Genomic DNA, 71,839 nt, shown 5'->3' with positions numbered 1-71,839 from the left:
CACTATATCTGTACAGTTCGTCTTTTAAAAATTTTATCTTCAGATTCTTTCCCTTCATGGGTCTTCGCATTGTTGTAGGCTTAAAATTAGTTTATTCATGAGTAATATCTGAGAAGCGAAGTGAACAAAAAATTAGTATGCCAAAAACGTCAACAACCATTGCACAACAAATTATGTGTTTTTCATGTCCTTACCCAACTCGAACAAGACACGGCCAGTATGGCGGAAACCAAGCCTGTAAACATCATGACTATTTTTCCTTCTGTTTGGCATGTAAATTTTTTATACATGATACAAAATTGTAAAAAAGAACTAACTCTAGATAAGAACACATACCACAAATGAATAACATTAGAATGCATTACAATTGGTAGAAAGTGATCACTAAAATTTATTAATAACAGTCTCCATTAGCACAATCATGTAGCCGCTTTCTTGCGAGAAAACCACTGCAAAGATGTTGAACTATCAACTTGCTCCATTCCTTTCTACTTCTTTCTAGCCATTTGTTCGTCCCCTTTCATTTGTTGTTCCAAGAAAGGTCTCTTCGCATTGGCAATTATCTCCTGCTTCTTCTTCATCTTCTTACTTGGCTTACTCCTCCCCTTTGTTTTATTCTTTGGGACAATGTCCTTGGCAACTTCAACAGCGGCTTCCAGCTCAGCCTCTTTCTCATCCTTTGTTGGCTTCTCTTTTCTTGGCGGTTTCACTGTGCCAATCTTTGTGGGACCAAACATAATTGTCTAAGGTGGGAGCTAATCAAGTAGGGTGCACTTCCCTCTCTCTTCTCTGTTTAGGTGTTTCAAATGGATTCGCCACCCATGTATCAAAATTGGGGTTCCCAGAACCAGTAATCAGAATACTAGACCACCCCATGGAGTGCCCTGTGCTATGAAGATGTTTATTGGTCGAAACAACACCTTTTCTATTTGATAAACTTTAACTGATGGATGAGTCATATATTTCTCGTACTTCTGAGTCCCAGAAGAATCTCTCAGAACCGGTAGAAAAGACCCAGTTCCACGAGCGAGCAGACCCTTTTGATCGAAATCCAGAGTCTCTGCCTGACCCGGTAACATTTGGAGTGGCCACTTAAGATTCCTCATGTCCCAAAGCTTAGCTTTTTTCTCTTTCCCAGATGTGGCCATGAGATCACGATTACTAGGGTGGAAAGCTATGGCCGAGATGGGCCTCTTGTGGCACAGCATCTCAATAACAGCAGAAGAGCTTGTAGGACTCCACATGGTAACTGTACCACCTGAATGACCCAAAGCAAGAAGTGCATTGTGGTGGTTTACCTGCACACATCAGTACGGCCAAAGCCTGTCCTGTAACTACCTATCATCCGACCATCTGTTACATCCTGAAAATGAAGCTGACCATATTCATTTATTGACGCCAATAGTCGGTGTTGTTCAAGATAACAAAGCCTTAAAGCTGCACCATGTTCCTACATAATAAGAGATATAACTATAGTTCCAAACTCCATCTCAATGCACCTCAAAACTATTTACTTAATCACATCAAAATCATAATGAACTCTTGACTAGTCAGACTACTCGAACAATGGAACTGGAAAAAAAAAATCAGAAATGTTGAACATTGGAATCTTCTTTCAGCTCCAACAACTGTTCAACTCCAGGAAAGTGGAGACATGTAATGAATAAGAAAATTTCAAACACACTTGCAGAATACATTGAACACCTTTTCATATCAGGTATTTAACTATTTATTAACATGTCACTAATGGTTGTACAAAGCCTTCAGAATGCATGCAGGATTATGAGCTGTTTACAAAATAGTTATCTAACCACAATCTAGTAGGTTCAGTATCCAACCTTTAAGCAGTAAAGTTCAGTGCCATCCCGATTATAAATATATGGATACTTGTAGTAAACCATAATGGTTAGCCATGCTAAATATAAACATTATTATGAAGTAAGATAAGACCATAAAATAGAGATCTAGAAAATCTTAAAGAGAAGATAAACTGGAGCAGGACACTAAATGAGTGCCGATCATTAACTAAGTTCTGGCCAAATATTCTTATCACCATACGTAAACCAAAAAGTAATAATAAATAAAGAAGTCTGGAGATAACCAAAAAGCACAGGTTGTTAACAACCATGAGTTTAGATTATACTGTTTAAAACAAAACAAAAATTTGAGCAGAAAAAACAGAAGCCTAACAGTAATGACAATATACTTTTGGGCAACAGACCAAAGCATTCAACCATGTGAATTTGAAGGACAACCAGTTAAAAGAACACTAACTTTAATTATATCAACCTCAGGCCAATAATGAATTACAGAAAATGGTTTTATACTTTTTCCGGGCTGCAGCAAACATCGTCTCATCATGCAAGAACTGTCTCCCTAACCTGAGAAGAAAATCAGCAATTTTCCAATCAGTCCATATTCCACTCAAACCTTGAGGTACAAATAAACGCCATCTAATTTTCCACTACATCATTGAAAAACAGAAAACAGTTCTCCAACTAAGCCCCAACTACACATTCAGAAAACTATTCACAGCATTGATTACTGTCATGTTCGCCCATCTAGAACCAAAAGGTCCGCTCACCTTTGGACAGTGGAAAGCTACAATCACATTGTACTAAGAATTTTACTCGAAACTATATTGACCTCAAGATTTGCATAACCAAAGTCTTACACATAAAACTTAGAAAGCAAGAGGTTTGCATAACCAAAGTCTTAGACATAAACCTTAGAAAACAAAAGGTGGAAAACCAACTTACTAAAATCAAACTTTAGATTATCTAAATTCTACCTGCTTGCATTCCAACTTTCCTCTCCCAGAAAACTGATGTACAATATAAAGTAAATGGTTCCAAGTTTCAACAAACATTTATGATCGATTACTTTTGTTTCTAAACTTGTAATCATTAGTATATTGAAACTTTGCATTCGAAGTATGGAACATGTGAACATGGTTGCAGAAGCACTGAAGTACAGTAAAAACCAGTATCAGACCAAAAAGGTATCACTTTTCAGTATCCTAATACCTGAAATTCTTTGATCAGGCTCATTTGCTTCATGTCTACAATAGCTAGATGGCCCTTGTGTCCACCGACCATCATGTATCGACTGCTTGGCGTGAAATCCAGCCTGCACAGAGCGGGATCTGCAGATGAGTTCAGATTCAGTGATAAATATCAAAGTTACGGAGTTTGATACAGAGTCTTCTTGTGTCTACTAGAGTTTTCTTGGGTCATGTTTTAGTTTTCCTAATGCATTTTCAGTCAGTCATTAATATCCTAGAAGTCATTAAGGAGAGTGATACAACTGTTAGGTCTATTTAGCGTATCTTCTATGGCTCTGCATAAGGGCCAATATGTATTCCCGTTCTCCCCGCAGATTATAACCCTAAACTTCACTCTTCTAAGACCTTAAGCACCGTAACCCCTTGTTGTCCTACATTGCACTGTTAATAGATTGAAACTGAAATATATCAACAAAATTAAAAGTTTGGATGGATTAGGAGTTTTACGAACCAAATTGAGCAAGGATAATGAAATAAATTGGTGTAAAATGAAGTGCAGACCACCATAACAATCACAAAACTTATGGTGAATCAGGCCAAAACTGTCTTCCCATAATATATGTGAATCAGGCCCAGCTGTCTCCCCTTAATTCTTCATTTAACCCGACCTGTGGTGATTGACAGTATTTTGGCTATTCCTATTAGGGTAAGGGAAGAATCTGATCGTGTAATCTGGCCTTGGAATAAGAATGGATCCTACTCTGTTAAATCAGGGTACCACTGGGTTCATTCACATGAAACTAATTTGTCTTCCCCTGATACAAGCTCTTCTCACTCAGTGGATCCTATTTGCCAAAGATTAAGCATTTATTTTGGAGGGGCTTTGAACGGAGCTGCTCCTTCTCTCCAGAATTTATATGGGAGAAGGCTTACTAACTCTCCAACCTGCCCTATTTGCTGAAACTATGGAGCACATCTTACTTCTATGTCCTATTTGGGGTTGACACGATATGGTTTGGATCACCATTAGGACTCAAAATCAACAAACAACAGATAACTACTGTTGATAAATGGTTATTAAGCATTTCTGACTTACATTCCAAAGCTAGCGACAACAAGTGGGTGTTGTGTTTACCTTGGTTTGCTTCTTGAGTTGGGCTCGCTGTGAGTTTGTCTACCAACATAGGCTACCTTCCCCATCTCTTGTCCTCAAGTCGGGCCTGTGTCTGGCAGCCACCACAGTTCCAACTCCAGCTACCGCTGCAACCTTCAAAACCCGATGGGAACCATCAATTGTGATGCGGCCTGGGCCGGCCCTTCTTCTGGGGGATTAGGAGTTGTGATCCGTGATCATAGCAGCTCGGCCGAAGCTGCAGAGGCGATCTTGTGAGAGCTCAGCCGAAGCTGCAGAGGCTCAAGCCATTCTTTTGGGAGTCAATTTGGCTATTGAACAGAATCTGAAAAATGTAAGAGTGGAACCGGATTCTTTTTCAACCCTGCACATAAATTTCACATCTCAACCGAGTAAGAAGTCAAATTTAAAAAATCGACCAAGAAACAAATTGGCACAACACACAGTTCTTCTTCAAAAGAGAACAAAAATGAAAGTACCGTGCCATTGAGGATTGGCTTAAGGCCAAAGGCATTGTGTTTGTCGTATCATAATCTGAACTCTTTTCAAGGTTTCCTGACCCCAAGAGTCTTGTTCTATCATCCAATTGTAGTTTGTTCCCATGTTTACCTAGACAAATCAATTTCTACGATGGAAAGAAAAGTTCAATTGAGACTTTCATTTGCAAAGTTTTAATTAGTTTACGATCAAACCCAGTACTGAGGGGTCCAATAAATGAAAGGCCGAAAAGCATGGGGATTCTTTAATATATAACATGGAATTAAACAGGAAAATGTAAAGCCCTTGGGGTAAGTTAAAATGACATCGGTGGGTGGGGAAAACGGGTTATGATTAGGATTAGGGCTACCACTTGATTTGGTAATTACCAAACTGACCGAATACCAATATATATTTTAGAGGTAATTTCCTTTTGCCCAAAAATCTTAGGTATTTTGCCCAAATGCACCAACTTTTTCGTATCTTACCATGTGCTTAGGAAAAGACTAAAAAGGGGTAGTTCCTATGTGTTATCTTGAGTCTTAGAGCTTTTGTTTACCTTAAAAACTTTATTTTAAAACAAAAATGAAAACAAGACTAGCCTTCAACATGCCCAAGTTTTTCTCCTAACGGCTCCCTGCCTAGCGGATACTTTAACAGGCGGAATCACTGCTGCTCGTCTTAATCTTAGTTCTAAAACTGGTTGTTTCTGGTAAGCAAAGCTTTTCAAACTTCAGAATGCATATAGGAAATGGATAGTGATAGCTATAGATCGGATGCAAAGCTATGGATCAGATAGTGATATATAGAATGCAAAACAGATAGTGATAGTTAAAGCTATTTAATTTTGCTACTTTTGACAAACATGGGTGGGTAATCCTTATTTTATTTATTCAACAGAAATACATGCTAGAAATCCAGAGCCTCATTCTCAGGTAAACAGCAAAAGGCTGTTTAGCTGTCCATAAGAATGATAACAGGTACTTACTTGTAATGAAAGCACACTATTACACACCGAACAGGAAGAAAAAGCACGCTGCTGCTATGGCTTTCTTACTTATTGAGAGAAGACTCTTCTCCTCAATTTTCTGATGCCTTACAAATGAAACTTAAAGCTCCTTATATAGAGAGCGGAACTCAAACTAGAATTCAAAACATAAAAATGTACAGGACAACTCCGTGAACTTTTGCTTTTGTGAGTGCTCCTGCTGGTGGAGGTCGAATGGAGAAAAACAAAAGTAGGTAGGTGAAGTGTTTTTTCTTTTTGAAAGCAAAAGTAAAAGTAGCCTTTAACTTTTAAAAGGTCAAAAGTGATACAGTTACTAATTTGGTGTTTTTCTTCTTTCACCTGTAGCTTCACCCATGGTGCTACATATTCTCGTCTGTTTCTGAATGGTAGCCAAAGACAAATGAGCTGTTGTCTGCCTGGGCCATTCTAACAGTGGTAGCATTATCTTCGACGTCTGTATCAACATACATTTTGTAGTGGTTGTCAGTTTCAAGCTTTTCCACCCAGTGCATGCATGCCATAGTTGAATCTATCTCTTTTCTGGTGAGAGATAGGAATAGGTCACTGCTGACTACGTCAGGATGATCGTATGCAGTGATAATAATTTTTTCTCTGCTGCCAGGAAGGTATTGCTGATATCTTCAGAGATGATCTTTTTGATGTATTCTAGAGCCATGGCCTTCATCCACGGGATGCTTGAGTTTGGTTGGCCATTGTACCCTACACAGGCTGGTTGAAGATATTTTCTTTGAATAATTCTTACATAATGATATGGAGGAATATATTCAACCTCACCGTTTGCCTTTTGGATCCATTCAGGGGGAGTGGATCTAAACTTCAGACGAAGCATACAGTCATTTTTCCTGATATTTTTGACTGTGTTGACAATGATAGATGGCAAACCCTTCAGATCATCATTTGTTTTGGTCCACAGATTATGGACAAAACCATTTTCAACAAGCCAGAGCTTGTGTTCTTGAGGATGTTCACTCTGAACATTGACCAAGTATCTTCCAACATAAGGACCTGAAACAATAAAGAGAGTGGGAGGAACTAGGTCTTCTGAATTATGTCTTCCTATCAGATTATGGAATTCATGCCAGTCTGATTCATTAAGTGCCATGAGAGGGACCCTAGCACTTTCTGGACTTTCAAGGTAGTGAATTTTTTCTTTCCTTACAGCACTCTGCTGTGTGTGACTTTCTTCAAATTGTGGTCTGGCATTCTCATAAAGTTCTTCAGCTAGTGCAAAGAGTGCCGGGAACATTAAACCACTGCTTCTTTATTGAAAAGAAAATAGGATATTATCCAAGATTGCTTTCTGGTGATAAGCTAGTCTCCTGCCAGTTCTGAACACAGGAGTATCAAAAGTTCTTAATTCATAATTAAAAACATTTATAACTCCAGTTGGAGTTGGTCTGCTTTTTGGCAAAGCAGCAGCCATCAACGGTTTTGATGCGCCTTTACCGTCTACCGTTTGAGACAGGCTAGCCAATCCTTTACCCTGGGATTGATCAGTTGTGGCTAGTCCTTTTGGACTTAGCAGAAACCTTTTAAGGATTTTTTCTTTGGTTTCTTTGGGATCTTCTTCAGGTTTATGCTCTTTCCCAGTTCTTTTGCTTCTGGGATTACGACTTTCGTCGTCATCTCTTTGGCTGAACATTGCCATTTCTCTAGTCAAGGCGTCTGGAAGATAGTTCTTGTTTCCTGCAATTAATTCAACAGTATAATCATATTGGTTAAGAAATAATTGCCAATTTGCTAATCTTCCTCTATCAGCAGCTTTGTCAAGTTTAAAATTTTTGAAATTCTTTACTGTAGCACAATCGGTGCGGACAGTAAAGGATTTTCCAAGAAAAGCTGGAGAATTTAAAATTGTTTTCTTGACAGCCAAAATTTCTTTTTCCCCTGTGGGATAATTCAGTTCTGCAGGGCTGAACTTGCCGCTACAAAATTTGCAGATCTTTTTAATGTTAGTTCCAGGCGCTTTCGCTAGAACTACACTGGACCAGTAATTATCACTCGCATCTGTCTGGAGGATAATTTCATCATTCTCCTCTGGTTGTTGTAGAGGAGGAAGGTTTTTGCAGAGATTTTTTATCTGCTTCACAATTTTTTCATCATCTTCAGTGAAGTTCCATTTTGTTTTGGAACTTGTCTTGGGAGATAACATTGTTGTTAACCCTGAGATTTTAGGGATGAAATCTCTCCCATAATTTATGACACCAAGGAATCTCTCTAGACTCTTAGCATCAGGAATTCTATCTGGAAATTTCCAGATCTTCTCAAGGATATGAGGTTGAAGTTTTATTACTCCATTCTTGATATTTATTCCTAGGAAATCAACTTCATCGAGGATAAAGAAGATTTTCTTTTCACCTAGGATAATTCCATACTGAACTATCAGCTTTACTACCTCGTGGAGGTGTTTCATGTGTTCTTCTCTGTTTTTGGAGAAGACCAGAATGTTATCTATATAGATGACACAGAACTCCGCAACATGTTTGAAGATGTTGTCCATCTTTCTTTGGAAGATTGAAGGAGCTTGCTTTAGACCAAAAGGCATTACCAGCCATTCGTAATGACCTTGTGGTGTTCCAAATGCAGTGAGAGGAATACTCTCAGGATGCATCTTGACCTGCCAGAAACCCGACTTTGCATCGAATTTCGAAAAGACTTTAGCTCCTTTGAGCTGGTTAATCAATACTCTTACTTGAGCAATTTGATAACCATCTTTGACAGTCTTTTTGTTGACATCTCTGTAGTCAATTATCATTCTAGCTTTTCCTCTTAGATTTTCTGCATGATTTCTCACGTAGAATGCTGGAGCATGATGAGGGCTAGTGGAGGGTTGAATTAATCTCTTGTTTAGGAGATCTTCAATATCTTTTCTGAATTCTTTTTTATCTTCCTCTTTGTACTGAGGAATGGTTTTGACATGACAGATGGCATTCATGTCATGCAATCTTAATTCACAGACCACTATCTCTTTTTCCCAAAACTTCTGAGGATCTACGTCGATATTTTGCTCGAGTAGTTTCTTGATTTTTTTCAAGAGTGGGAATTTTTTGAGACTCAAGCTTGTTCTGAAAGTGCTTGAGGTTATGCTCATGAATGAAACTAGTTTCTTCATCTTCACTAGTTTCTTCTTCTTCTTCTTCAGAAGATTCCTCAACAAGTAATTCTGCTTGTTGCTTAATTTGGAGTATAGGCTCAAATTTGGGTTTGTAGGGGGTAAGATCACCACTATTCTATTGCGATCTCTGATATTGAGTAGTGAAACCAGGACCAACGACACTTTTTGCTTGTGTGAGTTGGTATGCCCAGAACACCCATTCTCCTTTTCTGAAGCCTATTACTTCTTCATCCTGAATGAATCTTTGTTGGAGAATAAAATCATTTCCCAACAAGAAATCAGATCCTTGGTCTTCAGATTGCCAAATATTCTGGATGATAAATGTTCCTCCACCAATGGTGACATGAACATTTTTTGCTACTTTTTTCATGGTGAGATGGCTGCCATCAAATGTAACACCAATAGCAGATTTTTTCTTATCTTCTTTCCAGAGTTTGTCTGGAATTACAAATCTCTTTGCAACAGTAAATCCCGATCCATTATCTACAAAGGCATGTAGATGATATTTTTTGTGATCTGGGAATTTTAGTCCAGTCTCTATGTAGTTGCTGTATCTACTAGTAGAGACGACCTTCAATTGTTGAAGCTCATTTTCCTGAGCTTGTTCATTTGGAATGAATGGTTTACATTCTTCTGGAACAATTTCTGGTGTTTCAACCAGTTCAATATTTTCATCGATTTTTTCTTCACCGATGATTTCTTCCTTTATTTTTGAGGAAGATGGTTCCATGATGATTTCTTGGAATAGAGTTTCTACTTCTTTCTCTTTTTTCTCAGAGAAATACTCTTCATATTCTTGTTCAACCAATTAGCTGACAAGTCCATTTTTGGTCTTTCTTCTTGCTTCAGCTATGAAGCATTCTTTGTGATAAGTCTTCTTAGACTCTTCGCAAAACATAGGGAGACCATTCTTTTCATGACATAGGCAGTAGTCACAAACGAACGTACCAGGGTTTACCTGATAAGAAGACATTAAAGATTCTGTCTTGCTTTCTTCCCAATTTTTGATTCTCAAAACATTCATTTGTTTGGATTCAAAGTACTCTACTTCAGAATCTATCTCAGACTCAGATGATGAATCTTCTTCTTCAGACCAGGCAGAATAGACTGACCTATCGTCTTCTTCATCATCAGAATAGGCTATTTCATATCCTTTCATATTTGCTACTTCTACTATCTGCTCATATTCTTCAAAGAGAGCCTTAGTAGATCTTTTACCCTTTTCCGGGCATTCATTGGCATAGTGCCCTTCAGTTTTACATAACCAACATCTGCAAGCTTTCTTGCTTGGTTGTTTATGCTGATGAGTATTCTTCTTTTTCTTGAAAAATTTCTTTTTAGGATCTTCATCTTGTTGTTTCTTGTAATTGGAACTTCTCTTGAACTTCCAATCTCTTTTCTGATTACTTTTTTTGAATTTTTTAGAGTAATATTTTCCTTTCTTCTTTCTGTGGAACTTGGAATCATGACATCCCCAATTTGTGGGCATATCCAATATTCCATAACAGAAATTTTCAACTCCTTTGAGTTGCTTCTTGGCCATCTTAGCTCTAAGATTGGCTTTGCATTGCTCTTTCAGTAATTGCCGGATTCTGTCGACAATTCCTCCAACTGAAAATCTTTCAATTGGTTTTTCAGCTATGCTTTCTCTCACAACTGTTCTCCATGGTTCAGGGAGTTTTCTGTGCAACAAATTAACTAGATCAGTATTCTCTAGTTCACCAATTGCACAGTAATATTCTTGAAATTCATTCAAGTATTCTTCGAAATATCTCATGTCATAGATTTTGAGAGCATAGATATTCGATTTTGCCGTTTCTTTAGCCTTCTCACTTAGATTTGAAAGATCTCCACAGAACTGATCGTACAGGGGTACTGCAAAATCATACGGAGACTTTGAATTTTTTATTTCTTCAAGCCAGTCTCTTCCTCTGGCGGTTTCTTTGAAAGATAGGTAATACTTTTTTGCTACTCCAGTAAGAGCAGTTTCATAGTACAATTGCAAATCTGGTGCTTCAAATTTGCCAAGGGTAAGTGCAGAGGCCATCATCAGGCTATCTACCCATTGGTCAATGGTTTTTCTTTTGTCTAGACTCTTGTCTAGATTTAACCAGATGCCATAGTTCGTGATAGGAACTCTAGGCAGATTGTCCTCTGGGACAAATATTTGGGAATTTCTTTTCCCTTTTTTACCCGTGGGGGCTTTTTGAAATGGGAGTTTTGTTTCCCTTTTTTCTCTGCTAATGAAAGTTCTGGAGCTTTCTCCTTCTTCCATTTCAATATCTTGATAAGGAAAGACTTTTCTCGTCTTTCTGATTTTGAATTCTTTCATTTCTTCGATTAGTTTTTCTAATCGTTCAGGATTTTCACAATTCTCAACTTCTTCATAAAGATCATAGAGCCTCTCAGCTCTGAGCATATGGACTGGTCGGTTTAGATCAGCTTCCAGATCTTCTTTTGATATTGGTTCTTCAATAGTGGGTTTTGTTCCACTGACACTAGCTTCTCTAGTGCTGTAGCTTCTTCTGAGAAGATTTTTGTTTATCCTGAGGTTCTCAGGACAGACATCACTTTTTCTGTGATTGTCAAAATTGAGACTGATTTCTCCAGTTTTTCTACTCTCGTAGATTTTTGGTTTTTCTCTTTCCGGTTGCTTTTTTGGACCGGATAATTTCCATTCAAGAGGAAAAGTCACTTCATTCCATGTAACTTTATGGATCTGTTGTGAATGGTTCTTCTGATTGGTGAGGAATCCAGTAGTAAGACCTGAGATATTTGTTATCCTTGTCTTGGGAGCTACTGTGGTACTCATCAATTTATAGTATATTCTATATACTATTGCGAGTTCTTGCATATCTTCTTTCATGGATATGCCATCTGTCTTGACTCTCAGTCGTTGACAATGAGCTGCATCTTTCAAGCTGTTGGTGAAGTTGGGGAAGCAGTTGAAATATGCTACTTGATCGCACAGAGATGCTTCAAGTGTTCCCAACAGACTAGCTTGGAAGTCTGTTAACCTGATGTCCTGTAGAACACATAGGACTGAACAGTTTATGCCTTCGCGAGCAAGCAGATTTATGCCTACTTGGACTGCTCCAATATGCATAAATTGATATTTTTTGCTTGAGCTCTGGCCACTTCGGAAGGAGTGATTAGTAGCAGATCAGTCTCTCCTCCTGCTGTAGCGGGGGTTGTAATCTCCAGTAGTTTAAAATAATGGCTATCCATTAAATCAAACTTTCCCCTTTTGTAGATTTGCTTGAAATCTAGTTTTGGGATTGAGGAGTTTTTTACCTCCTGTTCGATCTCGTTGAATTCGAACTCTTCAGCATTTAGGAATTGTACTCCTTTCTTTTTCCCAAAGATGCTTAACATCTTCATTTCTCTTTTCTCTGGGTTTTCATACCAGATACTAGTCTGACTAGTAGATGGTTCCAGAAAAATCATGTTTGGAACAAGATTCTTGTCTGGTTTTTCTAATGGTTTGAATCCATTAGCTTTCTTTTTTACTGTAGGCAATTTCTTGTCCTTCAGTATAGAATCCAGAGTTTTTTGCTGTTCATTGATTTTTCTATTGACGACTGTCAGTTTTTCTTCTTCCGTTTTTGGAAGTTCTTTGATATAATCCAGTTTGTTTTCCAATCTTTCCAATTGGTGGATTATAGCAGGTAATTTTTCTAGATGAGTTTGACATCTAGATAATTCTAGTAACAACTTCTGATATTTCTCATCAGAAGATTTCAGTAGAGAATTTATTTTCTCTAATAACAATTCTGACATTGTCCCCATTAAGGAGGGGTTCTTCTTTGAGCTATTTTACAAGCTCTGATACCAGTGATTTGCGGATTTAACCAATGCTCAAATAATCAAGAGGTTTTTGTTCCTCTTCAAGAACATATAAGAGATTATCAATTTCTTGTTCTATTTTATAGATTCTAGTCTGAAGTCTATAAATGATATCTCAATAGTTGGGAGATTCTCTATTAAGACTATCTCTATAGGTTTTCAACTTTCTCAATTTTTCTCTCTCTTGTTGCAATTCTTTGCTAGTAATTTTGCAGATAGCAATCAACTCAAGTCTGTCAACAACCGAAATTATGAATAGTTAATCGTACTGTTTACCTTTGAAATAGAGGATGAATTCTATCACACTTTTGTTTAAACAAATAATTTTAAGAATGGGCCCACCACGTTTCATCAAATGTGACAGAAATCTAAAACATATTATAAACTTAAAGTAAAGAAACAACAGAAGGGTACTGATGGAATGAAAAAGCGAAAGTTGTGTAGATAAGAAAGAAAGAGACAGATGGTTGGGTGAAGAGGAATGAAAATAATTTGTTGGGGTTTTTGGGAAGTATTTTGATAGAATCAGGGTGTATGAGCATTAACCCTTGTTTTTTTAGGTTTGGTAAACCAACTTTTTGGTAACTGAGACAGATAAAATTGAAATTCAAAATTACTAAAAAAAGTTTAATTTTGGTAAATACCGAATCTACCGATTAGCTAAATATTAGCTTTATATATTGTGATTTTCAATACACATACATCTATATTAAGAAGTAAACATAAAAATTTTCATAATAGTATGAACATTACTCAATATACTACATTAATAGTACATGTATTTTGAGTAACCTAGTCGAAAAAGGTTAAATAACCTAGTTTTATCGAAGATGGCTAAAATTTGATGTCATATGTAAAAAAGAAAGCTATGATTAGTAGATGAATACGAAGTTTACGGCTATAAAATTGAAAAACCTAATTTTGTTCATTCTAATTTATATTACAAAGAATTAGTTGTCATAAAGTTGGTAATACCGAAAACCAAAATACCGAATTTGGTAGATAAGATTAAAAACCAAAAATTTTGTTCAGAGTGATCTTTTCTGAACAGTATCTGACCAGCCAACCTAGATGGTGGAAATGAAAGACAAAAAGCTGTGAATAGTTGACATGACCCGACCCAAGAAACACCCCGGAACCCTGGATACAAGCCTGCGAGGCCCACGTTAAGCGAAATCCTACCGAAAATTCGGCAGAACCTCCCCTAAATATGGGATACCCAAAAAGTTCACAAACCTGGACATGATTAAAACTTTAACTTCTACTCATCCACAATACCACATTTACATTCCAAGCATATATATTACATTCGGAAAGTTCATATCCCAACGCAAACTCCGTAAATAACATCAATTAGAACAAAAACACCCACCAAATTAAAAAGAGTTATCATAGCAACACTAATAACTAAGCCGATATCATACAAGGTAGGTTAAGTAATAACCTACGGACAAAACGGAAGCGCTGATTCCAAAGTCTCTAGAGCCTGGACGAGATCTCGGCAAATCTGAAATCTGGGCATTTGAAAATGAAGGGCCCAGGGGAAAACATATAAAATCCATTAGAGTAAAACCGAAACAAATCTGAAACAATTAATGGAATGCTTCCCCATTTCTCTTTTCAACAAACCAACATGCAGCAAGACTCCATAAAAATTTCAACTCAACCCAATTTCCAAGAAAACTCATTTGATGACTAGGAAGGACTGCTTCCTAGGCATCTCATGCCATCTGGGAGGGACTGCCACCCAGATAACGTATCGGAAGGGACTGCCAACCGGAATAGGAGGCGGTGGTTAGTTGGGACTGACAACTAGCCACAGGTAGTAGACGGGACTGCCGACTAGCTACCTCATGTCATCTGGAAGGGACTGCCAACCAGATGACGCATCGGATGGGACTGCCAACCGGGCTGTAGTCTGGAAGGGACTGCCAACCAGACTATTACCTAGAAGGGACTGCCAATTAAGTAAGATACGCATGCGCCAAAACTAGCCTCCTTGTCAACTGCTTTCTTTTAAAATCCTTTACTTTCCACAGAGTCACATTTTCTCAAATAATAAACCAACTGAAAACTTATTTCCATGCTGCATGCATTATTTAAACAAAATAAAAGTCCACTCACAAGTAAGTCCAGCAGCCGATCCTGTTGCCTGCCCGTGTCCTCCTCGCTCGAGGGCTCAGTACGTCCTGTAATAATTGGGCATGATAAAATTAACCTCACAAAGGAAAACATTAAAGAATTAAAACTCATTCCCTTGAAAATTTAAGTGACTCGTTACTCAACAATTCCTCTACAATTTCGAATCTTTCTAATTTGGATAATTAACATCCGACAACGGAAATCCTAACATTCTCAACATCCTCTAATTTCTTTTTAGCCTTTAAAACTTCTCAAACAATAACTTTCAATATCCCAACTAAAATTTTAACCAATAAATAAAGAATAAATTCTCCCTATCGAGTTCCTCAAATTCTCTCTTAACTTCCTTTGATCCATTTCATTTTCCGAATGTTCCCACAATCGCAGCTACCATAAAAACACAACACCGATTGCCATGACCAACTTAAACAAAACCATCCACTATAACTAATTACAACAATTTCCAAAAGCTCAACATAATATCCAAATCATAAAAATAAATTGAACTTCTCCAATAACACACAAAATAGATGTTTTCATAGAGCTGCCGGCGCCCCAAGGCGCCATCGTCCATGGCGGTGCGCCACCGCACAAACCACCACAACCGGTCAAGCTATTTTTACAAAACAACCTCCAAAACCAGCCAAGAATCAAAAATATACCTGCAACAGCCAACAATTTCCAACAACAACAACACCTCACAAAGCAGTTAACTAGCCTGATAACAACTCAACACGCCACCATAACAACTCAACACGCCACCACCAGTGGTGGCGCGTGGTTTCACGCGCCATCACACCAAACTCCATCTCCGGCCAACCTAACTAGCCTAAACACTTCACCACAGCAAACCAAAAAATCTTCAAACCTGCAAGACCAACTAAAACTAAGCAAAAGGGGTCGAAAATTCAACTCAAAATCGGAAAAACCCGACACCACTGTTCAACATCCCTACCACATCCTCCGGCCAAAACAAGCTACAAGGAGGTTGGAAAAGTGTTCAACCCTTCACAGAGAACCACAATCGCAAGGATTTCCGGCCGGAGACCGCCGGAAATCGAAAACCCAGCTGGAGGTTCTCAAACCCGATCGGCAATCTTCCCCCAAAATCATTCAAATCAAAGCTACCCGGCTAAAATTACGTACCTGAGATGAAAGAGAGTGAAGAGGGGAAGCTGCGATGGCCGGAGGAGAGTCCAACGAGGTCCGGCTGAGGTGAATCGCCGGAAAAACGAGTCCGGTTCGGGGAGAAGAAGAAAAAGCAAGGGGGAGGGCTCGGGAGGTCAGCTCTGTCTGATTCCCTCTCTCTCTCTCTCTCTCTCTCTCTCCTTTTAATTAACTGATTTTCCCTTTCTTTTATTTAAAACAAGCCAATATTTTAATAAGGAATAGTGCCTTCCAACACTTAAATCACACTTTCCCGTAAAAACTCCGATCGATACAAATTGCGTGTCCACGAACTAAAATTTTCGTAACCTACGACGTACTCAAGGAATATACCGACGTAACAGACCAAATAGAAAGTCAACACCTCGGTCAAAACCGATAAAAACGTACTTCATAAAAATGTTAAGGTACGGGGCCTTACAATAGTATTGACCAACCAACCTCAACGGGTGGACTTGCTCTAAAGAAGAGGCTTATTAACTCAGAAAACGAATAGGGTCAAGAAACCAGCCCGCGGAAAATCGAGCCAAGAAACCCGCCCACAAAGGGTCTCCATTTTTGGTTTTTATATGGGGATTATAACTGTGGGTTTCTCTTCTCAAAATTCTATGGTCTAGTGTTCTGAGTACCCATTTGAACTATTCTGGTAATTTGATACGTCTAGATAAGATTACAGATCATTCATTTAAATTGAATGTTGTGTTCTTGCTACGTACCTGTATCTCACTAGTATCCATGAACTGTGTTTTTTGTGTTAAATTAATCGTCCAAAATTATGTCAGTTATTTCTACTTCAATATAAATCTACTGCCTTTTCATTGGAGTCCTTAAATTATAAAACTATATGATGATGTAAGCCTATAAATTGTCAGCTGGAATCCACAATCAAGAGACATAAACTATTGGTTTAGTATCGTGTAACTTTAGTCAGTGTGCGCTCTTTCTTTCAAGTATGCAGTTATTTTGCTAATCCTTCGTAACCTTTAGTTGCAGAAAGACAACGTTGGTACTAAAATGGAATTCTTACTGCCATATATTGGAGTCATTTTGTCACGCAATGCTTCCAATCTGCGACGAAAGGTGCTTTACCGCCATATATTGAAGTCATTTTGTATAGGATTTGAAATTGAAGAATGACATGAAAGCTTGTTGCACTGCTCAATATGTTGTCTTTGCAACATTAAATTCATTGGCCAAATTCTAATAAGACCTGCCCCAAAATTCACCCTAAAATCTGAGGTAGCCTTGTGGGGTCCACCTAGGAATAACTCTATGAAAATTGAGCAGAGTCACCTTAAAAATGGACTACTCAAAATCTGTATAAAATACATCAAAACTCCTACTAAACCAACCTTATTCTCCTGAAGCCACTCTGCTCCTCAAATTGTGACAACTCCACAATAAACAATTGAAATCCGAAAATACAACATATTTCAAATACACATGTGTAACTCTCAACCTTTAAAACATTTGTCCCACAGGCTATCAGAGCAATCTAAAAGAGGGAAGAATTCATGATACAAGTAGGTTTAATAAATAACCTACAATATAGAAAACAATAGCAGCAGATGCTATGCCCCCAAATCCTACTGTGCCGAACCAGCTACTCTGCAATCTGGGCATTTGAAACCAAAAGGACCAGGGGAAAGCATTTAAAAACGTTAGCGTGAGTGGACAAAAATAAATAAATAAGAAGAAGAGAGATTTTTATACTTTCCCACGTTTTTAAACTTATAAAACCTCGATGCATGCAACTTTGATAAAACATTTAACTTTAAATTCGAGAATCTCGTAAAAACAAGCTAGCCCAGCTAGTTAAGTAAAATCGGACTAGTCCCGCTAGTTGAAAATAATAAAGTATAAATAGGGGTAGACGATAGCCATACGAGTGAGCCTCCCAGGCTAAAGTTGACAGGACCCGCCCCGGATTTCACCCTGAAATCCGAAAAGGCCCTGCGGGGCCCACCTTAGAAGAAATTCTACCAAAAAATTTGACAGAACTTCCCCTAAAAATGGACAACCCAAAACCTGTAAACAAACAATTACACTTCTAAATCATCCATCCTTATTCTCCTAGAGCCACCCTGCTCCCTATATCACAACATCTCTCATATCACAAAACAATTCTGAAACTTAAGTATATTAATCTCAAGAGATATCAGAGCAATCTATTTCTCAGGCGTACAAGAAGGTAGAATACAAGATAAACGACCAATACTTTTATAATGCGGAAGCTATGACAGCTATGCCTCAACCCCAAGTACGCTCGACCTCAAGCTAAACTGGCCTGCAAACTGGGCATTTAAAACCGAAGGGCCCAGGGGAAAACATTTAAAATCCGTTAGAGTGAGTGGACGAAAAATAAGTAATTTCAAATGAATAAGTAAAACTTAATGCTTTCCCAAGTTATTCTCTAAAACCTCGCATGCAGTAACAATCTTGAACACATCTTAATCATCCTCTTTACTGAAATCTCAATCACGTAATAAGAACATCTTGAAGTCTCTTAAAATCTCATCCTCAATCCTTATAAAAACATCATTTTCATGAGGCTCGTTTGATGACTAGAAAGGACTGCTGTCTAGTCATCTCATGCCATCTAGGAGGGACTGCCACCCAGATGACGCATCGGAAGGGACTGCCAACCAGAATAGGAGGCGGTGGATAGATGGGACTGCCAACTAGCCACATGTAGTAGACGGGACTGCCGACTAACCACAGGTAGTAGACGGGACTGCCGACCAACTACCTCATGTCATCTGGAAGGAACTGCCAACCAGGTGACGCATCGGATGGGACTGCCAACCGAGCTGTAGTCTGGAAGGGACTGCCAACCAGACCATTACCTAGAAGGGACTGCCAACTAGGTAAGATACGCATGCGCCAAAACTGGCCTCCTTAATAAACTGAATAGCCTCCTCAGGAAACTGAAAATAACCTCTTTCAATTACTTGCTTTCGGAAAGAAACTCGGTATTACTTCAATAAATCAATAATAATTCACCGAAAGCATAACTCAGGATTAACTCACTAAATCAAACCTCAATATCTCAATAAATCCTCGAAAGCATAAAATCAAATACTCTGTAAATCAATAAATGCTTTCGGAAGAAAACTCAATCTAACTTCAAAGCTGATAAGTACGGAGCTCAAAGCTCAATAAATCTCGATAAATCAATCATGCTCAAATATTCGATGAAACATTCGTACTCGTGAATCCTCATAAAAACCGATATTCGAAATCCAAAATTCTCATAATATTTTCTGAATCAGTCACTTCCCGAAAATCATTCCTCAATTCAATAACTCATGAATGACTATCTCAAAAATCTACTAAAAGCCCTCGGGAAGGAATTTCAATACTAATCTCGTAATCCATAAATAAATCTCGATAAACTAAATCTCAAATATTCAAAACATAATTAAATCTCAATTGGAAGAAAATAATAATAATACTGCATGCGGAATTAATTTAAAAACAAATGTCCACTCACAGTACTATTTAGGCGACCATGCATACGAGTTCCTTCGTCGAGCAATAGCTCGGTACATCGCCCTGTACACAATTATATTCCGTGAATAACTATTCAACAATTAAATACGATTCTCAAAATCAAATCCTCATAATTACATCTCCACTTCTCCTCGGATGCAACCCAAATTATACCACTAATACCATTTCGTTAATTTAAAGGTTCCAAGGCAGAACCGAGAGATATCCGACGGCCGGATTCTCGTAATTCAATAATCGAAACCCTAAACTTCAAAAATTCATAATTAATTCCAAGCTTCTCCAAAATTCACCAAATTTCATATATAAGCTCTACAATATTTATAGGATTTAATGGGCTAAAAACTGGAATTAAAACACAGCCCAACACGCCTCCACGCGCCACCCACAGTGGCGGCGCGTGGGACCCACGCGCAGGCGGCAACCACCTCCGATGGCCACCATATTTTGACAGCAGCACCTACACAACACACTGATCAATTTTCTCAACTACAACACATCCCAATTTTACCTTTAAACAGTCGAATTCAACCGGTGAAGAAAACCCAGAAAATCAAGAACCCTAGATTTTCAATTCTGCCTCTACACTTCAAATCTTGATTCGAGGCTAGGGGCGAAATGATCTCCGTGGAAAACCAAACCTTCGACGACAAAATGGTGACCAGAGGTGGCCGGAATCGCCGGAAATCGGCAAAAATGGCTAACTGCCACCGTAGCTTCCTCCGCTCCAAATCGAGCTTCTCCGGCCAAATCACCGTAATATACCTCCACAGACGTGATAAGGGGAAGAAACCGAGCTTGGGGGTGGCCGGATTACTTTCTGGGTCGGCCGGAGGAGGAAGAAATCGGAGGGGGAAGAGATCGGGCCGAAAGGGAGGAAGGGTCGGGGAGAGAGAAGAGAAAGTTACCGGGGGCTAGGTAGATTTTCCAAAAATGGAAATCTACCAACAGTAATTTCCATATATATATACAACTTACCATGAACAGTAAATTCTACATTTTTGGCCATAACTCTCACATACTAAGTCCAATTTTTACGCACCACATATGCACGCGCTCGGTTTAACGTCCTCTACAACTTTCACGAAGGAAATTTTCTCAAATTTTGACCCGAACAAAAAGTCAACTTTTAGGGCCCCCTAAAAGCATTGAAACGACAGTAAAAGTGAAAGTAAAAGTTGTTTACCGTCCAAATGGCTAGTAACCCGGTGAATTCGGGTTCGGGACGTCACAAAAGTACTCCTATACTCCCGTATATACCTTTACGCCACTAAGTGTGGTGAATAAGATACTAGTCTTCAAAGTTACTGCCACAAAGGCGAACAGGCTTCTGTGATCCCATCACGTCACCACAAAGGTGGACTACATGCTAGCATGATAAATAATCACCGTCAGTATGGAATGGGAAAAACATTCGAAAATAATTAAATTCATAAAACTTACCCAAATCTCACAATAAAAAAAAAACACGAGTATGATTCTCAACCGTACTCGGAGAATCTTGTAATAATTCAAATAAATCAACGACGTGTCCCACACGGCAAAAGAATATATTCAAAACCATCAACAGATAAGCGAGAATCAATATATGAATATAATTCCCTTGAAAATCCATTTTTCAAAATTGTTTCAAAAATCTCAAAATCGACGAATAAAAATATACTTAATTTCAGAAATCACCTCAGAAGATAATTCGTCGAAAATCAATAAATCCAAATCCGAGCATAACAAACTCATATCCGAAATTCATAACGGAAAACCAGTCAATAAATCAAGTTATAATCCAAAACCAATTTGATGCTCGATAAAATGATATGATAATTTAATACGGCATTAATTCAAGAAATAAACGGATGCATCATTATTTAAAACAAAAGTTCACTCACAGTATACAGCTAACGTGGCCAAGCGTAAGGATCCTCGTCGAGCGATGGGTCGGTACCTCATCCTGTACAAGTCCTGTTGGGTTGAGGTCGTAGGTCCGTAAGTCCTGTTGGGTTGAGGTCGTAGGTTTGCCCTGACCCTGATAGTGTAGGGAAGTCTCCATCTTACCTAAACTTTTGTTAACCAAAAAAAAAAGAAAAAAAAGAAGAGGCTTATTAACTCAGAAAATGAATCGAGTCAAGAAACCCGCCCACGGAAAATCGGGTCAAGAAACTTGCCGACTAAAAAGTCTCCATTTTTGGTTTTTATATGGGGATTATAAATCTCTAAACTGTGTTTTACGAGTTAACTCAATATTCCAAAATTATGTCAGTTGTTTCTTCTTCAATATAAATCTACTGCCTTTTCATTGTAGTCCTTAAATTATAATCGCATAACTTAGCCAGCGTGCGCTCTTTCTTTCAAGTATGCAGTTATTTTGTTAATCCTTCCTAATCTTTAGTTGCAAAAAGACAATGTTGGTACTTGGTACTAATATGGAATTCTTACTGCCATATATTGAAGTCATTTTGTAATATAGCGCTTCCAATCTGCAAAGAAAGGTGCTTTACTGCCATATATTGAAGTCATTTTGTATAGGATTTGAAATTGAAGAATGACGTGAAAGCTTGTTGCACTGCTCTATATGTTGTCTCTGCAGCATTAAATTCATTGGCCAAATTCTCAGTTTTGTGTATATGTGTATGTGCAGAAGACACCAGCAGCAACAACAGTATTGCAACTTCATTGAATAGAACTTCCCTAACTAAACTTGTAAAATCTTTTCCGGTTCCAAGGTAGCCTAGTGTCAGTCACATATATTTCCGAACTATCAAACAATAAGTTATTGTAATGCCAATTTATTTGAGTTGTGACCTTTGTTCTTTATATATAGCATGTCAGCAAGGAAGTTCTTTTGCAAACTGTATCAACTCTTGTACTTTCTAGGACACCCCAGAGAGCCACGAGGGTGCCTGTCTACGTGATTACGTTTTAGGTGCTACTTCGATGATCTACCCACAACTACTTAAATTGCTGGGGTAACCTTTGCATTGATGGCAGGACTACTAATAATGCATGGCTTCAACTTTCGATGAGCGGACATAGAAATAGTACAGAGAAGGCAGTTTGCAGTGTGTATAAGACATACCTATATTAGAAGATATTACGGTAGTACCTACATTACGAGATACAGTAGTCTGTCTTGGGAAAGTATTTGACAGTACTAGACTTTTTTATTTCTGGATACATGATCAGTTGAATTTTTCTGTCGCTTAGATAGCTGGGGAAACTTTTGTTGTTCTACATACAGCTATAGTCCCTGTGCCTTTTTTCTCCACAACCAGTGAACCACTCATTGCTCTGGAGGAAAAGTGATGCTGCATTATTGCTTCTCCAATTCTCCTATTACCAAAAAGCAAATCATTGCTTCTCCTTTATTTATGTCATCCCATCCAACATCTTCACACAAGTAGGGACCATTGTTATTGTTACCGTTCACACAAGTGATCACCGTTTGAGAAAGAAGCTGTAGCAAAAAGTCTGTTTCTTAATCCATGGCTCTTGTTATATCTCAAAAAGCAAAATCTCCCTTTCTTCATCTAAATACTATTAGAAAGTTTCTGAATTACACGTTTTGGAATTTGCAGTTGCATTCACACTCGTTATATTTAGAATTGTAGACGTGTAAGACACCTAGAATCAGTTACTTATAGAGTTGTAGTTATCTTTGTATAAAATGTTTCTTTGCCTAACAGTTAATACAATTCAATATCAATTCAAAATCATCAATTTATCTTCTTTACAAACATCATGTGTTCTTGAACACACTCGTAAGAAGTTTACTAATTCAGTCTCATTTTTTCTCAATAATTTAATTTTAAAGTTTGAATGTCGTTCAGATTTCTTATCCCAATGTGCTCTGTTTCTTGACAGACAACGTGGATACCAATATTGCACTCCTGTTGAAGGATATCGACATAATGTGTGCCTCTTCAAACTAGGGTTTAGAGTTGTAATAGGAAAGTACCCTAGGTATACTAATTGTATTCCGATTCTGTTACCTTTTGTGTACTCTGTAAACTCCCTACATAAAGGGCTCCTATTATCAATAATAAACACAATTCTATTCTCCTACAACACGTTATCAGCACGAGTTCTAACCCTAGCTTCAAGAAAAAAAACTTTTCTCTCTGCCGCCAACCCAAAAACAAAAAAGGAGAGACCGACTAACAGCAGCGCCCCCGTGCCCACGTCGACGCCTTCCAACCATCCCAGCAGCCCCAGCAACTTTCCGCGCACCACTGCTGCCCCGCAACACCTGCTGCCAGCAGCCCCGCGCCTTGCCAAACCCAGCAGCCCGACCTGTAGCCATCCCAGCAGCCGCGCAGACCTGCAGCCATCCCAGCAGCCGTGCCGACCTGCAGCCGAGCAGCTCAGAAGCCCCGCTGCCGAAGTTGCCTGCCTACGCCCCTGCAAAGCCCGCCCGCCCGCCTGCTTGTCTTGTTAATGGAGTTAACCAAAATGCTACGAACAATGAGGATCATGTTGTACTTAGTGAAGGTAACAAATTCAAAACATCAATATGTTCGTATATATATTGTTTTAGTAACTAGCACAATTACTAACATTGATTTTTTATTCTTTTTAACAGAAATCTCAGAAAATGTCATTCCTCAAAATAACATGCCCTATAACAACGGTGTTGTGCCAGTACGTTTCAGAACTAGAGGTCGCAGACCTCATAATTGTGCTCGGAATTTTCATGAGAATATTGGAGTCACAAAATATCATTTACCTGCACCAAAAATATGTCCACATTGTCGTGCCCGCCAGTTCTATCACGAGAGCAAAGATATGTGTTGCTTGAATGGGAAAATTGTAATTCCTCCAGTTCAATCTCCTCCAGAAATGGCTGAGCTATTTTCTGCAGAAACTCCGAGAGGCGCCCATTTTAGGCAGAATATCCGTGCTTATAATCATGTATTTTCATTCACATCAATGGGCGTGCATGTCGACCAAAATCTAGCGACTGGTGGTGGCACATTCACTTTTCGTGCTCAAGGATCCATATATCATAAGATAGGAACTCTTCTACCAAATGAGGATAACAGACCAAGATTTCTACAACTGTATATATATGATACAGACCATGAACTACAAAATCGTATGTTAGAGAATGAATCATTACATAGAGATGTGGTTGAAACTATACAAGAAATCTTGAATCGGCATAATCCATTTGTGCGGACACTTCATCACCTAGCACAACGCGAAGATTTGGAAACTTGCAGACTCATCATTAGAGAGCAACCTGCAAACCAACGTCAGTATAGTTTGCCTACAGAGTCTCAGGTTGCTGCAGTAATAGTGGGTACAGATGATGCAGAAAATCTGAGAGGTCGTGATATTGTAGTACAGACAAGAGAGGGTCAACTTTTAAATGTCCAAGACTGTGCGGGCTACTATGATCCTTTACAATATCCATTGCTTTTACCTTATGGCACATATGGATGGGATGTGAATAGTCGGAATAATAATGGTACAAAATTGACGTGTCGTGACTATTACGCATATATTTTGCAGGTTAATAAACCATTCTTCATCCTCTTATTGTGAATAAATTAACGTTAATTTAAACATCGTGTTAATTGGTAAATTTTATCGTGGCAGATTCGTCCAGATGATGAATCAATTTTACTTCGAGGAGGCCGCCTGTTACAACAATATGTCGTCGATAATTATGTGAAAATTGAGACACAAAAGCTTAGATGGATTCGCAGTAATCAAGATACCCTGCGACGTGAACTTTATAATGGACTCCAAGACTCGCTAAATGCCGGTGAAAACAATGCAGGTATGAACTTTATTACTATTATTATATAACTATAAACTTTTATGTTGACTTTAGTATGCTTAAAAACAGGTGTTTAACCCCACTTACAATACCAAAACAGGTAACATTGGTCGCAGAACTATTTTACCTTCCTCATTTATCGGTAGTCCACGTGATATGCACCAGAGATACCAAGATGCAATGGCTTTGGTCCAAAAATACGGGAAGCTAGATATTTTCCTCACAATGACATGCAACCCAAATTGGGAAGAAATAAAGGCAGAGTTATTACCGGGTCAAGTGGCACAAGATCGCCCAGATTTATGTACCCGGATTTTTCGTGCCAAATTTGAAGAGCTGAAGGAAGATGTTATCAAAAAAGGGGTCTTAGGTACTGTTGTTGCACATGTTTATGTCATCGAATTTCAAAAACGTGGTCTCCCACATGTTCATATGCTTCTCATGTTAAATGACGATGATAAGTTGAATAACCCGGATGATTATGACAAAATTGTTCGAGCTGAAATACCAAGTCAAAATGAAGAACCGGAGTTGTACAATGCCGTATTGAGGCACATGATACATGGTCCATGTGGAGCACAAAAGCGTAATGCCCCATGTATGAAGCGTGGGAGTTGTAAACGAGGTTATCCTAAGCCCTTTTCAGCCAACACATTTCAAGGGAATGACTCTTATCCCATTTACCGTAGGCGAGATGTTCACCCAAATGCAGAATCTGATTTCAATCAAAGTAGACAAGTAGATAACAGTTGGGTTATTCCGTACAACCCTTGGCTACTCACAAAATATGATTGTCATATCAATGTCGAAGTCTGTTGCAGCATTAAGAGTGTTAAGTATTTGTACAAATATGTCTACAAAGGTCCAGATAGAGTAACATTTGAAGTTCGACCCGAAGCTAATGAAGATGAAATAAGGAATTTTGTTGATGCAAGATGGGTTTGTGCACCAGAGGCTTTGTGGAGAATACTCAAATTTGTAATGAATCGTATGTATCCTTCAGTGGAACGATTGCAAATTCATCTTCCAAATAGACAGAGTGTTTTCTTTAATGCCAATGAAAGTGTAACAGATGTTCTCGCAAATGATAGAAACTCAATGACGATGCTCACAGAGTTTTTTACTAAGAACATGTATTATGGAGGTGCCCGCCAATACTTATATCGAGAGTTTCCTGAAAGATTCAGATGGATTGGCAAACATAAGACATGGGAGGAAAGACAGACTAACCAAAAAGTAATTGGTAGAATATATACGGTATCTCCTTCAGAAGGAGAAAAGTTCTACTTACGTGTTCTTTTGAACCATGTTAGAGGGCCTACATCATATGAGGATTTAAGGACAGTAGATGGCATCTTGCAACCAACATTTAAGAAAGCGGCTGAACAACGAGGTCTGTTAGAAGACGATGATAGTATCCGACAATGTTTACATGAGGCTTCAAGCATACATATGCCTTCATCTTTAAGGAGATTGTTTGTCACTATCTTGGTTTATTGCGAGCCTCATGGGGTACGAAGTTTATGGGATGAATTTTACCAATTTATGATAGAAGATTATGCTTCTTCAAGCACTGCAGTCAGTGCACGTATCACAAACAGACTTTTACGAGACTTAAAAGGATTGTTGGTGCAACATAGTAAATCTGTTTGTGATTATGATTTGCCTGAAATGGCTGAAGATTATGGTGAAGATTCGTCAATGCCTAGGCTAATACAGGATGAAGTTTCAATTATCATTCCTCAAGAAGACTGCGATGCAGTTCATCTCTTGAATGAGGATCAGACATTTGCATACAACGCAATAATATCAGCTATTGAGTGCAATGACAATGCCATATTTTTCGTTGATGGTCCAGGAGGGACTGGAAAAACATACTTATATCGTGCACTTTTAGCAACCTTGAGAAGCAATGATCATATTGTATTGGCAACAGCAACTTCTGGAATTGCAGCAACAATAATACCTGGTGGGAGAACGGCACACTCCAGGTTTAAAATTCCACTCAATCTTGATGCATCTTCTACATGCTCTATTAGTAAACAATCTAATTTAGCAGAGTTGATACGAAGATCATCAGCGATTATTTGTGATGAGGCACCAATGATGCATAGATTTGCATTTGAAGCTCTTGATCGGACTTTTAAAGACATAATAGATGTTGATTTGCCATTTGGGGGCAAAGTGATTATTTTTGGGGGAGATTTCCGACAAGTTCTGCCCGTTGTCCATAAGGGTACAAGGTCTCAGATGGTCCAAGCCAGTCTGGTTAACTCTTCATTTTGGAAAGATGTGAGGATTCTTCGTTTGCGGCAAAATATGAGATCTATCAATGATCCAGAGTTCTCAGAGTTTTTACTTAATGTTGGTAATGGAGAACAAACATCTGTGGTTGAAGACATGATACGATTACCGTCGTGTATGGCCATACCATGGGAGGGTGAAGAGTCAATCAACAGATTAGTTAATGAAGTTTTTCCTAATTTGGAATCTCATGTAAATGATGCAGCGTACATGGTTGAAAGGGCAATAATCACTCCAAAGAATGATGATGTTGACGTGCTTAATGAGATGATTATAAAGCAATTTCCAGGGCCTGAACGGATCCTGTACTCTTTCGACTCAGTTGAGGATGACACCAGAAATATGTACCAACAAGAATTCTTAAATTCAATTTCACCTTCTGGTATGCCCCCACATCAGTTAACTATAAAAAAAGGTGCTCCCATTATGCTTTTGAGAAATATTGACCCTACGATGGGATTGTGCAATGGTACACGATTGACTTGCCGTGGATCATATAACAACCTTATTGACGCAGAGATTTTAACTGGTCAATTTGCTGGAACTAGAGTATTCTTACCAAGAATATCTCTAAAGAGTGCCGAGAGTTCTGGACTCCCTTTTGAGATGACAAGAAAACAATTCCCTGTAAAGTTGAGTTTTGCACTTACTATAAATAAATCACAAGGGCAAACGATACCGAATGTTGGCATCTACCTTCCAGATCATGTATTCAGTCATGGGCAGTTATATGTCGCTTTATCACGAGGAATTTCAGAGGCTACCACCAAAGTGTTAGTCAAGAAAGGCTCATTTGAAGGCGAGGAAGGGGTGTTCACAACAAATGTTGTTTATAAAGAGATTTTGCTTCCAGCAAGTTAACGTCATCCAATAATTGGAGCAAATGTGTTGCAGCAAAGGAATTATCTAACTACATGGTAAGTACTTCACTTAGTAGATCCATTTCACTTTGTAGTAAAAAACCAAACACACTATCTTATGTTTTGTTATTTTTTATTCTATTTTTTTTTTTAATAATTTTCTGTTCTTCGTACTCTCAATTTGTAGTTTGGGCAACGACTGATGACAAATGGGTGGCTGAGATGGAGTTGATTGGAGCATGTGGACTTTACTTTATCGAACAAATATGTATATAGGCACTTTGTGGAAGTTTCTTTTTAAAAAGTACGCTTCGATTGTAAAGATTTATATATATCGATGCATGTTTTATGTTTGTTACCAATGGATTGCTAAAGACATATACAATATTTTATAATATCTATGTTAGAAATTATATTGCACTCATGAGTAACATTTCAAACATGCGTAGAAAGAGAGGAAGGACAATACGCACGCGCGAGCGCGGCCCTTCCGCACGCGCATCGCGTGTGCAGGAAGGCTAGTATTTAGAATTGTAGACGTGTAAGACACCTAGAATCAGTTACTTATAGAGTTGTAGTTATCTTTGTATAAAATGTTTCTTTGCCTAACAGTTAATACAATTCAATATCAATTCAAAATCATCAATTTATCTTCTTTACAAACATCATGTGTTCTTGAACACACTCGTAAGAAGTTTACTAATTCAGTCTCATTTTTTCTCAATAATTTAATTTTAAAGTTTGAATGTCGTTCAGATTTCTTATCCCAATGTGCTCTGTTTCTTGACAGACAACGTGGATACCAATATTGCACTCCTGTTGAAGGATATCGACATAATGTGTGCCTCTTCAAACTAGGGTTTAGAGTTGTAATAGGAAAGTACCCTAGGTATACTAATTGTATTCCGATTCTGTTACCTTTTGTGTACTCTGTAAACTCCCTACATAAAGGGCTCCTATTATCAATAATAAACACAATTCTATTCTCCTACAACACGTTATCAGCACGAGTTCTAACCCTAGCTTCAAGAAAAAAAAACTTTTCTCTCTGCCGCCAACCCAAAAACAAAAAAAGGAGAGACCGACTAACAGCAGCGCCCCCGTGCCCACGTCGACGCCTTCCAACCATCCCAGCAGCCCCAGCAACTTTCCGCGCACCACTGCTGCCCCGCAACACCTGCTGCCAGCAGCCCCGCGCCTTGCCAAACCCAGCAGCCCGACCTGTAGCCATCCCAGCAGCCGCGCAGACCTGCAGCCATCCCAGCAGCCGTGCCGACCTGCAGCCGAGCAGCCCAGAAGCCCCGCTGCCGAAGTTGCCTGCCTACGCCCCTGCAAAGCCCGCCCGCCTGCTTGTCTTGTGATAGAAAGAAAGAAAAACCAGAAAAACCCAGAAGAAGAGAGAAGAAAACGTGGAAGAAGAAGAAAGAGAATAAGAAAAGCAAAAGTGGGCCCAGAAGAAAGAAGAGAAAGAAAAGAAAAAAAATAAAAGAAAAGAAAGAAGAGAAAGAAAAAAAAAAATAAAAGAAAAGAAAGAAGAAAGAGAAGAAAACGTGGAAGAAGAAGAAAGAGAATAAGAAAAGGAAAAGTGGGCCCAGAAGAAAGAAAAGAAAGAAAAGAAAGAAAAGAAAGAAAAGAAAAAAAGAGAAGAAAGAAGAAGACCCGGCCGGCCAGAAAAAGAAGAAAAAGAAAAAAAAAAAAAGAAGAAAACAAGGGAAAGAGGAAAGCCCAAAGAACAACAGCCCAGAAAAAAAAAAAAAAACACGCCTGCTCCAACACGCCTGTGTCCTCAACCAAAGAACAATCACGTAAGTTTTTATAATTAAGGTTGCTGCTTTCTTGTATTTAAATTCCTTTTATTTTCTGCAAATATTGGAATATATGTTGCCAAATGATTTTGATATTTAACAAAGCGGAATTGTGGGGATTCACGCTTAACGAACTAAGAGTGTTCGTATGAACTAAGAGTGTTCATAATTATACGAACTAAGAGTGTTCGTGTGAACTAAGAGCGTTCACAATGCTTGGACTAAGAGCGTCCGTAAGCATCAAATTGTGACCATATTAAAACATCATTGTTGGTCTAATCCAAAAGAGATTCTTGGAAATTGATTTCTTGGTAGCATAGCTCGGAAATCCTATTATTTTTAGTTTTCGTGGAAGTTTAGCTCCGAAACTAATATATCTTCTCTTCTTATTTTCAGGATGTCGAATGAACCTAGACTCGACTTTCCCATGCTTGACTCAACAGGCTCGGATTACCACAGTTGGGTAACCGATGTTGAGAATCATCTCACTTCCAAGGGAATATTACCCATAATCCAGGCACCTAACCCGGATATTGAGTTCAACCGAACATCTACAAAGCATGCTCAAGCAGTTATCTTGATGCGACGCCATATGGACAAGGCACTCAGATTGGAGTATATGTCGATCAAGAATGCAAGAGAGCTATGGGTAGCGCTAGAAGAGCGCTTTGGCAATGTCCAAGATTCCCTCCTCCCTGACTTGAAGGTTCAATGGAACAATCTGCGCTTTGCTGACTTCAAGTCTGTTGCTGAATATAATTCAGAAGCTCTTCGCATACAGTCCATGTTGAGGTTTTGTGGACAACCTATCACAGAGCAAGAGCTAATTGAGAAAACTCTCTCCACCTTCCCTGTTTCAGCCATTGTGGTATCAAAGCAATACCGTACTGAAGTCAATGCTGGACGGATCACGAGGTTTCATCAGCTTATCAATATTATATCTGTAGCCGAGAAACATGATAACATACTCGTGAGGAATTATAATTCAAGGCCCATTGGAACTAAGAGCGTTCATGAGGCGAATTATAATGCACCCAAAGGAGGGCGCAAGGAGCGGTACCCTAAGAATGGGGGACATGAGGGACGTATGGGCCCATATAACCGCCCTAATCAGGAAGGAAACCGCAAGTTTGGTGTGGATACACGTGGTGGTAATGCCACACGTGGGAGAGGGGGTCGTGGTATCCCTAGCCGTAATGGTGGCTTAATGGGTCGTGGTGGTGGCACCAACCCTCCTAGGGAACGCCCGCAACGTGCATAACGTGCACCTCAATTAAAGGGAGGCAGCCGCAATGATGAGTGTCATCGATGTGGATCAATTGAGCATTGGTTCAAGCAATGCAAGGCAAGTGAGGAACTAGCTGCAAGCTACAGGGCATATAGAGACATGAGAGAGCAAGAAGTGTACCTTGCAGAAGAAGAAGAAGATGGTGGAGATGTCAATCTCACCATAGAGGACTTCAAAGCTGAAGATGAAGTGCACATGGATGCAACAGACTTTGATTAGATTAGTCCTTTTTATTTTTCCAAGAACTTTTGTAATGGCAATTTGCCTTAGTCAATAAATGACAATTGTATTAACTCTTTCTTATGTGGCAGACCCAATAAAATGTGATGTCTAGGAAAGTCATTGAGATTCTTGGTACTTAAGAGAGCCTCGCTCCACCAACATCTCTCTCTACTTTCCTGGTCATATTTGATTGGAGTTACCAAACGGATAGAGTGACTACAATGTGTCTTACTTTGATTTTATTTTGGATTAGACTTTGGAAACCTTGATGTAATCATTGGCTATTAATAAAGTGTCAATTCTTTTACTTAATGTCTTGGACATACCTTAATTCAAACTTTATTATATAAGAGCCAATGGTTTTCATGTGGAAACACATTATGAGAATGGACAGAGTTCCTTTGCATCACTCTAATGACTACGGACGTGAACGAGTATTAGAGAAACTTATGTGTCGCTCTAGTGGGTTGTATGCAACCACTATTTGAGTTATTGAATCCAACTATGTCATGAGAGACGACTTATGGGATTTTGACACATATAGGCTTTGACATGATGATCCGTGTATTAAAGACTTTACACGGACATCCATTTTCAGAACGAAGAAAAGTCAGAACCAAGAATTGGTTTGAGGAGCTGCACATGCACCTCATGGCGCCATGATTGTGCAAAGACAGGTCATACATGGCCGGCGCCGCCTACCCCCTGCGGCAAATACATGGCATTGACGCCATAAACTCCTCTCTCTACTTTTCAAGTCTATTGTGACACTATAGCTTCACCAAAACCTTCATTGGTTGATTATAAAGCCCATGTTTCGTTCTGTAAAGCCTGTTATTTAGGATTGAGACCATCCTATGCAAAGGAGATTGAGGAAATAATTTCATTCTCACAAAGAATCTAAGGGAATTCTATGGATTTGATCAACCAACTTGCGGACCATATAGATGTTTTATGGTGTTGGTTGATACGCAAACACGCTGGTCACGTGTTGTGCCATTATCCACTCGTAATGCTGCTTATACTACACTCCTAGCACATAACATATGGCTACGGGCTCACTACCCAGATCATCCCATTCAGTCAATTTGACTTGATAATGCTAGAGAGTTTACATCGACAGTTTTCGATGACTATTGCATATCATTGGGTATTGATATCAAGTATCCTATTCCCATGTACACACCCAATTGGTCTCGCGGAAAAGCCACCATTAAACGACTACAATGGTAGCCCGGACATTGGTAATGCGCACCAATATTTCCGCTTGGGTTATGCAATATTGCATGCAGCTATGCTAATTCGTCTACGACTCATAGCAGCCACTCAACTTTTATTTGCTTTACAGCTAGTGACTGGGTTCGAGTCTAATATCTCGTATTTATGCATATTTGAGTGTGCGGTTCATGTGCCAATTGTGCCGCCACAGCGCATCAACATGAGTCATTGCAACGAAAGCATATATATATTTGTTGGACATGAATCTCCAACTATAAGTCCGCTATGTAGAACCCTTGACAGGCGATCTCTATTTCGCTAGATTTGCGAATTGTCACTTTGATGAGACAGTCTTCCCGTCGTTAGGGGGAGATTAGAACGTCAATGTTCAACAGGAACGACAGGAATTGTCGTGGTCTGTCCCCACTATGTCTCATCTTGATCCCCTAAAAGTGACGAGATCACATATACCTGCTGCAAACATGCCTGCAAGGATTGATGTCCCCACAAGAGGACATGGTGCCACCCAGAGAAGATGGGTACTGCACCACTACCATGGATGGTAGAATGGTGACGCCACAAAGGTGGCATCATGGGTTCCACTAGAGAGAGTAGGAGACCCATAGGTTCGATGGATTCTCGCCCTAAGAAGAGAGCGAGTTTGGCACAACTTGATCCATTGATCATTGATACTCAAAATCCGTCTCATGAGAATATTTTGGATTGTGGTTATGTCCAAGAGACATCGTTGGGGGACGCCTCAATGTTAGAACCAATTCCTAAAAATATAGAGATCTCTACGAACTACACTAGTGTACATGAGGACGTGGAATTATTGAGACCAATGACATCGAACCTTACTCCGTTGAAGAATGCCAACGTAGAGAAACTTGGCCTAAATGGAAAGATGCGATCCATGTTGAATTGGATTCACTAACGAAGATGAAGGATTTCGGGCCTGAGATGCCAACACCTCATAACATAAAACCTATTGACATTAATAGGTCTTCGTTAGATAGCGTGATGAGAAAAAGATATGGTAATCTCACCTTATGGCGCAAGGTTTCTCACAACGCCCTGGAATCGACTACGAGAAGACATATTTCTCTCGTAATGGATGTCATTGCACTCCACTACCTTGTCAGTTTGGTAGTTTCCAAATAACTGAACATGCAGCTTACGAATGTGGTCACTACGTATCTTTATGGGGATCTAGATACGGAATATAATGAAAGTTCTTGTGGACTTTATTTACCCAAATCAAGTGGCTCTAGACCACGGAGCGTATTTGCAACGAGGTTGAAATGCTCACTAAAATGATTACTTGATTGGGAAGGGATATGATGAACTATGTCCACGCGTTTCCATGACAAGTTCCGGATTTGCAATTGTCGCGGTTTATAATTGGAACCCTTGAGAGTTAAGGGAAACCGCTGAACACCTAAAATCTGAGTTTAAGAGGAAGGACCTTGGGAGAACACGGTTTTGTCTAGATTCAGAACTTGTATACCGTGTCAATAGACATTTTTGATAAAGTCAAAGATGCACCATGGTCGTCCGTAGTCTTGGCCCTAAAAGGGATCCGTTTCGTCCCAGGGATGATGACGAAGACGTGTTAATAGCAGAAGTGCTTACTTATGTACAATAGGCGCATTATTGTACTTAGCACAATACAAGACCGGACACCTCAATTATTATGAACTTGTTGGCTAGATATAGCCCCGCGCCAACGCAACACCATTAGATTGGTATAAAGACAATCTTTCGATATTTGAGAGGTACAATTGATATGAGCTTGTTCTATCCCTACAGAGAAAAGGGATGACGGAAGTGTGGGATCGGACCCCACAAGGCAAAATGCCAACTTCCGTGCTCCTCCTCCCCTCCATCGAAATGACAACAAGCATTTCTAAATATTGAAATGAACCAAATCCGATCAGAGGATAATGTAGCGGACTTATTTACTAAGTCGTTACCAAAATCCACTTTCGAGAAACATGTGAAGAGCATCGGATTGAGAAAGTTATCCGAACTCCCATGATTGTAGCAATCAGGGGGAGATATTGACATCAGGGGGAGGCATGATGTCTACATGTTCGATCTCGAAGAGTGAAGGACGTGTTGTGCTCTTTTTGTCCTTCGACCAAGGTTATTTTTGTCCCACAGGGTTTTTGTTACCTGGCAAGGTTTTTAACGAGGCAACAATCAAAGCGTCATCACCAAGTTTGAGCGGCACAAGGGGGAGTGTTGAAGGATATCGACATAATGTGTGCCTCTTCAAACTAGGGTTTAGAGTTGTAATAGGAAAGTACCCTAGGTATACTAATTGTATTCCGATTCTGTTACCTTTTGTGTACTCTGTAAACTCCCTACATAAAGGGCTCCTATTATCAATAATAAACACAATTCTATTCTCCTACAACAACTCCTACTTTCATTTACATATATGCTCTGATATACTATACATCGATGATTATGACGTGATGCAAATGCTTACATTTGCAAATGTTGGCTTTTCAATGGTAAATCTCTACTGCTTATACGTTAGTCTTTCCATCACTGTTTCTCTTTTGGCAAACTAATAATTCCGTCACTAGGGGCAACCCATTCAACAATTAGTGAAATAAAACGAAATTTGGAAAAGCCTGAACAGAAATGTGGGGTAAAGAAAGAGTTAATAACATTCCCAGAAAATCAATAATGAGTGCCTTCCAGCTGCAAATGCATTATTGCTTGGACTGGAAAGTGAGAGGAAAAGAAGAGGAAAGGCCGAAAGGGGCCATCCCACCAAAAGCAAGAGGAGGGAGTGAAAGAGGCGAAAAGGGGCGTGTATCTTTCTACACGGGTAGGAATTTGGAACCCAATTCCCAGTCAACTGAGAAACCACCAAAATTTTGAGATTTCCCTCAGCACAGTTTTGTTGGTTCATCCATGGCTCTGTCCCCAGTTCACAAGGCCTCCCATTCCAGATCTACTTCTTCTTCTCCGTCTGGACTAGGTTATGACGTGTTCCTGAGCTTCAGAGGTGAAGACACCCGAAAGAACTTCACTGATCACCTCCACACGGCCCTTCTCAACTCCCGATTTCGAACTTTTCGGGATGACCCAGAACTCAAAAGAGGGGAGAATATCAAGGAAGAGCTTGAGAAAGCCATTCAACAGTCACGAAGTTCTGTCATTGTGTTTTCGAAAGACTACGCCTCTTCCAAATGGTGCCTCGACGAGCTTGTCATGATCCTTGAACGCAAGAGGACCTCCAATCATTTCGTTTTACCAGTCTTCTACGACGTGGATCCATCCCATCTGAGGAAGCAGACTGCAAGTGTTGCAAAAGCATTTACTGGACACCAGAAAACTCAATCGTTGAGTAAAGTGAGAAGATGGAGGGCAGCACTTAGAGAAGTTGCAGATCTAGCAGGAATGAATTTACAAAATGAAGCTGACGGGTACTTTGTAAATTAGATCATAACTAAAGCCATGTACTTTGTTGATTTTAATCGTATATCTAATTCTTTGAAATTGATAGACCCATAGCTGGCTAGCTTGTATGATATACTTTTGTTTTGATTGCAATTTGTAGGCACGAGGCTAAGTTCATCCAAAAGATTGTTACAGTGATTCAAGACAAGCTAGGTGCTGTTATTGTGCCCCTAAGTGATGTCCAGAAGGAATTAGAGGAAAAGTTGTTATCTGTTAACCCTGTTCTTGATGACGCCGAGGGGAAGCAACTGAAGTTCCAAACGACTGTGAAGCCATGGCTCCATAAGCTTAAAGAGGCTGTCTATGAGGTTGAGGACCTGTTGCAGGAGATCAAAACTGAAGCATTGAGGCAAAAGATAGAACACAAATATGGGAGTAGCACCAGTAAGGTACAAGAGCCCATCTCTACTCCATCTCATGCCTTTGACTCAGCTTTAATATGCTCCAGGGTAGAAGAAGTTCTTAAGAGACTAGACAACATTTCAAAGCAGACAAAAGATGTCCTGGATTCAAAAATAACCGCTGGACACAGAGTATCACAAACACTATCGTCAACTTTTTTGGTAGAAAAGTCTGTGTATGGAAGAGATGAAGAGAAAGAAAGATTGATTAAATTATTGCTATCAGATGATGAGACTGGCAATGAAATAGGTGTGATTCCTATTGTGGGTATGGGTGGAATCGGAAAGACCACCCTTGCCCAATTTGTATACAACGATGCTAGAGTGAAGCAACATTTTGACCTCCAAGCATGGGTTTGCGTTTCAAAAGAATTTGATGTTTTTAGGATCTTACAACACATTTATGAGTCCCTCACCAAAAAAACTTGCAAGATCACGAACCTTGATCTGCTTCTATCAAAGTTGCAGGAAATTTTGACGGGGAAAAGTTTCTTCTTTGTTCTTGATGACATCTGGAACAAGAATTATAACCAGTTGGAATTCTTAAGGCGTCCCCTTGAGTCTGGAGCACATGGAAGCAGGATCATTGTCACAACACGCGATGAAAATGTTGCACGTATGATGGGTAGCCTTAAAGCTCATCGTCTCATGCCAATGTCTGAGGAAGATAGCTGGTCTTTATTCGAAAAACATGCCTTGAAAAATGCAGGTGTTGGTACACACTCACATCTTGAAAAAATCGGTAGACAAATTGTTCGAAAGTGCAATGGTCTTCCTTTGGCTGTTAAGTCCCTTGGGGGTCTCTTATGTTCTAAATTGTTAGTGGAGGAATGGGAAAGTATATTGAACAGTGACATGTGGGAGTTTTCACCGGATGAGAGTGACATTCTGCCATCTCTATGGTTGAGTTATCTAGATCTGCCTCTACATCTCAAGCGTTGTTTTGCCTATTGTTCACTATATCCCAAGAACTATGAGTTTCAAAAATCAGAGTTGGTTTACTTGTGGAAGGCTGAAGATCTATTGCAACATAAAAAAATCAAAATGGCAGAAGAAGTTGGACAAGACTACTTCAATGATCTAATCTCACGATCATTTTTTCAACTTTCATCAAGTTCCGATCAATATTTCATGCATGACCTTATCCATGATTTAGCAAGCTTTGTATCTGGAGAATTTTGTTTTAGGTGGGGGGGCAGTGATTCACCCAACAGTTTGAGCAAGACTCGTTATTTTTCAGATTATCATGATGAAGCTGATAGCAGTACCGTAGAGATGTTTGAGGCTTTACAGCAAGCTAAATGTTTACGCACCATTCTATCATTAAAACCATGTCGGTGGTGGATGTTAAAAGCACGATGTGATATATTGCCAAAATCAAAATGTTTAAGAGTGCTCAAGTTATACGGGTACAATATTAAGGAATTGCCTGATTCAATTAACAACTTCAAACATCTTAGGTACTTGGACTTGTCTTGGACTCCCATCCAAAAGTTACCTGATACAATTTGTACGTTGTATAACTTGCAAGTATTGTTGTTGTCAAACTGTAACTACCTTACTGAACTGCCAGCCAACTTGGGAAGATTGATCAACTTGAGCCATCTGGATACTACATGTATGAAGTTAAAAAAGATGCCACCTGATATGGGTAACTTGAAAGACCTCCAGATGCTACCCGAGTTTGTGCTAGACAAAAATACTGCAGGGGATAGTTTGGCAGTGTTAAAGAAGCTTGAAAAATTGCGTGGAAGACTTCGTATCTCAGGGCTTGTGCATAGCAGCGGTTTGGAGGCCTACATACTGAGGGACAAGAAGTTTCTTAAGGAACTGGTTTTGGATTGGAGAAGGGTTTGGGGAGAAGAAGAGGAAACAGAAGAAGAAGAGTCAAGTGAAGAAGCCAATAATACTGTGGAAGAAAGAGAAGTGCTTGAGAAGCTCCAACCTCACATGAACCTGGAGAGCCTTACAATTGAACGTTATGGAGGCAAAATGTTTCCAGGTTGGTCAGAATATTATTTTTCTTCTGCTCTTGTTTATCTTAAACTTGTTAATTGTGAGAATTGTATCTCCTTGCCACCATTGGGACAGCTACCTTCCCTCACAGAGCTTGATATTTCTGGGTTACATGGAGTGGTGTCCATAGGTTCCGAATTCTATTGTAGTGACGGCAATACTACTACTTGTGTGAATAAACCATTTAGATCTCTACGGGCTTTAAAATTCTACAATATGAGAGGGTGGCAAGAATGGTCTTATGTTGGAGGTGAAAATAAAGAAGGTGGGGTTTTTCCTAATCTTGTTCAACTTGAAATATATTCCTGTCCCAATCTTACCGGAAGATTAGCGTCATATAGTTTCCCGTCTCTTGTGTCTTTGTCCGTATTGAATTCCCCAGAATTCGAATGTTTTCCGGAAGGTGGATTCGCATCAAAGTTAAAATCACTTGACATCAGCGGCTGTAAAAAAGTGAAAGCAAAGAGTAAGCAGAATCTGAACAAGGGTCTCCGGGCACTCACCTCTCTTGAAAGATTGTCACTTGATTTTGACTGCGACGAAAATGTAGAGTGGTTTGCGGAGGAGCAGGAGGAGCTGTTTCCCAGCACTCTTACATATCTCCAGATCTGCCATCTGAATTGTGAGACCATCCACGGCGCCAAGTGGTTTGGCCATCTCAACTCTCTTCACACATTGATTATATTTAATTGCCTTGCGCTCCGGTGCCTGCCAGATAGTGGACTGCCCACTTCTCTTTCTCATCTAAATATTCATGGATGCCCTTTGCTTGAGAAACGGTGCCAAAGAGAGACGGGTGAAGATTGGCCCAAGATTGCTCACATCAAGCGCATAGTTATCAATTTGGATATGATATGACAACGACAGAGGGCTCGCATTCTGATCAATTTGGCCATGTCTCAGAGGGCTTGCATATTCTGCGTGTAAGATCCTATTGTTTGAACTCATTGTTGATTCCACACTTCTAGGGTCTTGCTTGAACTCATGATCGATGGGTTTGAGAAAATCGGATTGACAACGACATGCCATATGAAGGAGAAACAGACGATTTCCCTTTCCATTTCCTAGCAGAGATGATAATCGATTTTTGCATTTATTTGATTAAATTATCTCTCTACAATTGGAACGGTGATGTGGTTTAGCTTTGTTCTTTAAGTTGGTGATGCATTTATAGTAGCAGAAAAGATATTAAGAAGCTACAAAGTCTGCTAAGCTTGAGAAAGTTGAAGAAAGAGTGGTGTGAACTGTGAAGTAACAGCATCAAGTGTTTTATGTGTGGGAGCTTTATCTCTAATGATCTTCGGATACTGATAGCTTAATTTATCAATTAAAATCATACAACTCTGAAAAGCCTGTGCAAAAACAACAACAATATTCTTCTCAACTCAACTGAAGTAAAGGTAACCTGTGATTCACAACATAATTTCAGCTATTTTACAATTTGGCTTGTATGTTGACAGCAAAAGAAAGAGAAACTATAAGTTTCTCAACGACTAGCTTATAACCTCTGCGATAACCTCCGGCACCTGTTTTAAGAGTCGCTCTTGTTCACATGCTTTAGTAGTTCTCTTTGGTCCAAGTACAAAAATGACTCACTTCTCCGTCTCTTCTCATTTGCCCAATCAATACAGTTCTGCAACCTCACCAACTCTCTTGCAATCCAATGCTTGGTTATGTCTGCACGCAGCTCTCTTGCCTTGTGTTCAAGCTCAAAAACAGTAGGTCTTCTTAGCAAGTGACAGTTTGCCACATCTTGTTGCAAATCCTCGCATTCCTCCTCGGTGAAGTCACAATCTGAAAGATGAGAAACAGAAATATCTCTGGTCACATAATTGGATAAAACTTGCAAGAAAAACTCACTGTTTGAGCTCTTCTTACTTATGCCTTGAACTTCTGCAAGTTGGTGAGAATTTGCCCTAGAATAGTCTCTCGGATCAGTTTTGACTCTCACAAAACTCCCAACTACTTTGCTTTCCCACCAATCAGGCTGCAGCTTCATTAACTCCTCCACCAAGCTCTTTTTCAAGTAGACAAGCTTGATGTTTTCAGCAACTAAAGATGCACAACGACTTTTATTCCGAATATTGCTAGGAAGATTGATAGGCACTTCTGTTGAATTCATTCTGTCGTCCTCATCTTCTGATGTGATTTCTTCAGAATCATCATCACTTTCGCTTTCATATTCTGATGAGCTTTCTTGATCTTCAAGCAGAACAAGATCTAAACAGCTCTTGCAAATGCCTCTTTTATTTCCTATAACCACTGGAAACTCAGAAGCACTACTAATGCAGCAGTTTCCACACAACACTTTCGCACAACAAAAGCAAGAAAGCTTTACTGGTGTTCTTCTACTGCACACTGAACAAGATTGCCATCTTCGTGTCCATAGCTTTCCACCGTCAGTGAAGGGTCTCATTTTTCCCTACACATTCGGGATGGTGAACTTTTAGGTAGTTCTGGTAGTCGAACATGGTTGGATATTTTCTCAATAAAAAAAGGTGATTGAGAAATAGTATTTTCTGGGGTTTGGGGCTGACAAGAATCAAAAGATTGCTTAGGTTTCAGAGGAGAGACGATGAGTTTTTCTCTTGGTGAAATGGCGAGTAGTGAAATGTCATGGCTAGCTCTTTAGTCTCTATTTATAAACATCCCAGAGAAACTAATGTCATTTCCAAGTGAGAGAATTGGATTCCTTCCCTACTAAGGATTGGAATCCAAAGTTGCAAAAATATTTTCCTTGCCTTGTAATAAAAGGCAAGTTGCTCGTATCTGCCTAATTGATTAGGAAAAATGAACACAAAAAAATCCGATCAGAGACTTGTTCAACAGCCACTGTTCTTCGGCGTGTCAAACAGATTATTGACCACGTATTACTGAGCACCTGGGTTTTACCCTTCATATATTACTGTTCTGTCTGCTTCTCTTGTATATTAGCAAAGAAAAACTGTAACTAAGAGGCCTGCGTTTTATTTTCAATAGAGGAAATCACATCACCCTTACTATTTCAATCACTGCAAGCATTACATAAGGTTGTTTCTGAGATCATACAGTTGAACTCGTTATTACTGCTGTTAGTGTAATGTATGAGTTCAACTGAAAATAAAATGTATGTCATATAGTATGAGTTCACCCTAATTTTAATTTTTCGTTATGTAAAGTATATCATTGTCATACATACAAATTTTATTTTGGCATTCACCACCTTTCTAAAGTTGATAACCGACATATTCAGTCCTGGCGTTGGGTCAGGACTATTTGCTGTCAAGTGTCAACGAAGGTGGAAACCCACATAATGTGCCATCTGATATCCCAGTGCAGTTTAACATATTCTACTGCAGGTTCTACTGTAAAGCATCCTTTCTTGAGCTAAAAGTAAGTGGATAAAAGTTAAAACAATGAAAAACTGTTTGTGAATTCGTTTCTGTTTTGAACTGAATGAAGTAGCCGTAGGCAAGTGTTCTGATATTTCTGGTTTTCCAGTGAGTTACTTATATAATCAAATTACAAAGCCGTGAATGATAGTCGGGGATTTTTCAATCTGGACCAGTAATTACAGCAAGGAGTTTATAGATTGAATTTGTAATGTATTATCTGTTCATTGTACCAACTATATCTGTACAGTACGTCTTTTGAAAACGTATTCGCCTTGTTGTAGGCTTAAATACAAAATTAGTATTCTAAAAAGTAAAAACGTCAACAAGCATTGATCAACAAAGTTTGTCTTTTTGCTGTCCTTACCCAACTTGAACAAGACATGGCCAGTGTGGCGGAAACCACGCCTGTAAACATCAAGAATATTTTTCCTTTTGTTTGGCATGTATTTTCTTGATACATGATACAAAATTGTAGAAAAGAACTAACCCAAGATAAGTAAACATACCAAAAATGAATAACATTAGAATGCATTACAATTGCTAGAAAGCGATGACTAAAATTCATTAATAACAGTCTCCATTAGCACAATCATATAGTCACTTTCTTGCGAGCAAACCGCTGCAAAGATGTTGGTAGCTCCACTTGCTCCATTCCTTTCTGCTTCTTTCTAGCCATTTGTTCATCCTCTTTCATTTGTTGTTCCAAGAAAGGTCTCTTGGCATTGGCAATTATCTCCTGCTTCTTCTTCTTCATCTTACTTGGCTTACTCCTCCCCTTTGTTTTCTTCTTCGGGACAATGTCCTTGGCAACTTCAAGAGCGGCTTCCAGCTCAGCCTCTTTCTCCTCCTTTGTTGGCTTCTCTTTTCTTGGAGGTTTCACTGTGCCAATCTTTGTGGGATCAAACATAATTGTCTCAGGTGGGAGCTTATCAAGTAGAGAGTGCACTTCCCTCTCTCTTCTCTGTTTAGGTGTTTCAAATGGATTCGCCACCCATGTATCAAAATTGGGGTTCCCAGAACCAGGAATCAGAATACTAGACCACCCCATGGAGTGTCCTATGCATAAAACATCTTCATATGGTCGAAACAACACCTTTTCTATTTGGTAACCTTTAACTAATGGATGAGTCATATATTTCTCGTACTTCTGAGTCCCAGAAGAATCTCTCAGAACCTGTAGAAAAGATCCAGTTCCACGAGCAAGCAGACCCTTTTGACTGAAATCCAGAGTCTCTGCCTGACCTGGTAACGTTTGGAGTGGCCCCTTAAGATTCCTCATGTCCCAAAGCTTAACTTTTTTCTCTTTCCCAGATGTGGCCATGAGATCACGATTAGTAGGGTGGAAAGCTATGGCCGAGATGGGGCCCTTGTGGCACAGCATCTCAATAACAGCAGAAGAGCTTGTAGGACTCCACATGGTAACTTTACCACCTGAATGACCCAAAGCAAGAAGTGCATTGTGGCGGTTTACCTGCATCACATCAGTACGACCAAAGCCTGTCCTGTAACTACCTATCATCCGACCATCTGTTACATCCTGATAATGAAGCTGACCATATTCATTTATTGATGCCAATAGTCGGTGTTGTTCAAGATAACGAAGCCTTAAAGCTGCACCATGTTCCTACATAATAAGAGATAACTTTAGTTCCAAATTCCATCTCGATGCACCTCAAAACTATTTACTTAATCACATCAAAATCATAATGAACTCTTGACTAGTCCGAATACTTGAACAATGGAACTGGAAAAAAAAAAATCAGAAATGTTGAACATTGGAATCTTCTTTCAGCTCCGACAACTGTTTAACTCCAGGAAAGTTGAGACATGTAATGAATGAGACAATCTCAACACAGTTTCAGAATACATTGAACACCTTTTCATATCAGGTATTTATTAACATGTCACCAATGGTTGCACAAAGGCTTCAGAATGCATGTAGGATTATGAGCTGTTTACGAAGCAGTTATCTAACCACAATTTAGTAGGTTCAGTATCCAACCTTTAAGCAGTGAAGTTCAGTGCCATCCCGATTATAAATATATGGGTACCTGTAGTAAACCATAATGGTTAGCCATGCTAAAAATAAACATTATTATGAAGGTAAGATACCACCATAAAATAGAGATCTAGAAAATCTTAAAGAGAAGATAAACTGAAGCAGGACACTAAATGAGAGTGCCGATCATTAACTAAGTTCTGGCCTCATATTCTTATCACCATGCTTAAAACAAAAAATAATAATAAATAAAGAAGTCTGCAGATAACCAAAAAGCACAGGCTGTTAACCAACATGAGTTTAAATTATACTGTTTAAAACCAAAAAAAAAATAAAGCAGAAAAAACAGAAGCATAACGGTAATGACAATATAATTTCGAGCAACAGACCAAAGCATTCAAGTATGTGAATTTGAAAGACAACCAATTAAAAAAACACTAACTTTAATTATATCAAACTCAGGCTAATAATTAATTACAGCAAATGGTTTTATACTTTTTCTGGGCTGCAGCAAACATCGTTTCATCATGCAAGAACACCACATCACGAACTGTCTCCCTAACCTGAGAAGAAAATCAGCAATTTTCCAATCAGTCCATATTCCAGTCAAACCTTGAAGGACAAATAAACGCCATCTAAGTTTCCTCTACATCATTGAAAAACAGAAAATAGTTCTACCAATGACCCAACTGCACATTCAGAAAACTGTTCACAGAACGGATTACTGTCATGTTCACCCATCTAGAACCAAAAGGTCAATCACCTTCAGGCAGTGGAAAGCTACAATCACATTGAACTAAGAATTTAAATTGAAACTATATTGACCTCAAGATTTGCAAAACCAAAGTCTTACACATAAACCTTAGAAAGCAAGAGGTATGCATAACCAAAGTCTTAGACATAAACTTTAGAAAACATAAGGTGGAAAACCAACTTACTAAGGGTCAAACTTTAGAATATGCAAATTCTACTTGCATGCGTTCCAACTTTCCTCTCCCAGAAAACTGATGTACAATATAAAGTAAATGGTTCCAAGTTTCAACAAACATTTATGATTGATTACTAATGTTTCTGAACTTGTAATCATTAGTATATTGAAACTTCGCATGTGAAGTATAGAACATGTGAACATGGTCGCAGAAGCGCATAAGCACTGAAGTACAGTTAAAACCAGTATCGGACCAAAAAGGTATCACTTTTCAGTATCCTAGAATACCTGAAATTCTTTGATCAGGCTCATTTGCTTCATGTCTACAATAGCTAGATGGCCCTTGTGTCCACCGACCATCATGTATCGACCACTTGGCGTGAAATCCAGCCTGTATGGACCGAGATCTGCAGATGAGTTCAGATTCAGTGATAAATATTAAAGTTACAGAGTTTGATACAGTGTCTTCTTCTGTCTACTAGAGTTTTCTTGGGTCATGTTTTAGTTTTCCTAATGCATTTTCAGTCAGTCATTAATATCCTAGAAGTCATTAAAGAGAGCGATCAACTGTTAGGTCTATTTAGTGTATTTGCTATGGCTCTGTACAAGGGCCAATATGTATCGCTGGAAACTAGTGTAATGAGATTACTTGTGTTTTGTTTCAAACAACATCCCTCAAGTGATTTGTGAGAAGTCTTGGTGTGATTCTGAGAACCTTATGGTGAGATTCCAGATTCCCCTATATTCTCTTCCGTTTCCTTCAATCCCAGTTCTTTAACCACATCACCCATTCTCCCCACAGATTATAACCCTAAACTTCACTCTTCTAAGACCTTAAGCACTGTAACCCCTCGTTACTGTATATAGATTGAAACTGAAATATAACAATAAATTAAAAGTTTGGATGGATTAGGTAAAACCAAATTGAGCAAGGATAATGAAATAAATTGGTGTAAAATGAAGTGAGGACCACCATAACAATCACGGCATACAAAATAGAATAGAAAGGGTAGTATATGTATAAAGTTACCTAATGCATATAAAAAATATCATTTCTGGCCTATTTCGAACTAGTTGAATCAAGTTAAAAATGCAAAATAGTAGAAGGGGTAGTATCTGTATAAATAAAAAACATACAATTTGTGGCCTATTTCGAACTAGTTTATCAAGTTAAAAAGCCGTCATACCTATGAAGCCATTTCTTATTAGCACGTCTATTAGAGATATAATGGTGTTAACTTGCACCAGTGCACTAAACTTGGGAGAGTTCAAATAGACTCCAATAACATAGCAGTTATGATCACTAAGGGTAATTCTTTTAGAAACAGCCCATGTACATTTCCGTTCTGCAGAAGTGTTTGGCAAAATAATGTTCTTTGCCAACTTCCCACTTTCCGACCACCATGCAATTTAATATTATGATAAATTCTTTTGTCACCTAACTTATGAATACATATGCGGATGATGGTGATAAGATGACAAATAGTTTCTGATTTGGCTGTTTTTTTTTTTTGGGGTAGAAGAAACCCATTCCAAAAAGGGAAGGTCTGATAAAAAAAAAAATCTCTATTGAGGATGTCCTCTTCAAGTAATCTCTATTGAAACACTTCATTCTCTTGGTAACATCTACATACAATGCAAAGCCCTTGGAACTAGTTCGTATTTTGAATATTGTGCTTCACTGATCACCGTCTCCAAGGTTAAAGTTTAGGCCATTAGCTACTAGCTACTAACTTGATATGTTTGAGTTTAGCTTCGTAGCTTAACTAATGAAGCCAAATCATTACAGTTTAGGGTTTAGACAAATTACCAACAGTTTAGGATTTTGAGTGTAACACTAGTCCCTAGCCACTAAGTTAATGAGCAATGCACTGGTTAGCAATTGGACTATACTTTTCCTTAGGCCAGATTCGATGGACTATATGGTTATTGAAAGTGAATTAAATTAATAACAAAAGGTTGTTGATCAAAAATAAAATAACAGAAGTTGAGATTTCAACCTGGGACAACAATATCGTATTGATTCCTTGCGCTTAAGATATCTACTGCAGGGGCTATTGAGTCTTGTTTGATCCTCCATGTCTTCTCTAAGCCTTCAGGCTCCAAATAACCTTCTTCACTTGGCAGAAGGTACTATAATATATCCCAAATGAAAAATCATCAAATCTATTGTATTAAATGCACTAAAAGGACAGGAAAAGCAAAAAATCACGTGGAAGATTCTATGATTTTCAACTAAATCCAGTAAATTGAAAAAGGTATAATCCCAAGGAAGATAAACAGTATTAAGACCAAGCAAAGATTGAAGCCATAAAACTGTACATTATTATTAGAAAATCCAATGTACTGTTAAGAATAAGTAATTCTAAGACGTCTCCTGTTAACGGCTATAAGTTCATAACAGATAGACATATCACATTAAAGGAAACTCACCTTCTCAGCGTTGGCAGCAGCTTGTGCTGTCTTCAGATGTAATGCTTCTCTAACAGCTAGTTGACCCTTCAACTTTTTATCTTTCAATACCTGCAAAGATGAAATCAAGATGCAATGAAATTCAAAACAAAACACTATAAACAAAGTAAAAAAAAAGTTTCATTAACGCCTGAACCCCACACGCCGTACCTCCAAATTAGCTTCTCCACCTCTAAGATACTTCTTCTTCGTAACATCCATCTCATCCGAGAGCTTCTGCAAGTCAACATAAATCCCATACTTATTTTCTAATTACCGCAATATACGTCAAAAGACTAGTACACAAGATATAATCGGTTCATCTCGATACTAAGACATAAAAAGCACCTGTTCTGTTGGAGGCACAACAGCCCCATGGCCTTGGTTCACACCCTTCACACCCATCTTCCTTACTCCAGCTCCGTAATGCAATCAAACTGCAATAATTCAACTATTGCTCTTAAACTCAAGAAAACAAAATGGGACACAACATACAAACATTCACTTTTAAAAAAATCCAAATCCTTTTCCGTTTTCATTTCACACCCAATTAAAAAACGCTGAATAGAAAACCAACACTAGCCTCAAAACTAGCCCAATACAGAGTGAGAATCAACAACTGAAACGGGTCTGAGCATCAAAGTTTGCAACTTTCTACCGCACCAAATTCGCAGAACCATAAATAAACGATTTCTCAGATGTATGAAAAGCATTACCTCTATTACTGTTAGAGTAGCACCCCTTGTTCTTCGAGACAGGTTTCCAGAACGGTAGGGTTTAGTATGAGAAACAGACCGTGAGGTTTTAGCAGAAAAAGAAATAGAGAAAAAAAAGGTTGGGCCGATGGGGCAACCCGAATTGTGAATTGGGCCTTAGCGGGTCAAAGCCCAGAAACTATGGGAATAACAACGCGCAAAAAGAATCGCGGGGCGGATATCCAGTTATCCACCAACAAAAGAGTTGACGACGTCGTCTCATAAACAACACCGCCCGCATTTCGTTTTGGGGGACCCACACCAGGATCAACGTGCTTGTTGCTTTCGCGGTCCTTTCGTCCGTTGCTATATAAATTAAAGTCATAAACCCGAAAAGGGAAAAGCAAGCAAAGCATCGAATTTTCTAATCCTCTTCTCTCTTTTCGATTTTCATTTTCCATTTTCTCGGAATGGAGGGAGGCGGGTCGGAGCAGCAGCAACAAGGTACAGTGACGTGCGGGTCGTGGATCCGGCGACCCGAGAACATGAATTGGGTGGTGTTCGGGAAGTCCAGGGGTAAAGAAGACTCCAGTTCAGTTCTGACCATCTTCTCCTTCGACCCCAAGACCACTTGTCTCTCTTCCTCTCCTCTGGTCTGTCTTCTTCTTCTTCTGATTTTGGTTGACTTTTATCCGGTTGGGGTTTTGACTTTTGTGTGTGTGTGTGTTTGATTAGGCCACTTATGTGTTTGAAGCGGTAGACGGTGATCCTGTTTCGATTGCGGTGCACCCCAGCGGGGACGACGTCGTTTGCTCCACCTCCAATGGTGGCTGCAAGTGAGAGCCCCTCTTAAATCCAAATTTAACGCCTTTTTTTTAGTATTACTATTATTTTGTACTAGTGTCCTTTCATTATGCTCATGTGTTTTCAAAATGGATGAGGTTTTTGGTTGATAAGTTCACAAGAGGCAACTTTTTCATGTTGCGTAACGTCTTATGGTCATACAACTGTGCTCTTAACTCTCTCAAGTCTTGAAATTTAGCTACCAAATGTAATTATCGGTTCTTGGATATGATTTTCGGTGTTCGTATCTTTACTCTTTTATGTTATATCTTATTTTAGTGTCAGGGTTCAATATCTGTTTTGTTGAAACATGACATTTAGAAGAGAACATAAGTTGGTCTAGCGTCTCTCTTTTCTGCGCAACCGCGTTATTTTTTCCTTTCTCTCATGCTCATTACTTTTCTATCAACATATCTTTGCAATTTATTTTGGGATTTGCATATGAATCGAACATAGAAACAAAAGGTTGTGAGCATAGTTTCTTATATGGTTTTTTCTCATCTTGCGATGCTTCATTGTTCATTCACCCCATTTACCTTTTTCTTCTGCATTCCTCGACTATTTATGCACATTTTTGTTTGACATAGTGTACTGCTTGAGTCCTACCACCTCTGCTATTTAACCTTAACTTGTTAGTGCTCAATTCCTCCTTTAACATGACATGAATGATTTTTGTTTTCAGATTGTTTGAGTTATATGGGCCAGAATCAAATGCCAAGCTGTTGGCAAGAGAATCAGCTCCTTTGCAAGGAATTGGTCCACAGAAGTGTCTAGCTTTTAGTGTCGATGGATCTAAGTTGGCTACCGGCGGTTTGGTAAGCAACAGTCTTTCATGCTGCCTATTTATTATCTGACTTTGTGTTGCGTTTTTAAAACTTGTTTTGAAACATGTATTGACATGTTTTAATAAACCATAGGATGGGCATATGAGAATTCTGGAGTGGCCAAGCCTGTCCATAATTTTAGATGAACCTAAGGCGCATAAATCTGTCCGTGATATGGATTTCAGGTGAGCACCCAGCTTGTTTCGTTGTGTATAATGGTAGAGTGCCTTGTGTACCATTAAATACAGGACAATAATGTTTTCAAAGAAGCTATATTCAGATAATGTTGTTGATTGGCATACTTAATTAATGTTAATGAGTTACATGGGAGAAAACTGGTTGTCTTTTCTTTGCTGTAAGGAAGTCTTCCACTCATCAAAAAATTTCTTCTAGTTATTAGTGAACCATTCAGTCTTGACGAAATGTAGTATGAAGAGTGTTAGTAGTTTTCTTTTCACTTTTTTTGTTGAATTTGACAGAAGAAACCTACTTACTTGCCCTTGCTTTTAATCTTGATTTATTGATCCAGTGTGCTGGTCTAGGTTTTCCCTTGGCCTTGCCCTTACCCTGTATCATTAAATTCAAAACAACAATGCGTAAACGAGCTATATTCAGATGTGTGTTTACATTTGGCTTGGTTGGCATAATTATTTGGTTCTTAAGAAGAGTTATTCATTTTAACTAATGTTAACGTAAGCATCGGAGAAGTATTATTTTTGAATGCAGTGATTCTCCTCTGATCAAAGGATCTCTAAAATTTACTTTGTATCATTTCAGTCTTGATTATATGACGAAAGTAACGGTTGTTAATGGTTTTTGTATTTTTCATTTATTATCTTCTATTTATTTCTTTTGTTGAATGCACAGATAACTTTTACGTAGATTTATCCTCGTCTTTAGTCTAGGTGCTAAACATTCTGCTTGCCTTTGTTTATTATGCTCTAGCTTAGATTCAGAGTTCTTAGCTTCGACATCTACTGATGGCTCAGCGAGAATATGGAAGACGGAAGATGGTGTTCCTGTGACTACTTTGACTCGCGACTCTGTAAGTTGTATTTACTTAAATTTTGGAAATATTTTTGTGATTTTTTCCCTTCTATTTTAGCATCATATTTTGTGTTTGATTAATGCAGAATGAAAAGATTGAACTCTGTTGCTTTTCTAAGGATGGGACAAAACCCTTTCTATTTTGCACAGTTCAAAAAGGTATGTGCACCTCTCTGAAGTAAATGACCTATAGTACCATATCATTGTTTCTCGGACTATTAAATGTATTTCTGTGAATCAAACAGGTGCAAAAGCTTTAACTTCTGTCTGGGACATAAGTACATGGAAGAAAATTGGACATAAAAGGCTACTTAAAAAGTCTGCTGCTGTTATGTCTGTCAGCAAGGATGGAAAATATCTTGCTCTGTAAGTACTAAATTTGCATTTGATCTTGTGATTTACAGTAGGCTTTATACACATTCTTCAGCTGTAGCTTCAACTTGAAAATTAGGCATCGCTGGTAATTAGGTGGAAGACTAGTTCATATCTTACGTGCATTAAAACACAGGCAGATGTGCGTGCTCGCACATATGCATGTATTTACTGTAAGCAAATATTATATACAAGAGTGGTCATGTTTTCCAAATGTTCAGTGTGTTGTTATATTCAAGTTCACAGAACTCCATAAATCGTCTGTTTTGTTTTTTGGTTGAACAATGACTAAAGGCACCTCATAGATAGTGTTAATGAGGAATCATAAACCTCTGGCCCTCCACTTTTGGAGGTTGTGGTGTGACATTTTTCTTTTGTGATGTCAGTTTGGCTGTTTTATGATGTCCACTTCTATTAACTTCTACAAACCTCCATTTCTTTTGGCTAAGATGCTGTGTTTTTTTTTTTTTGTTAATTGTAGGGGAAGCAAAGATGGAGATATATGTGTGGTTGAAGTTAAGAAAATGGAGATTTGCCACTGGAGTAAGAGGCTACACCTGGGAACTTGCATTGCCACTCTAGACTTCTGTCCCACTGAAAGGTTTGACCTTCCAATTCTGACTGATAAAGTTATTTCAATTACAAACATATTTGTAGTCTTTGGAATTACTATGAACGATCAACATCAATCCTTAAATAAAATGGAATCCAACTTTGATTTGCAAGACTGATAAGTATGTTTTACTATGTTATCAGAAATTATCTTGTTTTCATAGACAGTTTACTTATGTTTGGGCAAAATAAGTGCAATAAAAGGCATGCTGCTTTAAATCAAACTTCTATGTATTTATTCTCTTGAATGTCCTTCGGATCAGTAGCATCTCTTTCCTTCCCTTTCTAATGCTTCTAGCTGTCTTCTATGAAGAGCATTTTATTTAGAGTCTTCCCGGGAAGGAGTCTGACATGATCGATTTGTCTTTTTCTTTTCTGCGTTGCAATTCTAAGATAATTGGTGTTGCGTTATTGAATGTTGTTATCTAATGTTTATATTCGATAATGTGAAAGAGAAAGGTGAATCTTTATGGGAGACGATTCACTTCTGGTCTCTTTCAATCATGTATCTTTTGTGCTAAAGAAGTTGACTTTTCATGTAACTATATTATTTATAGATCATCAGTGAAATTTAATTATGAGATAGGCCTTTGTAGTCTATTTTGGTACGCGACTACTTTCCCTTGTGGTTTTTTCCTACTCAAGTGTTGATTTGTTTCCAGGGTTGTGCTCACCACCTCTAGTGAATGGGGAGCTGTGGTGACCAAGTTAAATGTTCCTGCAGATTGGAAAGGTTTATCTCCCATCCTCTCTGTTTTTGTGTTAATGTTCTAATCTGTTTATACACCAACTGTATGGCAAACTTGTTTACTCTTGGTTAAAATTTGCAGAATGGCAGATCTATTTGTTGCTTTTAGGGCTGTTTTTGGCGTCCGCCGTTGCATTTTATATCTTCTTTGAGAAGTCTGATAATTTTTGGAACTTCCCTCTTGGAAAAAATCAACCAGCAAGACCTGAATTCGGGGCATTTCTAAAAGATTCACAGCCTTCTGACGATAGAAACATTTGGGGTCCTGTAGACATGTGAAAATTTTGATCATCCTGTGTCTACCAACAATGCAATGTAACATCAGCAACTGAATGCAAACTAACCTCTTGTGGCACATTGTTTGTTATTTGTAGTATTCAGAAAGATGTAGAGACATATTTATTTCGGAAGTAGTGAGTTTGTGTCGTGTCTAAACTTCTTCGTTCAACTATGAAGCCATTCTTGTTTATGGATAAGCTGACTTGATTTTGGCTTTTGGCCTGTAACGTGTTTCATATTTCGTTCTTTTATTACATAAGTTCGACCGCAAATGTTTTCAATGCCTGGTCAAAAATATCATCAAGCTGCTGAAGTCAACCCAGTTAGCCCGGAACAGTATCAGCGGACAAATCTCTATTGGCTTACCAATTTTGCTAGGTTTGTGTTCGGAGAGGTTCCTGTCGATATGAGCCAACCAAACCCAAATCAAGAAGGAAGATCAATAACTGTTTTTCTTTGTTTTTTAAATTTATCCGCACTCCCAACTCAGATCACTGATGCTAGTTTCATTTGAATTGGTGACTTCCACAATGTCGGTTGTTTCAAATAATCAACTGGCACATAGTTGCTTAGAGCATCTCCAACAGTAAAAGCAATTTTTTTAGCTAAATCATCTCAAAGCTAAATTTAGGTAGTAAATTTCTAGCTTTTCCTCAAGCAGTGTTAGCTAAACTAAAAAAATTGAACGTGGAGTGTTTAGCTTTTTGTTATTCTCTCTCCTCCTTAGCTAAATTTAGCTAGAGATTTTAGCAAAAGCCAAATTTGACTTTCATATAGCTATTCTGCTGGAGTGCTAAACTATCTCAAATTAGCCAAATTTATAACTTTTTGTTGAAATAGCTAGTCTGTTGGAGATGCCCTACCTGACAATATAGTAATCGCCTAATTGGGGTAGAAGACTCGTCCTTGACCATAATGAGAAGCCGATAAATAAGTCCTGCTAGGCTGAACTTGCTGCTGTTGTTATTCTTGGACTGATATTGCTTGTTGAACTTAGCAATCTCTATAGCATCGGTGTAATTGATGCCATCAATGGCCATGGGAGCTCCAGGAGGATGACATACTAATCGAGCAACAATCCCTCCCCTAAACCCTAAATCAACTCTTTTTGGTTGTTCTATTTTGCAACTAGTGATCAACTCTGTATACATAAATTTGTCTCTATATCTTTGGTTCACTCACCTTCTCATCTCTCTCTCTCTCTCTCTCTCTGTGTTCCGAGTTAACAAGAAAAATCCCCTCTTTTGGTTTACGAGAGGGCCGCAGGAACTTTCTGTGGCTTTGCCCTAACAGGAAGTCAACTTTCTTTGTTTTCAGAAAAATTTCCATGTCATATCATAGTTGTTTCGATTATCTAATTTGCAGACAGCCATCTAATCTTCGTTCTGTGTGTGGAAAGATAAGGAGCAGTAGCAAAATTATTCACGAAAGTGCAAGACTTGTCATGATTACTCCCAGACTTTAGCCTTTAAGTGTGTTTGGATGAGGGAAAAAATGATGGAATTTAATTGAAAGTGAGGATTTCATAATTTCTAAAAGCTAATTCCCTCGTTTGGCATTATCAGATTGGAAATTTTTTAAATTTCTCTGTGGAAAAAAACGAAGGAATTCGTTATTTAAATTTCTCACTTCAATTTCTACCAAAATATGTGTCATTTACGAATTCCTGTGCAGTATTCAATTTATATTTCCAAAACAAGACTTTTTTCTATTTTGTCTTTTTATTTGTTTTAGACTTTCTTAATTTATTACACATTTCAAATCCTAAATAGATGTAACCAAATAATAGAAATTGCAATTAATGAAATTTTAGATTGATGGAATTAAAGATTCTATCATTTATAAATTCCTATGGATTTTATAATTTTCTCATTCAAACGCATTGTTAGGGTTAACGAAAATCGTATTACCATACCCATGACTTACTTGAAAAAGGTGTGTAATCTTCTGGTGCTGCTAATACTAATCCCTATCCATTTGCAGTAGCTTCTCTCTCTGTGGCTCACTCTCCCTTCATTTTATAACAAGAAGGAATATGATTATCACACGGGGTTCGGACTTAGGAGGAGTAGGGCTAATCTTAAGCATGACGTGAGCCCAAAATCTTCTAAAATGGCGATTAGTTCTATATAGAAATGTAGTTTGATTGAATGAGTCATAACACTCACGGTAAAGTAGGGCTGTCAATTCTGACATGATTCGATAACACAACTCAAAACCAACACGAAATAAAGCGAGTGGAACCCGCAAGATTAAAAAGCGGGTCAGCCGTGGGTCAATCCGCCATGACCCATTTAATAAATGGGTGGCCATGGGTCAACCCGTCAATACGAAGTGAATCCGTATAACCCGATTATGTTATACTTCATCTTGAAATTTTGGACGTTGAGAGTATTTGATCATAGGATTAGACAATTTGAATTATATATAATTATTTATATTCTTCGTTTATAATCATTGGATTTAATCCATTTATGCATTTTTTAGTTAAATGGGTGGCATTGTTAACCCTTAAATGAGTTATATTGTCTAACACAACACGACCTATTTATTAGAGGCATCTTGACCATATACCCAATTTAGGCCCAACAAATGCACACTTACTCCACTAAAAGATTTGTGTGCTCACCTACCCAATTTAAAGGTAGAAATACAATTTTAGGTCTCACGACGAAGAGGGCTTGGTCGTCGGAATAGTGCCTGTCATCATCTCTGCAAATCCCTCCAATGATTCTCTTTTGTCTCCGGTTTCGACTCCGGTTTGATCCTCACCGGCGAAAATTCTCAATCCAATGGAACCACCACTACCAGAAAACTACTCTTTCACGACGCACAATTTACTGCGTGCATCTAATGCACGCCGTAATTGACAATCATTTACGGCGCACTTTGATATGCGCCTTAAAAAATATAAGATTTTGGTCATTCACGGCGACCATTTAATTGACGCCGTAAATGTTGCTATGCAGTTATGGCGCCCATATTTTGCACGCTGCAAATGACTTGTTTGGAGTCTTTTATGGCCTGTCTCTTGGTGCGCCATAAATGAGGTTTCACAAGGGCGCCTAAATTTTCAGCCAGAAATTGAACTTCCCACTTTTTTTTGTTTTACCCCGCTAGAACTCTTTGAATACTAAATCCGAAGGCTCAAGTGACAGAAGAGAGCCCTAGATTGAAAACCCTCTCTTCTCCAATTCTTCAAGTCCTCTTTCTCTCACATAATCCATGGCGGCCTCTCTACATATGAGCAGAAGAACCTGAAGCTTGAGCTCCTTCGACCCATGAATAGGTGAAGAGGATCTGGTCGGTGCCTAACACAGATGACGAAGAACCCATTGCAGCAGTCCAGCTCCAAAGCTGATTCTCTCCCGAAAGGTAGACGCCCCCAATTTAATTTCAATTGAAATTTGTAGGGTTTTTAGTATAGGGATCCCAATTCCATGGCCTACCTCCTCTCAAAAGATTCAAACTTATGCAGCAACCAGCACCGCCAGCACCTTGATGATGTCATTTTGCTCATTCTTCATGCGAAGAAGAGAAAGGAGACTAGGGACCAGCCCATTCTCCCTAACCCAATTCCTGCCACCTTCGCCGTCACCACCTATTTGTTGTCGGCGAAGAAGAGGGTGTGGGTATTTCCACCCGATTTGTTCCTCGAGAAGCCAGTTTCGGAGCTGGATTTGAATCTTGAGTACAAGCCAGATCTCAGGGAAGAGTTAGAGGCTGGTGGAGAAACTGCTGATTGATAGCGGTTCTGGAGTCAATACTCGGATAACAGTTCAGCTTTGACTAGGTTTGTTTCTATGTTTCATATCGATTTCTCTGTAATGTAATCACTATTATGCAATGCTCAAATTGGGTTTCTGTAGTGTTGAATTCGTTGTCTCGGATGTCGGGTTCTTTAAATCAAAATACAGATAACTTTGTTATACATCACATACACAAAGAAAGCACTTCTCTCTCTTTTTATCTCAATAAGGCTTAGTTTGGGATTGTTGTGCTGTGAGAAGAAGCACTTCCGAACTTGCTGCGAGAGGAAGCACTTCCGAACTTGCTGGGAGAGAAGCAGCTGAGTGTTTGGTAAACTGTTTTTAAAAGTGATGTGAGAACAAAAAGCAATTTCTAGGTGTTTGGTAAGTTGCAAGGCAAAAGTGCTTTAGCTAGTTATAATTACCAAAATGGTCATACATGTTAAGATATGCTGCTAAAATATATAATTTTATTTTTTAATTATGTAACCATACCAAATAATTTTTTTTTTGGTATGGTTACAAACACGAGCTATTCAAATCATGATACCGATATTCGCTACAACATTCCCATCATTTTATGATTTTCTCTCTGTTCTTTGCTCTAATTTTCTTCCAGCCAAGATAAACTCGGCAGCAAAAGAATAAACAAAAGTTGTAATGGAAACCGAAAACCACTCCAGCATATCATAATGGCTATTAAGCTTCTCATAATCATCCTCAATAGTCCCAACATACGTTTCAAAAGTCAAAACTATTTTCCTAGTTTAGACCAGCATGTGTGTGTGTGTGTATATATATATATATACAGTCCGTCTTAGGTGCGGACGTCCGTACCGAGCGGACGGTACGGATTTCCTGTTTTCAACCACTTTCTGGCTACATTTTTACATCTTAACCATTCAGTTTTTAGGTCCTAGTGTATAGATCACCTCTGCAAAATTTCAGCCAATTTGGTGATCCTTAAGGCATCCAAAACTGTAATTTACCATTATAAATACGAACGGTTCCGGTTCGATAGATTCGGTCCGTTCGTGTAAAATGCAGTTTTGGATGCCTTAACGATCACCAAATTGGCTGAAATTTTGTAGAGGTGATCTATACACTAGGACCTAAAAACTGAACGGTTAAGATGTAAAAATGTGGCCGGAAAGTGATCGAAAACAGGAAATCCGTACCCAAAATTCTGTATGGATGTCCGCACCTGAGAAAATTCCTATATATATATATATATATATATTCTAGAGTGAGGTTCAACAAGCCTCAAACGAGTGTGTTACTGGGAATTCCCATCTTGAAATATACCTTGATTTCATTCACCCAAGTCAAATTATCTGCAACGGAGTTTGGAATTAGTTACACACAACTTATTCAACCAACGGCAATTTAAGCATCATCAGCCATGTAAGCAGACTTCAAAAGGAAGAAAAGAAAAAATTTAACTATAAAGAAACTTCCAAGATTAGGACAATTTATAGGTCCCAGACATTTATCAAGCAGAAAGCTGAGTTCCACAAATGTATCAACTAGGGATATCATTCATCATATATCCTAGGTGCTGTGAAGACTCATTTGTGATCTCAACTCTCCCATCCTTAAGAATGGGATTGATACCATGATCTATCAATCAGTCAGAGATAAAAGTGAATAATGCTAATACATTACTTCGCTAAGGCGATTGGTGTGGCTGTTCATCTCCAGGTTCAAAACATGGTAATTAAAACCACAGCAGTTCGAGCTTAATATAGCATAAATGGCAAAAACATCAATATTTTTATAAGATATATCTTATTGCATTCAATAATCAACAACACCCTCACAATACAAGAACCAGATCGGCTAATTTGTTTCTTGGTCTGAAACAAAACGTACTAGCTAACAAGATCAGAACAATCAGAAGCCCAAAACAACACATCATTCCTCTTGGTCTTCTTGGACGACACCCATTTCCCATTGCGCCAATCTTGATGAACCCTCAGCTTCAAAACTGGGTAATCAAGCTCTTGCCCAGTAGTCTCGAAAAACACGGACTGATGCCCAGACCCATTTTCCTTCGACAAAATCTTATCGACCCACCACCCATCAAGATCGTAAGCATCGATCCTATCACCCACATGAAACACAACATTAGCCTCCATGATTTCCGGCGGGCGCGGCCGGACCTCCGCCGCCTTGACAGTCTCTTTGAGCGACACAGAGTTGTTGAACTCCTCGACCAGGTTGTTGTACTGGATCACATAGTTGGTGCCCTGTTTGCGACGACGGTGGCCTCGTAGTATGAACTCAAAATCTGGGCATTCGCAGAAAACGCCTGAGAATTTTGGGTTTTCAACCCTCTCGATTTGTTTCCATGTATTTTTTACGGCAAAGAGGAAGGAGTCAAGGAGGAGAACGAATTTGCAGATGTAATTTTTAGAAAAGGAGGAGGACAGAATTGGTAGCTCAACATATTTCATTAATAAACTATTGTTGCTCCGTGTTTTTCCCCCAAAGCAGCTTTCAAAAGCTAGGAATTGTAGCTTCTCAAAACCAGCTTTAGGGAGAAGCTATTTGGATCAAGAGCAGCTTTGAAAATTTTTACCAAACACCATCCTCTAGACCCAAAAGCAGAAGCAGCCCCAAAAGCAGCTCAGGAAGCAATCCCAAACTAAGCCTTATCTATACAATTTATTTCGATTTTGAAATGGTATCACAACATTGACAGGGGAAAAAAAATCAGTGCAAATGTTATGCGTCTTAAATATATCTTTACGACCACATTTACGGCATGCTTCAGATATCAATTACGGCGTGCTTTCCTATTTGAAAATCGAAATAAAAAATCTATAAAACTCTTTTACGGCGCTCATTTTTGTCTTTTACAGCGTGCTTAAGTGATCAATTACGGCGCACTTATTGGTCAATTACGGCGCGCTTTAATGTTTCAAAATCGAAATTAAGAATTTCTCAAACCCTTTTACGACGATCTTTTATATCTTTCACGGCGTGCTCGTGGGGTCTTTTACGGCGTTCTGGAAACACGCCGTAAAAGAGGTTTGTCTTTTACGGCATGTCCATTTACGGCGCTTTTTTGTGTACTGTAATTTGTCATTTACGGCGCTCTTTGTGGGCCGTAAAAGACCATTTTTCTGGTAGTGCACAAAGCCACTTCTTACTCCCCCACTCCACCTAGTCGAAGTTATCAGATTCATCACCGGAGTCATTGACATTAGTCACGCATGGCAGAGTAATGGCCTCTCTCCTCTCCACCCGCCCCCAAAAGCTACACGACGCCGTTTCGCGACTCTCTCCTCTTCCTCGACAACTCCACTGATCATGTCACCGTCTCAGGCTCGCTCGACAACTCCCTCCGCTTCCTCCACCAGTGCCTAAACGACGCCGCTCGGGGAAACGATCCTCTCTATGAAATTCTCATCCCTATTCTCAATAATGTACGCAATTCCATTTCTTTTGCATTGTTCATAATCCAAATTGCTGCTAAATTCGTATTCTTGATAAACTCAGTCATTGAGGAACAAGGACTCGAAGCACGGCGGCCAAGCTATGGTGGTTTTGAACAGGCTATTTCAAGACGGTTTCTTTTCGAAGCTATTGCCATGGCTCTGGTAAGAGTGATTTCAACGAAGGATGATCGGTTTATTGTGCTTGGCTGCTGTACTTTTACACGTGTTGTATTGGAGTATGAGAGCTTTGTTACTCAATTTCCGATGACTGGTAACAAAACCTAAGTTTTTGAAGCAAAAAGAAGTTTTTTGAATATTTAAATATGTTAGTGGTGGGTAGCAGTTGGGTTAGGGGTGAGGTTGGAGTCTTTTGTTCCATGTTCTTGTATATATTTGATACTTTGGCAGTGTAATCTTAGTCTTTAGTGAGTGGCAGTATATACTATCCACTATTGCTGTATTAGTTTTAAGAATGATTTATAAAGTGAATTGTTGTGCCCTTGAATTGTTTTTTTTTTTTTCCAAACATTTCATGGGAAAAAAGCAAATAGCAATGGTTTATGGATTGCTAAGAAATACACGAGATTATTTTAAAGTAATTTAAAGTTTTTAAAGCTTCTATTGCCTCTAATAAAACATTATTGGGGTAATAATACGATTATTGGGGGCCAATAATACGATTTTTGAGGGGAAATAATAAGATTATGCGGGATTCCAATGGACGGATTCTGGTGACCGGTTGCCTGAATCCTGTCACGGTCCAGTGGCCGGACTCCGACGGCTGATCACCAGAGTCCGGCGAAGTCTCCGATGACTCTCTCTCTAAGCGACAAAGAGGGAGAGGGCAAAATCAAGGACTAAAAATTCGATAAAATTGGCGAAATATAGCCAAAATTATTGTTTTTTTTAACCTCCGATATTTTCTCCGCATACTATGATTATTTCGTCCAAAAACTTCGAAATATTGAGATATTTCGTGATATATTGGATATTATAGGAAATATCGCGATATTTTGAAATTTTCATGAGTTGCTCTCAAACAAAATAAAATTCTCAACAATTGTGCAGATAATGGTTTCGAACCTCTACCCCCTTAGAACAGAGCCAGCACCAAGACCAACTCTGCTGGGATGCTCTTGTCCTCATTAACATCTTTTTATTAATATATTAATGTTCTGAACATATAAAATTGATAAATTATCCTTCCTTTTTTTGGTTATAAAACAGGAACAAAGCACAATACCAAGAGTTGCAAAATTTCAATTCAACTATCAAAATTCACTTTACTTCACTCCAATATTTTTCAACTTACCTTTTGAAATTCTAACTCTATAAATATAAAATTTTTCAACATATTCATGTCACTCTTTCTATTTCTACTTCCTCACTCACATTTTTTTGTTTTCAAATAAAAAATTAGTTACTCAAGGTTACTAAGTATTAGCTTTTTATAATTTATTTTCATAATTAATAATAAATATTTAGGATGTATTAAGTAAAATTCTCTAATTGTTGTTTGTCAGTGATCCTATATATACCAATTCAACCCTTAATCACTACAAGTCACTATGAAATGAAGCTTGTTCAATATATTATTTTCAAATAGAGTAGATAATATAGTTGAATAAACATTTCCTAAAGTTTCACTTAAAATTTCCATGTTTTTCTTCAAATGTCCATCATTTTTCTTGATTATTTACCGAAATCGATATATTCTCGATATTTCCGTCGAAATTTCGGTTTTCGGGACCATCGAGATTTCCTCGAAACTCGATATTTTGGTCCTTGGGAAAAATTGTCCTAAAAATAAATAGAAAACAATTAAAAAAAAAACTTAATTGGGTATTAGGGCAAAAAATATGTAATTATTGGGTAAGTGGGCAATCTCATGAGATGTCTGGGTAAGTGGGGTTAGTGTTGCTCAAATTTGGGTAAATGGACATTTTCCCTTTATTAAATGGGTTAAGCGGGTTGGAAACAGGTAACCCGTTTAATAAATAGGTTGGGTTTGAGTTTAAATTTTTGACACGATTATTAAATGGGTTTGTCTCTTGTGACACGATAAATATATTGACCTGACATGAACCATTAACAGCCCTACGGTAAAGTACTAACTAAATACCGACTATTCCTATATATGTTAGAAATGCATTTAAACTGTGACACTAAACAAGCCATGTGGTTCGTGGACGAAGTGGTGGTAGCTTAGTGGTTAGAGCACCCACTACCTATGTACGAAGTCATGGGTTCGAGTCACCATGGGAGAAAGAGTGAAACCATTTGATCCTCTTATATTGCAAAACAAAAAAAAGAAGAAAAAATGCCATGTGGTGGATAGAATTGCATCGGTCATTTTCCAAACGTGAAATGTTCGGTTAATGTAGGCATCAATAATTAGATGGCTGTCTGATGGGTTTCTTTCCATGACTCATCTGTGTTTGGAAAATGGTCTATCCAACAAAAAAAAAAAATTAAATGGTCTCTTGGCTCTATTATGGGCAATTATTAGGCAATGGATCATGGGGTCCATCTCAGTTTGATGGTCCATGGATCCGACAAGGACTGTGATTTTACAGTTAAGTGCTCATTTCCACTAGAGCATGTTCAACAGTGAGGTTTGGCCGGTCTCCACTTAGGATTGGTGAGGTGGTGACCATGATTTCCCAAAAACCATCTTCCACCGATGGGTTTCTAATTGGTCAGACCCAGGCCATTTGTGACCAAGGCCAAGAAATAAGCCAAGCCCTTGACAAATTTCTTGACCCAGCCTTGCCAGTTGCCAGCTTGGCCAAATACCTATTGTGGGTGACATCAGCCTCCTGGGTGAAGAGAGAGACGCGATGAAGATGGAGAGTGGAGGCAAAATGCTTTATCGCGCAATGCCAAAAAAATTAGGCGCATTCTGCAGCAGTATTATGTCGGTAGCGACAATGAATGGGACAGGAGGCCCCAACGTGGAAGCTAGCCGTTGGCTGGTTTTGATATTTGAAATCAACGGTCAATTAATTTGGGCCGTTGGTTTCAACTAATTTGCACATCTAACGGTTTCTAATTAATATATATGTAACGGTAACAAAAAAAATTCTAAAAAAATTTAAAAATTTCTCTATAAATACCTACCATTTATTTTACATCTCACCCCATCGTCGAATTTGATTAGCATATTCAGCTTCAGCGATTGCTACAATCACAATGGCATTTGTCGCACACATATCTTGATATTCTTCATCATGAGACTGTCAAATATTAGCCCACAACCTCTTCATTTTTTTTTTAAGGGGAACGGAAGACTGATCCATTGATATAAAATCATACGACCTCACTCGGTCAAGCATAAAGGGTACAAACACCCCTCATATTACAATCATTGCTCAAGTAGTGCACTGATTGCACATAAAAAATGACTACTAGCCTAGACTACTACGCCTTGAACACTAAGAAGCTACAACACCAAAAAAATCAGTACATCCGCTTAAGACCCTCATGGTGTACATCAGTACTGATCTTTGGGCACATTGTAACGTCCTAGAGAAACAAGGTATACAAGGCCAAGGCTCACTGCACTCACCCGTAAAAGAGGGAGCCTTATTAGACAAAAAGAAATAACAAAAAAAATGAAGTTGGACCAAAGCAAAGCCCAGACCCAAAAGCACTCAAACCCTAGCCAACTCCAAGCTGCAGCAGCCACTAGGCCTCCACCCCTATTACAAGACTCTAGCCACCGCCACGAGTAGCCATTGGCCACCATCCACTCCTCCATTATCGCCAACACGCCGACAAGAAGCACCATCTCCCCCAAAACACCTTCTCCCCGCATGGTTCTAAAGCACCCATATCAGATCGGAGAACTTCGATCCAAAAGAGCCCGTCAAAACCCCACCTCACACTATCCTGCCAGCCACCGCCGATCAAGGGACAGAATGCCAGTACCATCAGACTGCTCCCGCCACAGCCTCTAAGCGATCAGAAGACTCAGGACCACCACAAGGCTTGCAAGCTCGTCAAGGTTTGAGCCACGCCGCTGCAACAACAGGCTGAGAAACAGCCATCAAAAAACATCCCCGCCCGGCTGCACTCACAGCTCACCGACAAGGCTAAAAGCCTGGCACAGCACGGGAGTCGCCGGACGAGAGCCTCCAAGCTTACCCAAAGAAACCCTAGCCGCCCTCTTCTTGAGAGAGAGAGAGAGAGAGAGAGAGAGAGAGAGAGAGAGAGAGAGAGAGAGAGAGAGAGAGAGAGAGAGAGAGAGAGAGAGAGAGGTTTTCTCACAATTCGTAATCCCACAACCTCTTCATTGAAATGAGGGAAGGAGAGGAAATGTGTAACTCTAGAGATATAAAAAAGGAGGAGATTGATGAAGATCAGATTGTGTGTGAATAGAGTGCAGTTATTTTCTCCATTTATTGACGTTTTTCACATCAAACATGATCCTCCAACTAGGACACGTGTCAAGATATCGACATTCACAATCTTATCCAAAATCTTAGATAAGATTACATTGACAATAACTGTTAGATTGAATAGTATGTAAATAATTTGGTTCGTTCAAAGTTGTAGGTGGTTTTTTTGGATCTTTTCAAAAAAAATTGTCGGTGGTAGCTTCACTCATTTCAAGAAGGTAAATGTAGGTGGCTCATAATTTGTCCACCAAAAATTCTGAAAAATAGCAAATTGCAGTTTTGAGGCCCCAAACGATCTCGAAAGCCCACACGTCATGGCAAAGCGATGAGTTTTGTTTCTAGTGTCGTTCCCTTTCTGAAAAGGTATAACAATCACAATTCTGACATCGAACGCTAAATTTGCAGCAAACAGAATTTTCCCTTTTCAAGATCAAGTTGCTCTTTGATCCTTGTTGCCATCTGTTCTACATCATTTATCCATAAATGTCCAAAATTACCATCTATTTACATCAAATATATTTCAATTTTACAATAAATAAATTAATAAAAAATTCAATGAAAAGTAACTGACCGGTCATGATACAGAACAGGTGGAAACCCATGTCCAGTGGCAGTGAACAATGTCTTGACCCAGTGACCGTGACTTATGGACCCAACGGGTGAACTTGCTATATTGTAAAGAATCATTCTCTTCAAATTTTTCCAATGCTTACTATATTTTGGCTTACATGTTATTACAGTTCAATTATTCTTATGATTTTGATGACTAATGCAAACTCTTCCTTTTATTTGACCATTTTGATTGCATCTCTTTTGTAGATGATATTAGATGTTAAAAGCAACATGGCTGCAGTAGAAGTTGGAGGAGGTCCATGGTTCAGTACTTGGAAAGGAAAGACCTCTACTCCGGAACTTCTTAAGCGGGCAGTAGGAGCTCTGGTCGATGTAGAAGGGGCATATAATTTGGTTCCACTATTCAAACCCCCTGGTTTTTAGTATCCTGTTCTTTGCCATGCTGAAGGAATGAATCTACCTATTGTTTTTTTTTTTTGGGCTAAATACTGGTTACTACCTGTAGTTTAGGTCCCAAATCAATTCAATCCTTGGACTTCTAATTTCATCAAAAACACCCCTGCACTTTCAATTTTGATCTAATAGGTCCAATTTGTTAATATTTTGTTATGGGTTCAAGTTATAGTTGGATTATTTGTTGAAAAACTATTTATTTTTAATAGTTGGACTCACTCCTAAATTGACTATGCAGGCTACCTCGACACCACATCATAAAACATAAGCCATATATGAGCCACGTTAACAAGTTAAATAACTCAATTGTAGGAAAACTAACAAATTGGACCTATTATATCAAAACTAAAAGTGCAGGGGTGTTTTTGATGAAATTAAGTTCAGGGACTGAATTGATTTTGGACCCAAACTACAGGGTAGTGATATGTATTTAGCCCCTTTTTTTTCCTCTAGAACAAAGCATGGACCATGATGATGTTGGTTTAGTGTAAATTGGCTCTTAATTTTTTTTCCTTGGCTTCAGAACATTTGTGCGGCCACATATCTTCAATTTGGTTTACTCTTAGTTTCTTAAATTAGCAGTTTTGCTGGCATGGAGCAAGGCATATTGTATTCCATATGGAGTAGAAGAGTGGTACTAGAGATGGAAGCATGGCCACTATGATTTTGGTTCAAATTGCCCTAGCTTCAAAATCTGTGTACATAGTCCTTCATTCATTCTTCTGTCGCTTATTAACAAAGCTAGTCGCTATATGTAACAAGGACAAGGCCAATGGGACATTTTCTAACAGTAATCCCTTTTGACTATGCCAATTATCCAAGACAGTAATGTCTCGTGACTAACTCAATTACCCAGAGGCATCATATGTATTGTTGTCACCTTCTCCGTGATTAGTTTCAATTGCAAACTTTGTCTCTAGTGTGCTTGCGAATTGCGTACATGATTCACTCAATGCAGACTTTGAAAGGAATATCTTGTTTACCCTCCAAGTGCTGTATTTTAATCTTAACCTCCTTTCTTATTTTCTTTAGAAAATCTTTTTTTTTTGCTGTTTTTTAGTTAATAAATATAAAAATAAAAAAACAAAACCAATCATCACAACCGTGCCAAATCCTCATAAAGATTACCCACATGCATATTAATGGTATACTAGCACGTGCCACCGGTATTGATACTAGCAGGGGTCATCATTTGGCCCTTCGGCCTTAAGCCAGCCCAGCCCGTAGGGCCGAAGCCCTATCTAACCCTTGTATTAGGATGGACTGGCCCGACCCTTTCTCAAATTGGGTAGGGAATGGGCCATGCAAATGAAGCTCGGCCAGGCCCGTTAGAGCCAAGCCTGGCCCGACACTTTAAGCCCGTCCAATTAAGCCCTAATAATTTTCTATTTTTTTCATTTTTTAAATATGTTTCTCTTTTTCTATAACATACAACTTATCTCTCTTTTTTTGTAATTGATTTCTTAATCTTTATTTTTTTTTAATTTTTGTTTCCTTTGTTAAACAACAATTAATTTTGGGAGATTTAGAGAAGTAGTTAATTGAATATAACAATCTTAACTAATATTTATAAATGTTAATTCCAATATATATAGGGTGGTGCTATTCACACACCCCTTCTATTTATCTATTACTTTAATTCAAAAATTTTTTTTACAAATTACCCTGACTACCCTCGCTTGCAGGTTTTTTTTTTCTCTTCTATTTGCCAAGTCAATCATTTCCAAATCCTAAACCCTTAGGCCTAGTTTGGATGGCCGGAAATCATAGTATAGAATGAGAATTAATTTCATTTTCTATTCAGATGTACCGTTTGGTTGTAATTAGAGAGGAAATAAAAAATGAGATCTGACTAGAAATTAACAACCTCATAAAGCCTTAATAGAATTACTTATTCAAGGGTGGTATTCTATTTCCATTTCCCATTGTCAAAGACAAAATTACATTAATTATCCCTTTAAAAATTTATATTCCCCCAGCAATATTCCTTATAAGTCAATGTCTTACCTCTAATTTAATTCGTAAAAGGGCGTTATTGAAAATTATAATTTTATATTTTATTCTTATGACTTACCAAATACTATAATAGGAATAGAAAGTTAATTCCAGAATTTAATTTCCAGTAATGTTCCAAACACCCACATGGAAATACCAAAACATATTCCATTCCATATCGGTCTGGGAAAGAAAATAAATCATTTTTCTATTTTGACATTCATGTTAACCAAACGAGGCCTTATTGTTGACAATTGTATGTTCGATCATATTTTGATTATTCTGGCCTTGCATAATACATTATTATAATTGTTTTCTATTTTCGCTACACCAGACATAGATTAAGTTAAGGGTTGAACAAATTAGCCATATCACCACTCTATAGAATGCTTAATTTATTCCATCGGTGGAACAATGGCTAAAACATTGGGAATGGTATCTTGAATAAACGTTCCTAAAGAAGATGTGAGAGGTTTTGGATCTCCTTTAGTTTAGGTGATATGCTTATACCTTTCTTCAATTCTGTATAGCAATCATGACATACCTAAATTTCCAAATTCAGTCACATGGTGATTTTTCATTTGAACTCTAAATTTTGCCACACTAAGTGTTGGACTTTTGACAAATAGCATTTTGTCTTGCCAATCAGTTTTCTTCTTCTTCTTCTTCTTCTTCTTCTGCTTAATCAGCAATGACATTCACAATATAAAGATAAAATATTACATAAGATTCCATTCAAGTTGATGTATTATGGTTTTGTAACTACTACCCCATCAACCAACCATCTATACATTTCAGTTTAGTGACCGTAACTATCAATATGCATGATTTTTGGGCCCATTAATATGCATGAGCAATACCTATTCGGCCCTATTTGGCCCTATGATGACCCCTAATTGATAGGTATTGCTCATGCATATTAATGTTCAGTGGCACGTGCTACCAGTATTGATCGGTAGGTATTGCACTATTGCTCGCATGACCATAGCATGAGTTTCACACTGGGTAACAAGTCACTGTCGTATGAGCACATCCCTTTGTTCTATAAATTTGGGCTCTTTCTGGCTACTATAATCTTGTGGTTCATATCTATCTACCTCTATCTTCGTTTGTGGCGCCCTGAATATATCAAAATGGGGGTAGCTTGGCCCTGCGTGGTTGTTTATGCTGTGAGCATCAGTTTGATGATGCTCAACGGAGCAAGTGCTGCACTTTCTAAAGAGACACTGGAATTGATAGCCAAGGCTAACGAGAATGGCCCTTATTTAGGCTTGGTCATTCCTAATTCTTTCGAGATGGATCCTCTCCTTCAATCTCCAAACTTCACTTCCTCTAATTTGACTATAGATTTTTCTGGTAATTATATGTTAGTACTAATTTTAGTATAATCCTCATGTAATTAAAATCTAATAACGACATTAATCTCGTACTTATTATACCTCTGCGTTTTCTTTTTGTGGATCTATCTATATTCAAGGAAGGAGATTTCGGTTTGGAACGATTACTGAAAAAAAAGTCATATTAGTCATGACCGGACTTGCCATGGTACATATTACTTACTATTAATTGTTTTCTCAGTTTTCTTAGCTTGCCTTTAGTGTCTTCTCTCTCTTTCTCATTTTTATCTGCAATCCTTTTCTTTGGGGCGTACTTGGTTGAAGATTAATGCAGGAATAGCCACTCAGCTCTTGCTAAGCCTATTTGATATAGAAGGAGTGGTGCATTATGGCATAGCTGGCAATGCAAACCCAAGTCTCCATCTTGCAGATGTGGTCATTCCTCAGTATTGGGCCCATACTGCTCTTTGGAATTGGCAGGTAAGTTAAACCTACCTAAATACATCAATAACGTCATGTTTTTTTTTTTAACATAAATGATTAATTTATTTGTTAAGCATGGCGTATCATATATATAAATGTTTTTGACCCTTCCATTAAGGGATCCCTTTTTTTGGTCTTTTCTAAAGATAGAGCATTAGACCAACTTTTTGTTCACATTTCGGCATCTCAACCGTTCAGTTTTTAGGTCCTAATGTGTAGATCATTTCTGCAAATTTTAAGCTAAATCGGTGATCGTTAAGGTATCAAACTAGATTAAATCAATGGACGAACCAAATCTGCCAAACTTGAACCGTTCATACTTATAATCTTAAATCGCCATTTTAAATGCCTTAACAATAATCAATTTGGCTGAAAATTTGCAGAAGTGATCTACACATTAGGACCTAAAAACTGAACGGTTGAGATGCCAATATGTGATCGAAAAGTTGGTCTAATGTCCTATCCCTAGAAAAGACCAAAAAAGGGGATCCCTCACTAGAAGGGCCCTGTTTGTACATATATATGGTAATCGAAAAGTTGGTCTAATGATATATATATATATATATACACACACACTGTGCTCGCAGAGATATGGAAATGGACCAGAAGATGAGCTACCCCTTGAATCACAAGGAGACTACACCAGAGACATTGGCTACTTAAAATTTGCAAATTATACAGTCAATGTGACAGATGGAAGCTCATACGACAACCTATTGAACAATATCTGGTATCAACCGGAGGAAGTCTTCCCCATCAATGGAACTCCAGAACAAAGAGAGCACGCCTTTTGGATCCCTGTTGATCCATTCTACTATAAAGTTTCCCAAAAGCTAGAGGTATCTAATTAAAAACAACACACCCTTTATGAATTATAATCTTGCAAGCACTTTGTAATCAAATTTATTTACTAAATGATAGAGAAGAGTAGTATACTAATTAATATTATTTTGTTTATCCAAATAAGAATCCACTTTCATTTATTTCTCAAGATAAGCATAGTATTGACATATATATTATTTAGGATGTGATACTAGAAGGTTGCCTAAACTCAACGACGTGTTTGTCACATACACCAAGAGTGACAAGAGTCCAAAGGGGAACAAGTGCAAGCATTTACCTAGACAATGCTGCATATCGCGACTTCATATATCATGAGTTCAACATAACTCCGGTGGATATGGAAAGTGCTTCTGTTGCTTTAATATGTCTTCAGCAAAAGGTGCCTTTCATTGTCATCAGAGCACTCTCTGACTTGGCTGGTGGTGGGTCTGCAGATTCAAATGAGGCTGACACTTTCGTCACTCTTGCTTCCAATAATTCAGTCACAGTTCTTTTGGAATTTGTCAAACACTTATCTGCTGCTACTATCTCATGACTGAGCAGCATCGATGTTTAATGATGTTTAAAGTTGTGGTGATGAAAAATGATGTAGTGATGCATGCCCCAGCTTGCTAGTTTGCCTCTCTAATTATTGAAATTTTGATTTATTCGGAAACATATAGTTTGGTTAGTAAACTAAAACGTATTCGTGTTGTAACCGCTAATTCCTGACCTCAATCAGGATCCTGAAGATGAGGAAAGAAGGCCACAACATCAAGGGGGACAAGTCACTACTCACGAACAGCCCACAAAAGCTCACTCTCCCAACACCCCGGGGACCTAGTATTGTTGGCGCCCTTCAGTACCTCACTCTCACCAGACCTGAATGACCAAAGCATCGGTTGCTTTCTTTCAGAACCTTCTTCGACCAATAACGTTCTAGAATAACAATGAAAAAATGAATAACATTTGAAAATAACATTATAAAAATTTAGTAATAGTTTATTACCATTTTCACCGGATTAGAGAAAGACATAGGCTCGCCGGTTGTTTGCTTACTATATATATAAGTAGTCCCATGCCAGAATATTAAACCTCTCGCGACTTATATTCATGTGGTAAGCTTGCTATATTGGCTATAAAAATCCAAGTTCAGGGTTTAGGGAAGGAAAAAAAAAATAAAAAAATTTGCATTAGACCAAGCTTATGCCTTTGCCAAAGAAAATACCAATTAGCTTAAGTTAGGGGCTGGGACGGTTAGGTTCCAAAAAAAAAAATTGTAAAACCGAGACCGAACCTCATATAAGCAATTCGGTTCGGGTTTTTCATTTTCAAAAGTTAGAATCGAGCTGGACCCGAACCGTTAAAGATCGGTTCGGTTATGCTGGTTCCTCGGGTCCAACAGTAACTGTCAATTGCCAAATTATGCAGCAACTCAGTTCCAGACTTCCAGTTCCTGGTTCCTTATGCAGCAACTCAATTCCAATTATGCCAGCAGGCAGTACCAACTCAACAAGAATTAAACAAGCGTCCAAAAGTTCCAAACTCCCAGTTGATCCAAAATTCCAAATGATCAAACATGCAACAAGTCCAAAAGCATTTGCAATATAAAACAG

General features: G+C 38.6%; 4 protein-coding genes and 2 pseudogenes across 5 annotated transcripts; 4 read left to right on the top strand and 2 right to left on the bottom strand.

Moving 5' to 3' along the window:
* Positions 1–238: 238 nt before the first annotated feature.
* LOC112182950 lies at positions 239–4,840 on the bottom strand (annotated as a pseudogene).
* Positions 4,841–15,926: 11,086 nt separating this feature from the next.
* On the top strand, positions 15,927–28,609 carry LOC112164387 (annotated as a pseudogene).
* A 6,946-nt stretch (positions 28,610–35,555) lies between these two features.
* Positions 35,556–41,906, top strand: LOC112174279 (putative disease resistance RPP13-like protein 1). The gene is made up of 2 exons (XM_024312022.2): positions 35,556–36,345; positions 36,480–41,906. The coding sequence occupies exons 1-2, from the start codon at positions 35,831–35,833 to the stop codon at positions 39,652–39,654; spliced, it is 3,690 nt and encodes a 1,229-aa protein (XP_024167790.1). The 5' UTR covers positions 35,556–35,830; the 3' UTR covers positions 39,655–41,906.
* A 633-nt stretch (positions 41,907–42,539) lies between these two features.
* On the bottom strand, positions 42,540–48,383 carry LOC112181913 (probable U3 small nucleolar RNA-associated protein 7). Of its 2 annotated transcripts, XM_024320326.2 has the most exons (9): positions 48,265–48,383; positions 47,897–47,985; positions 47,720–47,785; positions 47,531–47,620; positions 47,098–47,230; positions 45,386–45,504; positions 44,665–44,732; positions 44,173–44,221; positions 42,540–43,794 (listed from the first exon to the last, which is right to left on the bottom strand). In XM_024320326.2, exons 2-9 carry the CDS (start codon positions 47,951–47,953, stop codon positions 42,760–42,762), a joined length of 1,617 nt encoding a protein of 538 aa, XP_024176094.1. In that variant the 5' UTR covers positions 47,954–47,985; positions 48,265–48,383; the 3' UTR covers positions 42,540–42,759. The 2 variants fall into 2 exon arrangements, with proteins under 2 accessions (XP_024176094.1, XP_040367715.1); XM_040511781.1 differs by lacking the exons at positions 47,720–47,785; positions 47,897–47,985; positions 48,265–48,383 and having other exon boundaries at positions 45,386–45,488.
* A 247-nt stretch (positions 48,384–48,630) lies between these two features.
* On the top strand, positions 48,631–53,195 carry LOC112194580 (SEC12-like protein 1). The gene is made up of 10 exons (XM_024334803.2): positions 48,631–48,896; positions 48,979–49,079; positions 49,769–49,901; positions 50,004–50,095; positions 50,856–50,955; positions 51,044–51,116; positions 51,203–51,323; positions 51,811–51,930; positions 52,604–52,674; positions 52,772–53,195. The coding sequence occupies exons 1-10, from the start codon at positions 48,714–48,716 to the stop codon at positions 52,966–52,968; spliced, it is 1,191 nt and encodes a 396-aa protein (XP_024190571.1). The 5' UTR covers positions 48,631–48,713; the 3' UTR covers positions 52,969–53,195.
* A 15,473-nt stretch (positions 53,196–68,668) lies between these two features.
* LOC112194586 (bark storage protein A) lies at positions 68,669–70,899 on the top strand. The gene is made up of 5 exons (XM_024334808.2): positions 68,669–68,937; positions 69,059–69,126; positions 69,243–69,398; positions 69,989–70,240; positions 70,426–70,899. Exons 1-5 carry the CDS (start codon positions 68,715–68,717, stop codon positions 70,777–70,779), a joined length of 1,053 nt encoding a protein of 350 aa, XP_024190576.1. The 5' UTR covers positions 68,669–68,714; the 3' UTR covers positions 70,780–70,899.
* The last annotated feature ends 940 nt before the right edge of the window (positions 70,900–71,839 follow it).

The sequence above is a fragment of the Rosa chinensis genome, chromosome 1 (genome assembly GCF_002994745.2).
Source record: "Rosa chinensis cultivar Old Blush chromosome 1, RchiOBHm-V2, whole genome shotgun sequence".
NCBI lineage: Eukaryota > Viridiplantae > Streptophyta > Magnoliopsida > Rosales > Rosaceae > Rosa > Rosa chinensis.
The sequence above is the reverse complement of the archived record's forward strand: the minus strand, read 5'-3'. Positions and strand labels throughout refer to the sequence as shown.

Excerpts from the sequence above, each read along its gene's own strand:
- LOC112181913 (XM_024320326.2), bottom strand. The coding sequence starts at position 47,953 with ATGGGTGTGAAGGGTGTGAACCAAGGCCATGGGGCTGTTGTGCCTCCA. Across the intron at positions 47,231-47,530 it reads CTGCTGCCAACGCTGAGAAG|TACCTTCTGCCAAGTGAAGA; the intron begins GTGAGTTTCCTT and ends GATATATTATAG. Across the intron at positions 44,222-44,664 it reads TTTGCTGCAGCCCAGAAAAA|GTACCCATATATTTATAATC; the intron begins GTATAAAACCAT and ends GGTTTACTACAG.
- LOC112174279 (XM_024312022.2), top strand. The coding sequence starts at position 35,831 with ATGGCTCTGTCCCCAGTTCACAAGGCCTCCCATTCCAGATCTACTTCT. Across the intron at positions 36,346-36,479 it reads TTACAAAATGAAGCTGACGG|GCACGAGGCTAAGTTCATCC; the intron begins GTACTTTGTAAA and ends TGCAATTTGTAG.
- LOC112194580 (XM_024334803.2), top strand. The coding sequence starts at position 48,714 with ATGGAGGGAGGCGGGTCGGAGCAGCAGCAACAAGGTACAGTGACGTGC. Across the intron at positions 49,902-50,003 it reads AGTTGGCTACCGGCGGTTTG|GATGGGCATATGAGAATTCT; the intron begins GTAAGCAACAGT and ends AATAAACCATAG. Across the intron at positions 51,324-51,810 it reads GATGGAAAATATCTTGCTCT|GGGAAGCAAAGATGGAGATA; the intron begins GTAAGTACTAAA and ends TGTTAATTGTAG.
- LOC112194586 (XM_024334808.2), top strand. The coding sequence starts at position 68,715 with ATGGGGGTAGCTTGGCCCTGCGTGGTTGTTTATGCTGTGAGCATCAGT. Across the intron at positions 68,938-69,058 it reads TTTGACTATAGATTTTTCTG|GAAGGAGATTTCGGTTTGGA; the intron begins GTAATTATATGT and ends TCTATATTCAAG. Across the intron at positions 69,127-69,242 it reads TCATGACCGGACTTGCCATG|ATTAATGCAGGAATAGCCAC; the intron begins GTACATATTACT and ends ACTTGGTTGAAG.